General features: G+C 38.1%; 2 protein-coding genes across 4 annotated transcripts; both read left to right on the forward strand.

The window, feature by feature from the left end:
• Nucleotides 1-25,351: 25,351 nt before the first annotated feature.
• LOC103992002 (actin-depolymerizing factor 11) lies at nucleotides 25,352-30,111 on the forward strand. Its single transcript, XM_065117399.1, has 3 exons — nucleotides 25,352-25,536; nucleotides 28,047-28,312; nucleotides 29,743-30,111. Exons 1-3 carry the CDS (start codon nucleotides 25,516-25,518, stop codon nucleotides 29,891-29,893), a joined length of 438 nt encoding a protein of 145 aa, XP_064973471.1. The 5' UTR covers nucleotides 25,352-25,515; the 3' UTR covers nucleotides 29,894-30,111.
• A 2,780-nt stretch (nucleotides 30,112-32,891) lies between these two features.
• Nucleotides 32,892-46,288, forward strand: LOC135617318 (probable LRR receptor-like serine/threonine-protein kinase At1g56140). Of its 3 annotated transcripts, none has more exons than XM_065117398.1 (24): nucleotides 32,892-33,133; nucleotides 34,502-34,697; nucleotides 35,228-35,299; nucleotides 35,592-35,663; nucleotides 35,736-35,807; nucleotides 36,994-37,065; nucleotides 37,166-37,237; nucleotides 37,323-37,388; nucleotides 38,671-38,742; nucleotides 38,986-39,057; nucleotides 39,148-39,219; nucleotides 39,364-39,435; nucleotides 39,575-39,640; nucleotides 39,935-40,000; nucleotides 40,501-40,545; nucleotides 40,627-40,691; nucleotides 40,769-41,148; nucleotides 42,214-42,415; nucleotides 42,573-42,668; nucleotides 42,766-42,884; nucleotides 44,134-44,344; nucleotides 44,491-44,722; nucleotides 44,877-45,027; nucleotides 45,579-46,288. In XM_065117398.1, the coding sequence occupies exons 1-24, from the start codon at nucleotides 33,013-33,015 to the stop codon at nucleotides 45,969-45,971; spliced, it is 3,057 nt and encodes a 1,018-aa protein (XP_064973470.1). In that variant the 5' UTR covers nucleotides 32,892-33,012; the 3' UTR covers nucleotides 45,972-46,288. The 3 variants fall into 3 exon arrangements, with proteins under 3 accessions (XP_064973470.1, XP_064973469.1, XP_064973468.1); XM_065117397.1 differs by having other exon boundaries at nucleotides 32,893-33,133; nucleotides 40,784-41,148; nucleotides 42,498-42,668; XM_065117396.1 differs by having other exon boundaries at nucleotides 32,894-33,133; nucleotides 42,498-42,668.
• Nucleotides 46,289-72,089: the final 25,801 nt, after the last annotated feature.

The following is a 72,089-nucleotide window of genomic DNA, read 5'->3' on the forward strand; positions in this document are numbered from 1 at the left end:
GATGCAAAAAATAAACTTGAACCCAAAAAGGACCAAGTGATCTGCTATGAATGCAAAAAGCCGGGACACTACAAAAGTGATTGTCCCCAAGTCAAGAAAAGAACAACAAAGAAGAAGGCGCTCCAAGCAACATGGGATGATTCGAGCGCATCTTAGGAAGAGGAGTCCAACACCGAGCAAGTTGCTCATTACGCCTTAATGGCCATCGAAGACGAGGTAACAAATTCAATAGATGCTGATTTATCTTTCGATGAATTATTAAATGCTTTCAATGACTTATTTGACGAATGCAAGAGTATAAGTAGAAAATATAAATTGCTGAAAAAGATGCATGATAGTCTTACTTGTGAGTTTGATAAGTTAAAAGTCGAACATCATGATAGTTTAAATTCATGTATCAAATGTCATGATTTAGAAACTATGCAAAAAGAAAACCTGCTACTCAAGGACACCTTGAAGAAATTCGAGGTTGGTAGCAAGTCATTAAACATGATCCTTGCAAACAAGGGTCACATTCCAAAAAGGAGCGGGATTGGATTTGTGAGAAATCCTCACCAAAATCCAACCACCTTCATAAAAGGCTCCATCTTACATGTTCAACACCAAACCAAGTGCAACTTTTGTTGCAAATCTGGACACAAGACACATTGTTGTCCATTCAAGAAAATAAGTCCAAACAAATTAATTTGGGTTCCTAAAGGAACCATGATAAACTCTATGCAATATGATAGAAAATGTAGATCTATTTATGAGGCACCCAAAAGCAAATGGGTTCCTAAAGATCATCCCTTCCTATAAAAACATTAAAAGTCTAGGCCGGAGCAAGAAATGATATTCTGCTCCTTGACTCTCAATGGTCATAAACCAAGAATCAAAAAGGAACTCGCAACGCTTAAGTAACAAGTGGAAGTTGTGAAATCACAAATTCGATACAACCTTATTAGAAACGTATGATATCCAAATTCACATACCCCCCTGATCTTCAAAACCCGTTCATCTACGAATTAATTCTTGTAGAAACTAAATATGTCATGATCTTAAAAGGGATACCAAACAAACATACGTATGCACGTTAAAAGATCTATCTTGATCGTACAAGAGCTTCTTCCTTAAATAAAAAACTCATACGAAATCATGTAACAAACATTAATTGCTCTGAAACTCTCCTCAAGGCAAAAGCTCCCTAATCAAATCATATTAGGTGCTCACTGGCTGCAGGCGGTGGCACCTCTCCAGCTGGCGGTGGCACCTCCAGCTATCACGGGTTGCCAGAGGTTGCACCGCTCCAGCCAGAGGTGCAACCGCCAGCAGCTCTGCCCTTTAAACCCACACTAGGGCCGGCTGTGAAACCGACCCCAGCTCACTTCCCTTCCCTTCTCTACTCCCCCAAACCTCCTCCATCTCCACTTCACCCCGTTGAGCTTCCCAAATACCTCCCATTTCGGAGCAAAACATCAAGAATCCTTCTCTCTTTTGAAGAATCAACCAAGGTATTCTCTAAGAACCTCTTAAATTCTGTTTTGCTCTCCATTCACTCTTGCTCATCTTTATCCCTCTAAACTGTTGTAGTTATGGGATCTAGAAGATCCTCAAGGGACAAGGGAAAGAGGAGATCAGTAGAAGAGTTTGATTTCACCCTCTTTGATTCGAAAAACCATGCTGAAAAATTTCCCTCTTTCGAACTTAGAAGCATCCATAAGGGAAAATACGTAGACATACATGAACTTAGAAACTTAGAAACTATCCAATGGTTTGCAAACCTAGATCTACTTCCAATCTTGCAGATTAATGAACCCATCTATCCTAGACTAGTTCGATTGTTTTACAATAACATAAAAATAGATGAGGAAGAAAGGATGTCCACCTATCTTTTAGGACAACACATCTCAATCACTAATAGATTCATTTGTGATATGATAGGCATTCCCATGAAAAGCATAGGACTTTACTTTAGAGGATCATGGGTTGATGAAACTATTGGAACATCCTATGCTGAAGCCTTAGGAACAATCTTGGACAATCCCGACATAACATTAGTTCCTAAAAGTTGTGAACATCTACTACCTATGAACACTAAATTACTTCATCATATCATGACTAGTATAATCCTTCCTAAACAATACCATCATGATGAAGTGAGTCAATTAGAATTAGGAACTATGTACTTAATCATGAAGGGACATGACATCTGTCTTGGCTATCTTATCCAACAAAGCATGTTAGAATTATCTAAGAAAGATATGATGCTCCCATATGGTGGTATAATCACTAGAATAATAAAAGCTTACGACATTCTAATATCACCAGAAGAAGAAGTAATGAAAGTAGATCGATACAGCATAATAAACAAAAATCTACTTCACCGACTAAGATGTTACTATAGAAACGGTAACTGGGTTAGACTCCCTAGAAGGACAGATCACCCTCAATCTGAACCAGAACCGGAAACACCAGTATTTAGGGGTACTCAATCTCCTCCAATCCTTCCCCTTGAGGAAACACATCCAGTTGAGCAAACTCATACATCCGTCGAAGAAATTGGGATTCGAATGGACCGATTCGAACAGAGACAAGAACGGATTGAACAACAACAAGATCAAATTCTATCAGAGCTACAGCAGATTCATAGTCAATTCGACTCCTTGTTTAGGCACTTTAATTTTCCACCTCATGAATGAACTTGTATGAACATTTGTTGTTGTAAACTTCTTATGTTACTTCTGACATGCTGGTTGTAAACATCTATTGTGGTAAACATTTGACATGTGCTTTGTGGTAAAGGTTATCTCGAACTTTAATCATATCGTTTTTTTTGATATGTGATAAGAATATTGTGTTCTGAAACTAAAAGTTTTGAAAACCTTGTGCATTGATTAGGAATGTTGATGTGTCCGAATAAATAAACTTGTTAAAATTATTTTTCGGACTATATTGAATGATCAGATCACATGAATGCCATTTTCTATGATTATATGTGAAAATCTGTAACAAAATCTTGTCCAAATGCATCTTAGTTGTTCGAATGCTATAAAACAGATTTATTCGTACACTTTCATGAAAAATAAGTTTTTGAATTAAATCTGATAAAGTGATTCCTGAATATGTATTTCATTCTGTAATATCTTTACGGGTAAAATGAATTATAACAAAAGGGGGAAGAAGTTTTCAAAGCAATCTATGTAAAATCCCTCTATAAGCTTTCGTCTAAATTGGTCTTCCTTGTATAACAATGCTTTTTGTTGATGACAAAGGGGGAGAAATATATGAATTGATAAATACTGTGATTAGAAATACCTTGAGTGATACTATAAATAATGTTTGCACAATGCCATCCTTGCATCACCAAGAGATATATGAAACATGTGCTATAGTTTGCATTATGTCTTGAGTTGATATCCTATTTTGTGAAGTAAATGCAAACTTGCTAGAATGATAATATGTGTGCATCATGTAATAGTCCTTCGAGCTTTAAATGATAATGTTCAATTACATGATGAATAGTCACAAACACTATCATACAAACTTGATGATGAATGTCAAGCTTTGACATCATCCTTGAAGAGATACATCATGATAGGTATCATGATGGGAGTATTGATAAGTTTAACTGATCTAACTTATCAATACGTCACTTGAATTCTTAGGTCTTGAATTCAAGGTTGACTTATCTCAACTATGGCATATAGACAGGGGGAGTTAAGGATAACTCCATTATCAATTGATTGTCATCATCAAAAAGGGGGAGATTGTTGAATCTCGGATTTTGATGATGAAGTCAATTGTCATTTGTTGTCTAATCTATGTGTTGAGATAAGTGTGCAGGATTAACTACGATGAAAGATAGACAAGCAGCAGGAGTTGCGCCGGAGTCAAGTTCATGATCACGTTGGGAGTTCGAGAGTTCGACGGAAGTACGGACGATCGTCGGAGGTTCTGCGGGAACAGATCCGAGAAGTCCAGAAGCTTGCCAAGCGAAGCTCGTCGGAACTCGCCAAGTGGATCGTCGCAAAGTCCAGGAGTTTGCCGGAAGTCCGCAGAAGCATCACCGAGGGTTCATCGGATGATCGACGGAAGTTCGCCGGAAACTCGCCGGAAAAAGCAATTGACGTACCGAAGCAAAGCTGCAGAAATTGTCTTAGATTTAATCGTAGTTAGCATGGTGATTAAGTTAGAAATGGGAGGTGATCCCATTAGCTTAATCCTGGGGCAATTGGGCCCTTGAAGAACTCAAGTTGGGTCGAATGGTTCAACCCATTCGAACCCAAGAAGCTGTGGGAGGTGCAACCGCCCAGGCAGGGAGGTGCCACCGCCCAGGCTAAGTCTCCCAGCGAGACTGGGAGGTGCAACCGCTCCAGCCAGGCGGTGCAACCGCCCAGGGCTCAGTCTCCAAGCGAGACTGGGCAGTGCAACCTCCTCTGTCAAGCGGTAGCACCGCCTGAGCTCAAGTTTCGAGCTCTGCCTGGTGATGCAATCACCGAGCTCAGTCTTCGAGCTCTGGAAGAGAAGTACGACCTCTCTGGCCAGGAGATGCACAGCCTAAGCTCAGTCTTCGAGCTCTGGCAGAGAGGTGCAACCACCTCTGGCAGAAAGGGGCGATCACCTCTGGCAGAGAAGAGAAACTTCTCTGGTCAGGAGATGCACCGCCTGAGCTCGGTCTTCGAGCTCTGGCAGGAAGGTGCAACCACCCCTGACAGAGAAGGTGCAACTGTCTGAGCTCAGTCTTCGAGCTCTGCCAGGCGGTGCCACCTCTCCAGTCGAGAGGTGCAACCGCCTGAGCTCAGACTTCGAGCTCTGCCAGGCGGTGCCACCTCTCCAGTCAAGAGGTGCAACCGCCTGATCCCGGAATTTCGGGATTTGATCGTTTTGAGCTCGAAATTTGAATTGGGTTGGGGCCTATAAATACCCCACCCATTCAGCACTGAAAAGAAACAGACCTACACCGAAATCTTGATCTTTTCTGTGATTCTAAGAGCTCAAAAGTGTTGTAAAGCCTTTAAGTCTCCTCCTTCTGTTCTTCAAGTTTTCAATTGTAAAGTGAGGAGAGAAAGGTCTGTAAAGGTTGTCTCCTGAGCCTGTTAAAAGGAGAGAAACTGTAAAAGGGCAGTTTGGCCTTCGCCCATTGAAGGAAGGCCCCTAGTTGACGTCGGCAACCTCGTCGGTGGAGGAAGCCAAAAGTGGAGTAGGTCAAGGCTGACCGAACCACTCTAAATCTCTGGTTTGCGTTTATTTTTGAGCACTTTATCATTACTGCAAACCTCCTCCATTACTACTGCTCTCTGCGCTTTCACGAACAAGTTCTAAGTGCTGTTCTTCCGAATCTGCATTCAGACGTAAATTCGTATTTTCGTACATTACAGTTTACGTTTACGTTTGATTCTGCAGAACTGTCTTCGGTGCTTTTACGAAAGAGTTTCTTTGCAGTTTACACTTACATTTTGATCCTATTGATAACTGCAAACTGTCCTCTACAATTTTACGAACGAGTTTCAACATTTAGACGTAAAACTGCATTTAGACGTAAATCGGCTTTCCTCTCACAATCATCAGTTCTCAGTTCACGTTTACGTCTTGATTTCAACTGCATACTGCTTTCTGCGAGTATACAAACGAGTTTCAAAGTTTAGACGTAAATCTGCGTCTAGACGTAAAACAGCGTTTAGACGTAAATCTGAGTTTAGACGTAAAACTGCGTTTAGACGTAAATCTGAGTTTAGACGTAAACTGCGCTTAGACGTAAAACTGCGCTTAGACGCAAACTGTGTTTAGACGCAAACTGCGCTTAGACGCAAACTGTGTTTAGACGCAAACTGCGCTTAGACGCAATCTGCGCTTAGACGCAAACTGCACTTAGATACAAACTGAGAATTAGCTTTTGCATCATAATAGTTTTTTTTTTATTGAACGAACGCAGCTTTTGGTTTTTAATCGCTGTAAGATTTCCGCTGCACTAATTCACCCCCCCCCTCTTAGTGCTCTCGATCCTAACAGCCTCCAGCAAGACCACCCTACCGCATGCCCCCGCCAGAGTTGGTAGAACTCAGGAAGCAGTTAGGTGAACTGCTAAGCGGTGGTCTCATCCGTAGCTCTAAAGCACCTTTCGGAGCTCCAGTTCTCTTCCAGAAGAAGCAAGATGGGAGCCTCCGATTATGCGTCGACTACCGAGCCCTCAACAAAGTGACAGTGAAGAACAAGTATCCCATCCTGCTCATTGCGGACTTGTTCGACCAATTGGGCAAAGCTAAGTATTTCTCAAAACTCGACCTTCGGTCGGGGTATTGGCAGGTGCGCATTGCTGAAGGTGACGAAGCGAAGACTACTTATGTGACCAGGTATGGAGCGTTTGAGTTCTTGGTGATGCCTTTCGGCTTAACCAATGCTCCGGCCACATTCTGTACTCTCATGAACCAGCTATTCAATGAGTATTTGGATAAGTTCATGGTCGTCTACCTGGACGATATCGTCGTCTACAGTTAAACGCTCGAGGAGCACGTCAAGCACCTTCGGACGATTTTCAAGGTTCTCAGGGAGAACACTTTATTCGTGAAAAGGTAGAAATGCTACTTTACTCAAACTGAGATATTATTCTTGGGACATCGAATTGGGGACGGCTCCATTCGGATGGATACGTCGAAGGTGCAAGTGGTTGCGGAATGGCGAACTCCAAAGAAGGTGCCAGAGTTGAGATCCTTCCTTGGTTTCGTCAATTATTATCGACGCTTCATAGCGGGATATTCAAAATGTGCAACCCCACTGACGGAGTTGCTGAAGAAGGAGCAGCCTTGGAAGTGGTCTAACAAATGTGAAATAGCATTCCAAGATCTGAAGGCTACTGCTCTGGAAGAACCGATGCTCAAATTGCCGGACTATGGAGAGCCCTTTGAAGTCCATACAAACGCTTCGAACTTCGCTATCGTGGGAGTACTCATGCAGGAGGGTCATCCGGTGGCCTACGAGAGCCGCAAACTCAACGAGACCGATTGACGGTATCCAGTGCATGAGAAGGAGATGACAGTAGTGATCTGCTATCTACGAGTTTGGCGACACTACCTCCTCGGGTCGCGATTTGTGCTGAGGACGGACAACATCGCCCTGAGCTATTTCCAAACTCAGAAGAAGCTCCCCCAAAGCAGGCACGATGGTAGGACTTCCTAGCTGAATTTGATATAGCAATGGAGTACAAGCCTGGGAAGGCGAATGTCGTGGCCGATGCGCTGAGTCAGAAAGTGGAGTGCGTGAATGCCGTATAACTGGAGGGCAGAGGCCAAGCAAGTCAGTTGCACTCCAACTTCCTTTTCCGAATCAGGGATGGACTGTATAGTGATCCCCAGGCAGTTATCCTGATGCAGCTCATCAAAGAAGGCAAGGCACGACGATTTTAGGTCTAGGATGGACTTGTTTACACAAAAGAGAATAGGGTTTATGTTCCCCGAGTGGATAATTTAAGGCATGAGCTCTTAAAAGAGTGTCACGATTCCCTTTGGGCTGGACACCCAAGCATTCATAGAACGTTGGTTCTCGTGGAGAGGGCCTTCTACTGGCCGAAGATGGGGACTAATGTGGAGGAATATGTTCGAACATGCCTTACTTGCCAACAAGACAAGGTGGAGCAGCGGAAGCCGGTGGGACTTTTGGAGTCGTTGCCCGTACCAGAAAGGCCGTGGGAGAGCATTTCCTTGGATTTCATATCAAGCTTGCCACTTGTAGGGGGACTCGGATCGATACTCATGGTGGTCGATCGGTTTTTAAAGCATGCAACTTTCACTGCTACTCCCCTACACTGTTCAGTAGAGGAGGTGGCCAAGCTGATGATGAAGGATGTGGTGAAGTATTGGGGAGTCCCGCACAATATCATTAGTGATCGAGACGCTCGGTTCCTGGGACGATTCTGGATCGAGCTATTCAAATTATTGGGGTCAAAGTTATACTTCTCTACAAGCCTCCACCCCCAGACGAATGGCCAGACTGAAAGGATAAACTCGCTCCTGGAGCAATATCTCTGGCACTACGTGAGTGCTAATCAATGAGATTGGGTGAAGCTGTTGGACATTGCCCAATTCTCTTACAACTTGCAGCGGAGCTCTACATCCAACAAGAGCCCCTTCGAGATCATTACAGGACAACAACCATCGACTCCACACACTATGGCAATTGGGTATACTGGGAGTAGTCCATCAGCCTATCATTTTGCAAAGGAATGGCATCGAAATGCAGATATTGCGCGGGCTTACTTGGAGAAGGCGGCAAAAAGGATGAAGAAGTGGGCAGACTTGGGATGGCGACCGTAAGAGTTCAAAGTTGACGATTTGGTGTTGGTAAAGCTCTAACCAACATCACTCCAATTCTTTAGGAACAAAGTCCACAAAGGATTGGTGCGCAAGTATGAAGGGCCCTTCCTAATTATCAGCAGGGTAGGCAACGTCTCTTACAAGTTGCAGCTGCCGGCGTGGTTCAAAATTCACAACGTTCTTCACGCCAGCAACCTAAAAGCCTACCACTCGGATCAGCAAGATGCTTCCCGAAGTGTTCCAACTCCACTACCTCCCATCACAACCTCCTACGAGAAGTGAGTTGAAACCATTCTAGCGGACCGCAAGATAAAGCTACCCAACGGAGCTGAGCAGACAGAGTACTTGGTGAAGTGGCGAAAGCTTCTCCGAACTGAAGCCAGTTGGGAGCCTGAAGACACCCTGCGACATGAAGAAGAAGTCATCAACAACTACCAACAAGCCTCGACGAGGGCGTCGGCAGTTTAAGTGGGGGAGAATGTCACGAACGGTCGTCACGCTCCCACAACAACTCCATTCAACGAAACATTCGTCGCTCACACCTACTTGTATAGCTGCTTGGCAGTCTATTTTGTCTTAGTTTTGGGCCATTTTGCTTGTAAAAATGTAAGTTCGAACAAGCTGCAGTGTTACAAAGCGATCACTCACCGAACCGAGCAAAACAGCCTAAAACAGATCCATTTTCGCGTGCCGCGGGCTAATTTCTGCAATCTGCCTTCGCTCACCAAAACGTCAGCCATCTCAGCCCCTTTGAACCCCCCGGGTGGCACAGGGCTGGATGGGGCTTCGGTTATATACCGGGCGTTGAACTCTCTTTCGCAAGTTCGTACGTGGCCTTTACAGGAACTTATTGTCGTGCCCGGGACTAGGTGAGCAATTGTTTGTGGGCTTGCAGCTGTTCGTTCAACCTTATAAAGCCTTGTTTTCCCCCTCTCCCTCTTTTCTCTTGTGCACGCAAGGTGCTCGCTGAATTGCTTGTAAAGCTTCTTCTTTTTGCGAGACTTCAAGACTTGTCCGTTGCTCGTTCTTTCGAACTAATCAACTTTCTCTTTTATAGGTCCTTCGGGACCTACGAGAGGTTACAAGTGGGTTAATCCTTGAGGAGCAATATCGCAAGGGCGAAGCGTGACTTAGGCAACGCAAGCTAAGTTCACGTCTTTGCCGCAAGGGTGACTCGCAACTTAGGCAACGCAAGCTAAGTTCGCGTCTTCGGCCGCAAGGGTACCTCACGCCTTAGGCAATTCCAGCTAAGGCCGTGACATAGTGTCAAGTGTTAAGTGATGGTACCACTCAGTAATGGCAGTGGTACCGTCAGTACCCCGAATATCCAAGATGAGACACTTTTTAGCTATAATTTTGAAGCTATTGGGGCCTATAAAAACCCCACCCTTTTCTGCATGAAAAGGCACAAAAAGTATTAAGATAATCTTGAGTTATTGGGGTGTAAAATTGTTGTAAACAAGTGCTAGAGTTCTTCTCCTCCCTTTCTAAGTTTTGAGTTCATCCAAGAGAGGTGTGAGACTTGTAAGGGTTCTCTCCTAAACACGTGAAAAGGAGAAATCGCTGTAAAAGGTGGTTGGTCTTCACCTATTGAAGAAAGGCCTTTAGTGGATGCCGGTGACCTCGTCGGAGGAGGAATCCGAAAGTGGATGTAGGTCACATTGAACAAACTACTCTAAAACTCGATTTGCATTTACTTTGAGCAATTTACTTTTATAGCAAACTGCCTCTCCTCCTTATTGTGCTTTTACTACACCTACGTCTCATATACGCTTTCAAATAATCACCTTCCGAGATCGATTTTAATCGTACGAAGATTTTATGAAACTGATGTTTTTCATTTGTGTAATTTATATTACTACAAATCTCCATAATCCTCTCTTGTACTTTTACGAAAGCTTTCAAGTTCAACATCTCTCCAAAACAAATTGAATCGAAACCATTTTTGTCGGAATCGATTTTAAACAAAACGAATAATTTTTTGAAATTACGAAAGTTTTCCGCTGTACTAATTCACCCCCTGTCGTAGTACCGCTCTTGATCCTAACAATTGGTATCAGAGCAAGGTTCACTCTCAATTGGTTTTAAACCCAAGAGAGATGGCATTTGCCGGTAACCTAGAGGGCCATTCAATTACATGTCCATCCATGTTTAATGGGATGGATTACACATATTAGAAGCCTAGAATAAGGATCTTCCTAATTTTAATGGATTTCAAATTATGGAATATTGTAGAAAATGACTTTCAAAAGTCTTCTCTTCCAATGAACGATTGGAATGAGTTGGAGAAGAAGACTTTCACTTTAAACGCAGAGGCTATGAATGCCTTATTTTGTGCATTAGATAAAAACGAGTTTAATCGAGTATCAATTTGTAAAACGGCTTTTGATATTTAGTACACACTCGAAGTGACTCATGAAGGCACTAGTAGAGTGAAGGAGTCGAAAATTAATCTTCTAGTGCACACTTATGAATTATTTCGAATGAAACCGAGTGAGACCATTGGAGACATATACACCCGATTTACGAATGTCGTCAATGGTCTAAAAGGACTTGGTAAAGGTTTCTCGGATTTTGAACTCGTTAATAAAGTTTTAAGATCCCTTCCAAAGAGTTGGGATCCTAAAGTCACGGTCATTCAAGAGACCAAAGATTTAAATAATTTTCCTCTTGAAGAATTAATTAAGTCACTAATGACCTATGAAATGACATGTAAAGCTTATGAAGAGCTTAAGGACACCCTTCGAAAGAACATGAAGGATATGGCACTGAGAACACAAGAAGACCACTTGAAAGAAAACTCAAGTTATGAGGACATTGATGATGGCATGGCACTTTTAACAAAGAAGTTCAAAAGATTCATAAAAAGAAATAAATTTAAAAATGATACTAAAAATAAATTTGAACCTAAGAAAGAACAAGTGATATGTTATGAATACAAGAAGCCAGGACACTTCAAGAGTGAATGTCCGCAAGCAAAGAGGATGCAACCAAAGAAGAAGGCTCTTAAAGAAACATGGGATAACTCAAGTGTATCCAAAGAAAATGAGCCAACCAACACCGAGCAAGATGCTCACTATACACTATGGGCATTGGAGATGAGGTAACAAGTTCAATTGATGCAAATTTATCATTTGATGAACTATTAAATACTTTTTATGATTTATTTGATGAATGTAAATTAATTAGTAAAAAATATAAATTGTTGAAAAAAGAGCATGCTTCTCTTATTAGTGATTTCGATAGATTAAAAGTTAAGCACAATGATAGTTTGGCTCTATGTACAAAATGTCATGAAGTAGAAACACTTAGAAAGGAAAACTTGCTACTCAAAGAAACCTTATAAAAATTTGAGGTTGGTAGCAAGTCGTTGAACATGATCCTTGCCAATAAGGGTCACGTTCATAAAAGAAGTAGAATCGGATTTGTGAGTAGCTCTCACCAAAATCCAACCACCTTTGTTAAAAGCCCTATCTTGTATATTTCACCCCAAAAGAAATGCAACATTAGATGCAAACTTGGACATGTAGCTTATCATTGTCCATTTAAGAAGTGTAGTTCACACAAATTGATTTGGGTTCCTAAAGGAACCATAAAGAACTCTATGCAAAATGAAAAGATAAGCGATCGATTTTTGAGGCACCCAAGGTCAAATGAGTACCTAAAGATCATCCTTTTTTGTAGAAACATATACCATCACAAGCTAGGAGCAAGAAATGGTACCTTGATAGTGGATGCTCAAGGTATATGATTGGAGATCCATCTCAATTCTCTAAACTCACTAGCCTAGACGAAGGATATGTCACCTTTGGAGATAACAACAAGGGTAAAATCAATGGCAAAGGAACTATAGGTAACACATCTAACACTTTTTATTGAAGATATGTTGTTAGTTGATGGCTTAAAGCATAATATCTTAAGTATTAGTCAATTGTGTGATAAAGGATACATTATTAGATTTGAATCCAATGCTTGCATTATTGAAAAATCACACAAAAACACATCTATGATTGTCTTAAAATAAAATAATGTATACATTATCAACATTAATGATCTATACAATGAAATATGTTTTTCGATTTTGAATGACGATGCTTGGCTTTGGCATAGGAGATTAGGTCATGCTAGCATGAAACTAATCTCTCAAATTTCTTCTAAAGAACTTATAAGAGGAATTCTTTATATCAAGTTCGTCAAAGATAATGTGTGTGATGCATGTCAACTAGGAAAACAAATAAAAGGTAGCTTCAAACCTAAGAACCAAATAAGCACCTCTAGACCTTTACAATTGATCCATATGGACTTGTTCGGACTAATTTCTATATCAAGCCTAGGAGGTAGCAAATATGCATTTGTCATCATGGATGATTATAGTAGATACACATGGACTTATTTTTTGGCACACAAAAGTGAATGCTTTAGGTATTTCTCTAAGTTTTGTAAACTTGTTTAAAATGAAAATGATTTTATGATTTCGTCAATTCGAAGTGATCACGGTGGTGAATTTCAAAATCATGATTTCTAAGAATTTTATGAATCTAATGGATACAACCACAACTTCTCTACTCCAAGAAATCCTCAACAAAATGGAGTAGTAGAAAGAAAGAATAGAAACTTATAAGAAATGACTAGAACCATGTTAACGAACATAGCCTATCCAAATATTTTTGGGCCAAAGCTGTAAATACGGCATACTATGTCATGAATAGAATTCTAGTAAGACCATTACTCGCCAAAATCCCTTATAAGTTGTGGAACAACAAAAAACCCAATGTTTTATATTTTAAAGTTTTTGGGTATAAGTGTTTTATCTTGAATGAAAAAGATGCATTAGGAAAATTTAATGTAAAATCCGATGAAGGGATTTTTCTTGGCTATTCTTTAGCTTCTAAAGCATTTCGTATCTTTAACAAAAGAACTTTGATTATAGAAGAATCTATTCATATTATTTTTAATGAAGTTTTCAAAGTTAAAAAAAATGATTTTGATGATGATGTTAATTTTGATGCTTTGAATTTAAATGAAACCCTTTCTCCATCTAGCAATTTGGATGTATCTTCTTCCGAAATATCCTTACCTAAGGATTGGAAGTATGTAGATGCTCATCCTAAGGAGCTAATCATAGGAGACAAATCAAAAGGGGTTCAAACTCGTTCTTCTCTTAAGAATTTTTGTGTCAATGTCACTTTTCTCTCCCAAATTGAACCAAAATGCATTGATGAAACCTTGAAAGATGATTCATGGGCTATCGCAATGTAAGAAGATTTGAATCAATTTGAGAGAAATTGGGTGTAGAAGCTTGTTCCTAGACCAAATGACCATTTAGCCACAAATCTAGGATTATAGTACTCCAAATCCAAAAACTTTGAACTAATTACTTAAGCTAATGTAGATTTTACTAGATGTAGATTGGATAGAAAAAGTATATCCGGAATATGTCAATTTTTAGGACACGCACTTGTTTCTTGGTCTTCCAAAAAATAAAACTCGGTTGCACTATCTACAATCGAAGCTAAGTACATTGCAGCTAGTACATATTATGCACAAGTTGTGTGGATGAAAAACACTTTAGAGGATTATAAGATTCATCTTAAAAACATTCCCATAAAATGTGATAACACAAGTACAATATGTTTAACAAAAAATTTCATTCAACATTCTAGAACTAAACATATTGATATTAGACATCACTTTATATGAGATCATATCAATAATCATGATGTAATCTTAGAGTTTATTGATACGAAAAATTAATTAGTTGACATCTATATAAAATCTTTAAGTGAAGAACAATTTGATTTCATTAGAAGAGAAATAGGCATGTTAAAATGTCTGAATGTATGAGTTGTTATATATTTTTTTTTCGGACTATCTTTATGTACTTCATGTATGGAGCTTTCATGAATTTATTATGTTTATTTGATACCCTTGCTCCATCATGTAATGATGTTTGATACACTTAGTCCATTCACCCATTGAACATATTGACAAATGCATCTCTCATGGGTTTATCTCTTGTGAATTTTTAATGAGAAATAGATTTGACTAATGAATTTCTTTTTCATATGACACTCTTCTTTGATCATCACTTGCAAAAATGGGGATTTGATTGTGTATGATCCTTTTCATGAATATCTTTTCTATAATTAAAGCATGTTTTAACGAAAAATTTTTCAAGTCATTTCATAAATATGGTTCTTGATGGATTCCCTCTTTACTTTCCTTCTTCATACAAAGTTTTGATAACAAAAGGGAAAAGTAGATGGAATCTCGCTTTAATGTTGATAACATTTAACGGTGAGAACTTTTGATTGTGAAACTTGTTTGAATTATTTTACCATACTTGCATTGTTGAATTGTTCTCCTTTTTGTTGATGACAAAGGGGGAGAAATAATACCAAAATATGGTAAATTGATGGCAAATGAATGCAATATATTTCATCATATATACTTGAAATATTTGCTTGATAAATTTTTTTCATTATGATAAGATATCCAAAACTTAACTTGCTATTTTGAAATTGATATCTTGCTATAGAATGGTAAATAGCTATCTTTGTCATCCTTCATATTTGAAATATCAAAACTTCAAAATGGATGTCATGCCTTACATCATTTTGAGAATATTAGATCATGATAGGAATCATGATGTGCATGTTGATAAGTTTAGTGAACTTAACTTATCGGGTTGATACTTGAATTTAAAAATATCTTTTCTCAAGTATGACATATAGATAGGGGCAGTTAATGTTAACTCTGTCATCAATTGATTGTCGTCATCAAAAAGGGGGAGATTGTTAAATCTCAAATTTTGATGATGAAGTCAATTGTGTATCATTTGATCTAATCTATATATTGAGAAAAGTGTGCAGGATTAACTACGATAGCAGTAAAACATAAAGCAAGTATTGTGCCGGAGTCACGATCAAGATCTTGTTGGGAGTTCAAGAGTTCATTAGAAGTTTGGACGTTCGTCGAAAGTTCTGCCAGAACCAACCGAGAAGTCTAGAAGCTTGCCAAAGAAGCTTGTCAGAACTCACCAAGAAGATCATCGTAAAGTCCATGAGGTTGCCAGGAGTCCACCGGAACAGTACAAAGAGTTCGTCGGATGTTCGCCGGAAGTTCGTCGGAAGCTTGTCGGAAGAGCAATTGAAACACCAGAATAAGAAGTGCTATGATTATGTTTTAGTTATTGTAGTTAGCACATAGTTTAAGTTAGAATTGGGAGGTAATCCCACTAACTTAATTAGGGGCCAATTAGACCCTTAACAGGGTTGAAATGGGTCGGATTGAGTAGCCCGTTCAACACTTGAAAGCCTAGCCGGCGGTGGCATCGCCTGGGAGACTCGGTCTCCCAGGTGGTATGGGTGGTGGTACCACCCAGTGCTAGGTGGTTTGGGCGGTGGTACCACCAGTACCCCAAAATCTGGGGATGGGACACTTTTAGGCTCCAATTTTAAATCCATTGGAGCCTATAAAAACCCCACCATTTTCTACATAAAAGGGCATGAAAGTATTAAGATAATCTTGAGTAATTGGGGTGTAAAAGTGTTGTAAACAAAGTGCTAGAGTTCTCCTCCTCCCTTCCTAAGTTTTGAAATCATTCAAGAGAGGTATAAAACTTGTAAAGGTTCTCTCCTAAACCCGAGAAAAGGAGAAGCGCTGTAAAGAGGTGGTTGGATTTCGCCTATTAAAGGAAGGTCTTTAGTAGATGCCGGTGATCTCGTCGGAGGAGGAATCCGAAAGTGGATATAGGTCATATTAATCGAACTACTCTAAAACTCAGTTTGCATTTACTTTGAGTGATTTACTTTTATAGCAAACTGCCTCTCCTCCTTACTGTGCTTTTACTATGCCTATGTCTCACATACACTTTCAAGGAAACACCTTTCAAGATTGGTTTTAATCGTACAAAGATTTTATGAAACTAACACTTTTCATTTGTGTAATTTACATTTCTATAAATCTCCTTAATCTTCTCTTACACTTTTACAAAAAGCTTTCAAGTCCAAATTCTCTTCGAAATTGATAGAATCAAAACCATTTTCATCGGAATTGGTTTTAATCGAAACAAAGACTTTCGAAATCAGAAAGTTTTCCACTGCACTAATTCAGCCCCCCTCTTAGTGCCGCTTTTGATCCTAACATATTATATTGAATCTCGAATTTTAATGATGAAACCAATTGATAAGCATTTATTATTTGATCTATGTTTTGAGTGACGTAGGATGCTTCAATCAGGATGAGACAATTAAAGCAGGAAGAATCATGTTGGGCCGGTGGAACATGTCAGAAGATTGGACGTCGAGCTGGATGATCGGTCGGCGTATCGATAGAAGGCTTCGGGCTATGAATCCGGGCATCGGTCCAAGAAGAGCGGATATTGCGCCAAGGATATCGGAGTTATAGGGTCAACTGGCCGATTGGGCAATAGGCCGCAAGAGAGGACGATGCACCGAAGAATCGGACGAAGCGTCGATGGACCAATGACATGTTGGATAATATGATTCAAGCTTAGCAATAATTGTCTAGATCAAAGTGTGTTTTTACATATGCAGGATTAACTATAATAGTAAAGCATAAAGCAAAATGAAGTCCTGGAGTCAAGAACGCGATTTCATTGGGAGTTCGAGAGTTCGTCGGAAGTTCTACCAGAACCAATCGAGAAGTCCAGGAGCTTGCCAAAGAAGCTTGTCGGAACTCGCCAAGAAGATCGTCGTGAAGTCCAAGAGCATGCCGGGAGTCCACTGGAACATTGCCGAGAGATCATCGGAAGTTTGTCGGAAGATCGCCGGAAGCTCACCGGAAGAAACTAGACTTACAGGCTTGTTTAGCTTAGGAAATGTCTTAGAATTCGTAGTTAGCACATAATTGGGATTGAAATTGGGCCAACCCAATTATGGGCCAATTGGGCCCATGTAAGAATTGTGTTGGGCCCAATAAAAAGACCCAAATAGTGACCCAAGAAGTGGCACCATCATGGCACAGTCTTCGAGACTATGTCAAGCGATGGTACCGCCTAGTGCAGTGTTAGTGTCAAACTGACACAGGTGGTGGTACCGCCCGAATCTAAGAAACCTGAAATAAAATATTTTTAGGCTCCAAGTTTGAATCAACTTGAGGCCTATAAATACCCCTCTCATCCCTAGTTAATATACACAAGACTTGAGAGTAAAAATAGAAAGAAACACTATTGCAATCTTGTATGAACTCCTCTCAAAAGTTCTAAGTATTAGAATAGTTTGAGAGAGGAGTAAGTGGGGGATGTAAGAGTTATCTCCTAAACCCGGTAAAAGGAGAATCGAGTTGTAAAAGGTGGTTAGTCTTCACCTATTGAAGGAAGACCAATAGTGGATGCTGGTGGCCTCGTTGGAAGAGGAATCGGCAGAGTGGATGTAGGTCACGACGACCGAACCACTAGAAAATTGGCGTGTCCTCTGGTTTGCATTTCTATTGTTGTCATTTACTTTACTACAAACCATTTACTTGCTTACTACCTTCAATACATTTACGAACATGTGTTTCAATTTAAGTTTCCGAAATCGGTTTTTATTGTATGAAAGAATTTTCCAAAACTGATGTATTTTACCGCTGCACTAATTCACCCCCCCTCTTAGTGCTGGCTCTTTTCCTAACAATTGGTATCAGAGCCTCATTTTCTTATTTGGTTTAACACCCAACGAAAAATGGCTCTTTTTGGCTTTCAAGAGGATCACTCTCTCATTCGTCCTCCTTTATTCAATGGGACGGACTACACTTATTGGAAAACTCGAATGAGAGTTTTCTTGCTTTCATTGGATTTAAATTTATGGAATATTATCGAAAACGGTTTTGAAAGGTCTTCTCTTCCAATGAACCATTAGAATGATTTAGAGAAGAAGACTTTTTCCTTAAATGCTAGAGCTATGAATGCTCTATTTTGCGCTTTAGATAAAAATGAGTTTAATCTAATTTCTATGTGCGGAATGGCTTTTGACATATGGCACACTCTCAAAATCACACACGAAGGCACTAATAGAGTAAAAGATTCAAAGATTAATTTTTTAATGCATGATTTCAAGCTATTTCAAATAAAGTCGAGCGAAACTATTGTTGATATGTACACCCATTTTATGGATGTCGTCAATAGTTTAAAAGCTCTTGGCAAATGTTTTTCGAATCTTGAACTTATGAATAAAGTTTTACATTCACTTTCTAAAACTTGGGATTCGAAAATAACAACTATTCAAGAATCAAAAAATATGAATACCTTTTTGATCAAAGAACTTATCAGGTCTCTAATGACCTATGAAATGACGTGCAATACACGTGAAGAACTTGAGAACCACCTTCCAAAGAACAGGAAGAATTTCGGACTTAGAATACATGAAGACCACTCAAGCATAAGCTCAAGTGATGGTGAACTTGAACTACTAATGAAATTTAAAAAGTTAATGAAATAAAAATTAAAGAACAAAAAGAACATAACTGCATAACTATGAACGTAAGAAGAAGGAAGCAATCTTAGACGAATCAAGCTCATCCGAAGATGAGAAAATCAACAAAGGCAAGGTGGCAAACTATGCCTTAATGACTTTCGACGATGAGGTAATTAAAATATCTTTAATTTATTTCAAAATTACATGATGCTTTTCATGAGTTACTTTTAATTTAGTTTAGAATAATCATTTTTCTTGAAAATTACATGTTTAAAAATAAAAATAAAAAATTATGATCATGCCAATAATTTTGAAAATGATAATGAAAATTACATGTTTTATGATAAAGCAATAAAATATTAAATTTAAATCTAATGATAATCCTATGTATATTTTTAAGAAGCAATAATGTGTATCATGTTGATTTCCGTATTGTTTCTCGATTTTGATTAAAGATGCTCAATGATTAATAATATCATGCTTAAAGTAATGATGCATAATGATCATGCTTAATAAGTTTATATTTCAAAATTATGCTTAATGATTTTTATGATTTATGGCTTACCGGTTTGTACCGTAATGAAAGTTACTTTTTATGTTTTAAAAATGATGCATGTTTTGATTTGGCATAAATGAAAAAGTGATGCTCATATGAAATAGTGTAAGTGTTGACAATTTTATATTTAATGATTCATAATGATGTAATAAAATATTAAATGTTTTGATACCATGATGATTTTATGCATGAGATTTTAAAAGTTATACATGATGATTTTTGTGATTTATTGATCTTGATGATTTTTATGATAAATCTTGTACATTCATTTTAAAAGATGATATATATTTTGATTTGGCATAAAAAAGACAAAGGCATGCTTGTATGAAACAAACTTAAAAGAGGAAAGCTTTCTCCTTGAAAAATTTCTTTACTTTATCAACTTTTCAAAAAGAAGAGACTAATGAACCTATTTTTATGAATCTCATAGACCATGAAAATGATTTTGATGAGTTAAATTTGAATGACTTTTTATCCAAATCTTTCACATATTCTTGAGATTTATGAATCAAAATCTTATATCTTCTATGCTTCTTTTTGTCATTTACAAAAGAGAAAAATTATCCAAATGAATCATGAATGTTCTTTCAGTATTCATGAATTGATTATAACTTGATTCATTTATTATGAATCAAGATTTTTTATTAATTGTTCTCCTATGATTCTACTTGTTATCTTTTTAAGAGGAGATTTTCTAAATGAATCTTGATTTTTCTTGCGAGTTCTTGGATTTATTACTTGAGATTTTTTTTTTTTCAAGATCTCTTCTTTGTACACCTATGATTTTTATTTTTGGTTTTTTATTTAAAGATGAGATTTACTATATGAATCATGTATTTTAGTATTCAAGTGGTATTATCTTTCATGACATGATTTCTTTGTATTTATGGCTTGTATGCCTTGAAATGATTTGGGATGATGCATGCAACACTATGACTTTTCCCTTAGATAAAAATGCATGCAGCACTATGATTTTTCCCATAGATAAAAATGCATGCAACACTATGATTTTTTTTTAATGATGTCAAAATCAATCTTTATCATTTTCTGAAATGATACTCTAGAATGATGATTTGGAATCATGCATGTAATGATGATTTTATATTTTATATACATGATGATTTGGTATTATGCATGTAATACTTCAACTTATGATAATGATGTATGCAACGATGAAATATTCATGATAAAAAATTGTTTTGATATTCATGAATTGATTTTTCATCTTTGCTATTTATCTTTGTCATGATTTGAAAATTATTGTAAAGAGAAAAAGAGATACAAAATTGTATTCTTTCCTTCTTTTTTATAATGACAAAAGGGGAGATAGCTAACTTGCTAACTAGCTTACACAAGTCAAGAAGAAGCAAGAAGATTGCTCATCTCAAAATATGCATAAATCTTGCCAACTTTCATGTGTGTAAAATTTGCTAGCTCACAAATTATAAGGAGAAAAAAAACTTGCTAGTTTGCTTGCACATCTAAAGAGAAGCAAAAATTACAAACATATATATCACAAAGAGAGGCAAAACTTATTAGTTTTCTCATCTCAAAATCAAGAAATGCTATCTTGCAACATCAAGCAAAAGTGCTAAAGCAAAACTTGCAACTTGCACATTGCAAAAGGAAGCAAAAATAGCTAGCTTGCATATTCTAAAATTTTGTAAAATTTTTGCTAGCTTACATGATGATAAAACTGGAGATTTATGATGCAATGTATTGAACTTGTATCTCAAACAAATGAAAGTTACACTTCTCCTTTTTGTTGATGACAAAGGGGGAGAAGTATGATCATGTTATGCATGATGACGTGTTGCAAATATTCATGATGAAATTTGCAATGACTTGAATTCAGCTTGAATTCAAGGTTCTATCAATATGGCATATTGATAGGGGGAGTTAAGGTTAACTCCGTCATCAATTGGTTATCATCATCAAAAAGGGGGAGATTGTTGAATCTCAGATTTTGATGATGAAACCAATTGATAAGTGTTTATTATTTGATCTATGTTTTGAGTGACGTAGGATGCTTCAATCAAGATGAGACAATCAAAGTAGGAAGAATCATGTTGGGCTGGTGGAACATGTCAGAAGATTGGATGTCGAGCCGGAGGATTGGTCAACGTATCGACAGAAGCCTTCGGGCCATGGATTCGAGCATCGGGCTAAGAAAAGCAGATATTGCGCCAAAGATATGAGAGTTACGGAGTCAACTAGCTGATTGGGCAATAGGACGCAAGAGAGGACGATGTGCCGAAGAATCGGACGAAGCATCGATGGACTAATGACATGCTGGACAACATGATTCAAGCTTAGTAATAATTATCTAGATCAAAGTGTGTTTTTACATGTGCAGGATTAACTATGATAGCAAGGCATAAAGCAAAATGAAGTCCCGGAGTCAAGAACATGATTTCGTTGAGAGTTCGAGAGTTCGTCGGAAGTCCAGATGTTTGTCGGAAGTTCTGCCGGAACCAACCGAGAAGTCTAGGAGCTTGCCAAAGAAGCTTGTCGGAACTCACCAAGAAGATCGCCGTGAAGTCCAAGAGCTTGTCGGAAGTCCGCCAGAACATTGCCGAGAGATCGTCAGAAGTTCGCCGGAAGATCGTTAGAAGCTTGCCGGAAGAAACTAGACTTACGGACTTGTTTAGCTTAGGAAATATCTTGGAATTCGTAGTTAGCACATAATTGGGATTGGAATTGGGCCAACCCAATTAGGGGCCCATGTAAGAACTATGTTGGGCCCAATAAAAAGGACCAAACAGTGACATAATAAGTGGCACCATCATGGCACAATCTTCGAGATTATGTCAAGCGGTGGTACCACCAGTCTGGGCAGTGGTATTGCCCCTGGCATGGTGTCAGGCGGTAGTACCGCCCAATGGCCCAGTGTCGGGCGGTGGTACCGCCCGGTGCAGTGTTAGTGTCAAACTGATACTAGCGGTGGTACCGTCCGAACTCAGGAAACCCGAGATGAGATGTTTTTAGGCTCTAAGTTTGAATCAACTTGTGACCTATAAATACCTCTCTTATCCCTGGTTAATATACATAATACTTCAGAGTAAAAATAAAAAGAAACGCTGCTGCAATCTTATGTTGACTCCTCTCAAAAGTTCTAAGTGTTAGAATAGTTTGAGAGAGGAGTGAGTGGGGGATGTAAGGGTTATCTACTAAACCCGGTAAAAGGAGAATCGAGTTATAAAAGGTGGTTGGTCTTCGCCTATTGAAGAAAGATCGATAGTGGATACCGGTGGCCTATAAATACCCCTCTCATCTCTGGTTAACACACACAAGCACAGAGAATTTAAAAAGGGAAAAATGTTGTAGAAATCTCTTGTGAGAATCCTTCTCTAGTCTAAGTGTTAGAATTCTGTTTAGAGAGGAGTGTGTGTGCTTGTAAGGGTTGTCTCCTAAACCCGGTAAAAGGAGAAGAGGAGTGTAAGAAGGAGGTTGATCTTCGCTTATTAAAGGAAGATCGATAGTGGATGCCGATGGCCTCGACGGAAGAGGAATCGACGGAGTGGATGTAGGTCACAACGATCGAACCACTATAAAATTGGCGTGTTCTCTGGTTTGCATTTCTATTGTTGTCATTTACTTTACTGCAAACTATTTTACTTGCTTACTACCTTCAATACATTTACGAACACGTGTTTTAAGTTAAGTTTTCGAAATCGATTTTTATCGTACGAAAGAATTTTTCGAAACCAACGTATTTTATCACTGCGCTAGTTCACCCCCCCTCTTAGTACTGACTCTTTTCCTAAAAGAAATAACTCATATGATAATCATGATAATATATAAATCATGGTTTCATGTGAAAGATAAACATTATTTCATAATTTCAAATATATACATGTGAATAACTAAATGAATATCCAAGAACAATAATTGGATTTTATTTACCACATGTTAAAATATAATTAATAAGTCATATGATAAAACTAAAAAAGTAAACCATAATTTATAGTTTTTTAATTAAAATTAAATCTAATCAAATAATCAAAATATAATCATGATTAAATTCAATCATAATTATAATAAATTATATTTATTAATTTTATAATTGATAATATAAATTAAAAATTCTCAATTTCATAAGGGTAAAACTATAAATATTTGATAGGATATAAACTGGAATTATAAGATTTGTAAAGGGTATAACTATAAAAAAAAATAAAAGATATTAATAAAATATAAAAGGGCAAAGTTATAATTTGACTAAAGGGCAACCTTGGGGCAAAACTATAATTTTTGCCAAAACCTTACTACTTGCGTCACCGCTGCTTGTGCGTGTGGCGTTGCCACAGCCAGCTACCTCTGCCCACGTGCGGCCACTATGGCGGTTCCTGCCCGCGCATGACCGCTACCATCGCGGGGCTGCCTTTGCCCATGCGCGGCCACTATGGCGGTTCTTACCCATGCATGTGGCTGTTGCTGCGTGGCTGCCATCGCCTATGCACGGCTAGTCACGGTTATTGCCAGCGCGCGACCACCGCTTGGGCACGACCTACCCACGCACGATCACCATCGGTGTTGTATGCCTTCGTGCAGTCGTTGCATGGACGCGAGCTATGCCCGCATGCGGTCGTCGCATGTGCGCGGTGATGCCCACATGCGTGTGCCGCCTATTGCGCTGCGACGCGCATGCTGCCCAGTGCAGCCTCTACCGCTAGCAGATTCGCTAGCTATATGTAGCAAGGTCGTCGACGACCATTGCTGTTCTGCGATCATTAGAAAATATGGATCATTCATGCATCGTAAACAAAAATAACATATTTAATATATTTGATCTCAAGAAAATAGGCTCTCTTACCAATTGTTAGCATAAAATATATAATCATGCTATCTGTAATACGAAAAAACTCTTATGCCAGGATTGAAATCAAATAAAATTAGATCTAACAATATTACGATGCCTACCTTTGTTGTTGTTCAGAAGAATAAACATTATTTGATCTACAAGCGCACCATCGTTGGATTTGAGATATCAATCTGCAAAGAGAACTAGACATTCCATTTCCTCTCTTCCTATCTTTTCATAGGACCACTTAGATTGATGGATTAGGGAGATTGAGTGAAAAACTTTAATCTCTCAATTGAGATGAGATGTGTCTTATTTAGCCACTAGATATTCTGTTTATTTATAGGCGAGAGCAGAGGGTCTAGGATAAATTACTAGGAGAATTCCTCCCATCAAAGGACATCCCCTAAGTAATTCTATTATAACATAAACTTATTTTCTAGTGATCAATAATCATAATTAGAATCTAATCATATCAATAATATATCTTATCTAATTAAATACAATGATGATCACTCCCACATCGAAGAACTACATCACCGACTACAGCAGCCCTGAAGAGTTGTGCGAATACCCACCTCTGCCCATTCATCAATCTGCTACGAACAAACAGCTATAGAAACCCTAAAATCTGGTCTTTATGTTTGTGATATATGTAGACCTCAAACCACATTTCAGCAACAACAGCATTTCCAAGTTCATGAATGCAGAAAGATCTTTATCAGCTAGACAGACTAATTGGCACCCATTCGAATTTTTCTTATTTTCTTTCTCAGTCAACCTATTTGAATTTTGAATTTTTTTTATCTTTTAGTCATCAAAATTCATGCATAACAAAACAACATTTCATAATTATATCTTTCATATTTTTTAGATATATGTTTTATAAAAATATTTTTTTATCTCTTTTTATATCGACCAGCGCGACCGAGAAACCAGTCAACCGAGATTTGACCGGATCAATAGTAATTCCTAGATATTACTAAACCACAAATATATGTAGTTTTGTAGGTATATAAATCTTATTACAACGGAACCTCAAATGATCGATGACCCCCACCCATACTCTCAACATTAATCGTCAGTCACAGTGGAGCCCAAGGAGTCATACCGGGGGCCGTGCCCAAAACGTAAGCTGCAAGAGCAGTCCGCGGGCCACAGCATCGGTTTACCGTCGGCCCACCATCCGACGGTCGAGAATAATCAGTACCTTAACATGTTCGCTTTCGGTGTTGCATCAGGTGGGGTCTCGATCTGTATACGAAGAAAAAGAAGCGATCTTTCGCACCCGTCACTGTCGGTAAAAACACGAATCTTCCTTGCTCCCCCCTTTCGGTGTACCGTCTGCTTCCTCTCCGTTCTTTTTCTGTCCACCTCCTCAGTTTCTCTTCTGTAATCCCTACAAAGGGAAGAGAAAGGAGTCGCATGTGAGCCGATCCCTCGTCTGTCCAAATGGCCTTTCTCCGATCCTACGTGAGTTCTTCTTCTCTTCATTTTCTGTTCTCGATCAAGATTTTCTCTTTGCTTTTGTATTTTATTGGCAGATTGAGGAGATCGGATTTGTTTATCTCTTGTAATTTCATTTTGAGGCCCGATCGATGTGCAGTCTTCGAATTTTTTCGGAATTTTCTATTTTTCTTGTTCAATTTTGGGGTTTTCAGGGAATTTGGATTTGATCGGTTCAGTTTGTGGCGCTTTTTGATGTTGATGTCTTTCTATTTAGATTTCAGTTGACTGCTCCGTCGATCGAGTGAGTTGTTGGTCGATCGGGTTTACTATTTGTGGTGTGTTGAAGGCAACGAAATTATGTTTCCGTCTACACTGTTTTAGGCGTTTTGGTTGTTCATGGAATTTCTTTTTTTTATATGCGTTAGGGGTTTATGTTCATATCAACTCTGAATTGAGATTCAGATGTGTAGTCATTTATGTGAAAATATCGATTTTGATGCCCAAGTCTGTGGCCTGCGTTTTGTTGTTTTCGTTTTCTTGCTGTTCCAAGCTTTGGAATCGTTGAAAAGTAGTGTGAAGACCATCACTGGACGGTATAGCTGCATCATCAGGGATTCATTCTCCTACAACTAAGACTTCAGAATGCTTGTGTTAATTGTTCATAATTTTTCCTGAGCATATTTACCTGGCATTGACGTTGGAGCGATGTATATATCGTACAGCAGCTGTGTAGTTTCCACCTTGTAATCTTGGATATTATGATCTTGTACATATCACTTGATGTAGAAGGAGATGTGGTCACTGGTTCTTCTCTTATTGTGTCGTTGAATGTTGTAAGTTCTAGTCGAGGCCCAAGCACTAGAGGACTTTAGAACCTAGGCTCGAAGCTGAAGGCTAATGCCTTAACAAAGCTATTCATGCTTCATGATACTTGTATGAATGATAATCTTCTAGATGAAAGAGATTAACAATCAAGATGCACTCTTGCCCAAAAATATCCAAATTGTGTCAATCCTTTGTTCTTTGAGGACCATAAATATTCTTCCTTTTCTTTCATATTACCTCTTCCTCCATTTTAGTGATGCTCTCTTTATCTTCCTATGCTTTTCTCCTTCAATATCAAATTATTTCTTGAGCCACAAGGCTTTTAACTTTTTCTTTAAATTGACCATCTTTCTTTTCAATTTGATAATCCTTTCGTTCTGTAGGAGTTCATTTATCAATGCTTTTATTTCTCTCTGAGTTCAGTAGAGCCTTAGTTCATTTAACCAATTCCTTGACCAACAAACTCTTGCAACCTTCTACTGAGGAATTTTCTTGTTTTACAGCTTACTTTTGATGTTTCAGCCTCATGAATCTTCTTTTCTTGTTATGTAGGTTGGCACCCTTAGGTACAATTTTCTTCTATGAGGTGCATTTTTTTATTTTAAAACTAAAGCTTGAAAATACGCATTATTTGCACCACATTATTCAGATGCACAATTAGTTTCTTTATGCTTTTTTGCCTCCTAAACAATGTGGTTTATCACCTCTGGTTACCCATCTGTTTTAGCATTAAATTAATGCCATCTTGTTGAAGCGATGATTCATCACTTAAATGGAACTGATCTGATCTGGCTTATCCTATATCATCACGACAAAGCTTTAAAATCGATCAACTGCATAGTAATTCATTGTAGCACCATAAATATTGGGCAATTCAACTATATATATGTCAACCTTAACACATTTTGCATTTTCCTTTATTTTTTAGCTGACTCTGATTTTAAAGTTATTTTTTATTATTTTGAAGCTGTTGAATTAGATGGTTTTTTTATTAGTCTAAGGTCCCTAATAATCGTTTTCCACTTTATCTTGACTGCAGATGTGTATGAAACTTATAGAGTATAGGCTTCTTCTTAAGCCTTGTCTCAGATTTTTTATTTTTTTAATCAAATAAAGTTATTATTTCATGTCTTTCTTCTTTATGTGTATTACTGTTACATCTACATTTTAAATCAAAAGTGCATTTGTAAAACTACCAATACAGTATGGGCAGTGTTGGCTTTGGTCCATGATGGTCATAAAACTGTTAAGCTCTTCAGCAGGCAATTATGCACATTAAAAAATTCATAAAATTAAAAACACTTCTAAGACAAGATATGGTCTTAGCTTTGATAGATCTGTTTTGTAACTGTTTGTTGTGGTTGCTTCATGGATTACTAGTGTCATAAGAAGTCACTTCTGTGTTCATATGTTTATAAAACATGTACCCTGCTGGACCAGCTTGATAACCCACTCTCTCATCTGGCTGCCATGAGCCAGGGCCTTGTAATGCTTCTTCTAAAAACAGTGTATTCAGATATATTGATTTTCTTGCCTGTCAATGTAAAGGACCATCATCTCTTGTTTGGGTGATTCACTATTTTCTTTATTGCTGAATGAATTGTGTTTTTAAAATTTATATTTTCTTTAATAATTCATTGAATTTTAAATGTCGCAATCCTAAGAACAATCATTAATGACGTCTGAATTTTATCTTCAAATGTTTTCAGTCGAATGCATCCTCTGGAATGGGTGTTGCTGAGGATTGCAGAGACACCTTCGTAGAGCTTCAAAGGAAGAAGACCCATCGATATGTGATATTCAAAATTGATGAGAAACGAAAGCAGGTTATTGTGGAGAAGACTGGAGATGCAACTGAAAGCTATGATGATTTCATGGCATCTCTGCCTGAGAATGATTGTCGTTATGCTGTCTATGATTTTGACTTTGTCACTGAAGAGAATTGTCAAAAAAGCAAGATCTTTTTCATTGCCTGGTGAGACTTTTGATGCTAGAATTTTCTCCTCTTAGTGGCTATTCTGGTGTTAATATTAGTGAGATTTGGTTAGGTAATATACTGATACAAGTGGTATATATCAGTATATCAGTATGCCTACCGTACCATGTGTTGGTATGTTGGCATAGCTTGGTATGTACCATACCGATGGCCGGTCAGTACACCGGTATGAATTGGAAAGGCGAATCATGCAAAATAGATTCATACTACTAGGATTCTTTTGCTAACAGCTGCAGAATGCATGCTCTCATACTTCTTTAACCTCTATTTAAAATTTATGAACTTATTGTCAGAAGAAATTAGCTTAACTAACAAAAAATCTTTACCCTTGACACCGTGAACGTTACAAAACCCAACAATGGAATATAAGGATATCACTAAGAGGTGAGGACTTGGTAGACTTAAAAATTGTGAAGCCAAGCAATTTCAATTGAATATGTATAAAATGTATATATTGTTATTATAATTGTCACTGCCCTCTGATAAATTAGCTTAAACCTTGCAATTTATTTTGCTTTGGGTATAGTACAATCAAAAGTTGATTGAGGTCCTTGAAGGAGATATATGCATCTTTTATCTGTCCTAGAGTGGGGATGTGGCAAATGGTTGTCTCTGGACTTTTTGACTTTGTTGCTTTAGGTTGACACACTTTATAATTCGAGTATCTTTCATTGACCAGTAATCGAAGACCATGATACAAGAAAACATCTCTCTCGAGTTTAATTAAGATACATCATTTGGTAAAATTTTAATAAAGCTAACCTTGTATCACTGCACATAGTTGTTTTTACAGATCTTAATAGTAAAAGCAGAAATCACTAGTTATATAGCTGATTACTTAATTTACAATAGATAATTATCCCATCATATAAGTTTCGGTTATAATGATGTCTTTCTAAGATATATTTAGTCTTGAGATTCCCTATTGATTAATCACCCATGCAATGAGAGGATTGAACTGAAATATCTTCATCATTTGGATTAAATTCAAATGATAACCATGAAGCTATTGTTGCCATTAATCTATTGTGATATTTATTTTTGCATTTCCCAGAATTGGACTTTTCTTGTTAACATGATTACCAGTTGCCAGAACAACTGATTGTGAGTCTGTACCACTGTTAGAAGTATAATTATTGTTCTTGCTTTATGCATCTTTGCAGGCATATGAAGTATCATTATTGTGCCTAGGAAATTGCACTATGCTAACTTGATTCTTTTAATGTTATGATGTTGCTTCCTTATCATATCTTCTTCTGCTGCTGAAGCAGTTGCTTCATTTATCTGAAATTTTAGTACTTCTATCTTGTGTTACATTTGCTATTGTTATTTTCCATTCCTGTACATCTTCTTGCACTTCAATTAAAGGGTATAATTGTTGTCTTTTCTCTTGTTATTCCTGCCATCAGGTCCCCTTCTGTGTCCCGAATCCGAGCTAAAATGTTGTATGCAACTTCTAAAGATCGGTTCAGGAGGGAGATGGATGGAGTTCACTATGAGATTCAGGCTACTGATCCTTCGGAGCTGGACCTTGAAATTCTCAGAGATCGAGCACATTAATACCAGAGACTTTCTATGTCATGAAACTTCTGCAGACATATGAATTAGCTATTTATGCCTTCTGGATAATCGGGTTGGAGATCTTCAGACTCTAATGCTCGACGTGATTGGGTTATGCTGCTTGAATATATTTATCAAGTGTTGTTCGAAAATGTTGTTAAATGGTTGAATCACTGTTGTTGGTTGGTGTTGCTGTTTATATTCTTGATTCTGTGTCACAGGCTTGTCAAATTTACTACTTCAGATTGTGAGATTAATTGGTCCTCACGAAGTGCATGTTTTCTAGTTTCTAAAACAAAGCTTACCTCTTCCTACATGCACAATGGAGAGTGCCATTGATCAGGAAAACCCTAAAAGATGCTTTATGTAGGATTGTACTGGAAATCAGAGTGCAAGAGAGCCAGATCATTATCATATTCCTCCCCACCAAATCTTCATCAGCTCCCTGCCAGGTCTTTGATCATCTTGAGGGTTAATCCAAAACCTCATGCTTCCTTTATTTAAATTCTTGATCTTTGTTTCAATCTCATTGACCTTAATATTAATAGAAGCAACCAAGGTATCTGCTTTCCTAAAAAATACATCTTCGAGATCAAACACCACATCTGTGATTGATTGGCCTAAGGCTCATCTTGATCTTTAATCATTGCAGTCTTCTTCTGGCTTTCAAGATCAGTTGGTGGATAGAGCCATCAATGAAAGGTCCACTGCTCTGGAAGGAAATGCTCAAAAGATTCAAGCCGACACTTGCCAAATTGTTAAATGGCTATAATCATATTGTAATATTCACCACTATAATTTTTGTGACCTCCAAAGATTCAACCCAAATCAAGCATCCTGATCGGACTTCCAAATCCACACACATCATATTTTAATCACAAACATCCGTCAAAATTCGAAAAAATGAATTAAACTGAACAACAAAAAATTACACACACAGATAACCTTTGTTTTCTCACATATTGTGAAATGGAGTCAAGTCAATCCATTATATATATATATATATATATATATATATATATATATATATATATATATATATATATATATATATATATATATATATATATATATATATATATATATATATATATATAATGGATTGACTTGACTCCATTTCACAATAAATGAGAAAATAAAGGCTATCAAATCGTCAGACACTTTGACCATTCAACTACACGTACGGATTACACAGATCCGAATTGTTCTTTCCTTTCTCAACCATGTTGGAGATTAGACACTTGATGAATGTAGACAGTGTTCTTATTTTTATTTTTCTCTTAAGAAACTTGGTCAACAAGTTATTTGGAATGTAGACAGTGTTCCTCACTCATGCAGCACAGAGTTTATTTCATCATCTTCAGCATTATAATTCCGTAATCCCTCGAAAGGAAACTAAAAGATATGTTCTTTCAGCATGCTAATCCAAAATAAAATTCTTTTAGCCTAATGGAGTGCCAAATAATTAAATGTTGCATATTACTTAAACAAATAAATACTTTTGCCACAATAAAAGAAAGTCAAAGTTTGAGGATTCACTCAGATTGGCTTCAAATCGATAATGGAGGCAAAATATTTAGAAATTATATTAATTGATATATTATTAGATAAATGAATGTGCAAATTTCCAATTTATGTATACAATTTTTTATCTGCAATTGGTGTTCTTCATCATGGCATCTTGAAAAAAAAAAAAGGTTTCATCACTGTTACTCACCATCACCTTTGAGAACTCATGCCCACCAGATTTCCACTTCATACTCTGCTAAAAATCATCCAAAAGTATTTATTTAGGAAAGTGCTACGCATTTGGTCTGAGCAATACAGGAAGATGAACTGCATCTTCAACAGGCAAAAGATTGCTTCTTTCATGCAAATCTCGGATAATATTTTAGCACATCCACAAGCAATTAACAATTCCAAGCATGTTGCTGGGTAGTCAAGCAGATTGCTCTCCAAGGAATTGATGCAGCTTCCATGAATGATGGTGCAAGCTCCATTGCTGTTAAAGCATGCTTGGTGATGCTTTAGATCTCCGAATGTCAAAGTATGTTTAGAATTAAAGATGGGCAGGTATCTGCCACCTACATCATCAGACCTTCTACCTGGTTTTTGATAGACCCTTGTAATTCTCAATATCTTCCTATTTGTAGAGATAAGGCTGTGAATATTGATTATTGTGAATTGGATTATCTTTTTGTGTGTGTGTATGTGTTTCTAGGTTAATTTATAAATGTTTTAATACTGTGAATCATATATGTCACTTCATAATCTCGACTCTTGTATAAGATAAAAGTAGTAGGTACTTAGAAAATACATAGACACTAACGTTAATTTGTTTCTTTGAGTCCAGTTGCTGTCATTGCATGCATCAGAGATAGCTGTTGAAGCATAGATCTACGCCAAATTCCACAGTCCAAGAACAAATGAATCACCATTTAATTTATTATTATTATTTTTTGTGTTTCAGTGATGAGGTCTGGAAGTCATTGGTTGAATTCACCAGGACTGGCAGACACAAATGTCTATAAAACAATACAACCCTCTTGAAGTAGGTCTTGAGAGAAAAGTCAAGCAAGCTTCTCCCACAGAGAAATTTTTCTAAGCTTGTCACTTTTATTTTCACATCATATAGTCCTGGTAGGAAATGTCCATGTTTATTTGATTTGATGTGTTACCTGCAATGACAAAATTATTCAAAGTGGACAATATGGAGAAGTAAAATAAATAGTATAAAAAAAAGAGGCCCATGGATGGAGTTGGATTGAAAATGAAAAAGGATCAACCTTGGAGATTAAGCATCAGACTTGATTTGAATGATTCTGACTGGTAAAATTTTCTCAGCAAACACTTAATTTGCAGTAAAAGGATTTTTATGAGAGGAAGAAGTGCGCGCATGAAGTTTAGGAGCATAAACAATCTCCACACTAGGTGGAGTAGCCAATTGTGAACAGAGCATGCGAAAAGTCTACAAAGAACAGCCACGTTTTAGTTTTTCCTGTCAAACATGTCCCATGCGATCCCACCTCCACACCTTTAAATTGTGGGGAAAGCCACCGCCATTGTTACAGACCACTCTGGAGCTTCAGAAATCTTGAAACCCTTGCGCCATATCAGAGATGTTGCAGCCAAAGAATCCATCCAAGTTTGATTCGGTAGCTCTTGTGATCTGCTTCCTACCATGCCTGTTCCTCGCTTTCGGAAGATCCGGAGCTCAAGCTACTACTCCTCTATCTGAAGGCATGCCGTTGTCTCACTATAATCTTTTTTTCTTCTGCTTGCTCCATATCTTCTCCTCTTTTTCTTTGATAAGGCACTCAAACCTTATCTTTTATCTTCTGCAAGTTTCCATGGTTTTTGTTCTTCTTCTCCTCCTCCTCTCCTCGTAGTATTCATATCTTTCTTCGACAAACACACACAATTCAGTATAACCTTTTTTTGTCTCATGATTGTTTCCATGCTTTGTTCTTCTTTCTTCGATATAGTACTCAAATTTGTTTCTTTCCATATTTGTTTCTTCTCCCGAGTTTTTGCAAGTTCTTTTATTTATTTGATAAAAAAGCACTCAAACAGTTCACTGAAGCCATCAAAGTCCATAAAATCCACTTAAAACCATAAGAAAAAACACCAACACAACCTATAAAATAGTTAGAAAGAGCTCATATAGATATGATGGTGATTTGAGGTCCTCATATCATATATCCTGGTTACACTGTTTGGATGTAGGTACCCAAAAAAAAAAAAAGAAGAAGATTTTCTGCTACTTGAGACTCATTTTTATTTAATTATTGTAGAAATATTTCTTATTACTTGACTTTTCATAGTTATCAAAGAGGTTTTGAATTCATACAAGTTTAGATGATATAGGACTTTTAGAACATCATTAGATGATATAGGTTTTGAATTCACACCGGATTGCATCTTAGGCCACAATTTTCCTAAGTTGTTTGTGGCAATCCGTGAATCTATTGTTCATCATTTTTACTCATCAAATCAGCTATGGATTATTTCAATCTTTTATTTTCTTATTTATGTCATTTTCCCAATACATCCGTTCTATGTTTGCCTTACTTTTTAATTTCGAACAACATGTCCATCTTAAACAATTTTCGAGATCCTTTTTTCTCAATTGATGGGAAATTTTAATTTTTTTCACATTAAAAATCAAATAGAAATATCTTTTGGTAAAAATAAAAAGAGACTTTTATTTTAATATCTAAATTATACCTTATCAATTATTTGAATTACTAATTTAAAAGAGAATATATAATATTTTTTTTAAGGATATTAATGCTACTCGAATTTTCACTATTGCTATACTTGGCGACGATCGATGGTATAGAGATTAACGACGATGATATATGTGTGTTATTGAATTTTGTAAGGGATACGACTAATCTTATAGGACATTCAATTTTGTCAAGTCAAAGACTAAATCATTCAAAGATGCTGACTTGCCGGTTTCTCACGGTCAAACCACACGAACTCATTCATACATGCATGCATTAGGCTGGTAGCGTGTGATATGATGATGGTGATAACATGGTAGCATTTGATCGAGGAGTTCGTTGTTGACGTGAACACCATGTGCTGTTTCCGGCGTTGCAGTGGCGGCACTGAACGTGATCCTGGGGCGGTGGGGGAGGACGGCTTCGGCGACGTCGTCGCCGGCGTGGAACATCAGCGGCGAGCCCTGCAGCGGCGCCGCCATCGACTCCACCAGTTTCGATAGCACCGCCTTCAATCCTGCCGTCAAATGCGATTGCTCCTACGACAACGCCACAACCTGCCACATCACTCAGTTGTGCGCTCTCTCTCTCTCTCTCTCTCTCTAAATACACACTCACTCTCATACTATGCAGTTGGGTTCTTCTCCTACATCATCATCTTTTTCTTACTTTTCTTGGAGTTCATAAATAATTTAGAACACACAGACTCTCTCTCTCTCTCTCTCTCTCTCTCTCTCACTTTCTCTAAATACGCACTCTCAAACTATGCAGTTGAGTTCTCCTCATCATCATTTTCTTGCTTTCTTGGAGTTCATAATCATTTAGGGCACAGACTCTCTCTCAAATGCACACACTCACTCTCATGCTATGCAGTTGGGTTCTTCTCCTTCATCATCATCTTTTTCTTGCTTTTCTTGGAGTTCATGTCTATTCAAACACACAGACTTTCTCTCTCTTTCTCTCTCTCTCTCTCTCTCTATATATATATATATATGTATATATGTATATATATATGTATATATGTATATATATATGTATATATGTATATATACATGTATATATGTATATCTTGGTATGAAGTTTTGGCTTGCTCATATATATGCAGGAAAGTGTACGCCCTCGATGTGGTGGGCAGAATCCCGGCCGAGCTGCAAAATTTGACGTACCTCACCAACTTGTATGCCCTCTTCCATCTCCGTCTCATCTCTACCTACATCTATTTCCTACTACTTCTAAAGCATGCATGCAAGACAAGCATGAGATAAGAACTCACCATATCAAAAAGCACCTCCAAATGCAGATAACGAACATATAGACAACCAAATAAGTAAGAGCACTAATTATCGATCCTATGGTCCCTAATATGCACAATACTTACATCATTTTACAATATATTAGTGACTTAATTTCCTATCAACATCATTGTGAGCAATTGAAGTTACTATGTCAAGCAAGCTTTACATCAACAGGCATTTGGCTCAAAACTATTTGACGGGTCCCTTTCCTGCATTCATTGGGAACTTGACCGGCCTACAATACTTGTAAGTCCACTTACATTCTAACCTAACCTATGATGTCAACAAGTTTGTTCTTGATTGGATGCAACTTTGCAGGTCAGTGGGTACTAATGCACTATCAGGAGGCATACCAAAGGAACTCGGCAAGCTCACCAACCTTCTCTCCCTGTAAGAAATCATTCTTTTTGATGCCCCATTTCTCAGCCAAAAATCCTCCACATGATTTCATGAACTGCAAGAAGTAATTATAAAAGTATCATGAATTTTCTTGATAGCTATCCGATCAAGGTTGTGGAAGATACAGATCAGCCTCAAGCCAATGTGGATTTGGATTTGACTCAATGCCACCAAATTGAAACACATATATCTAATATTTTTGTATTTGTCCTTCTAATTGTAAATTTAGAGAATATATATATATATATATATATATATATATCAATAATTTTTAAAAATAATTATGTTGCTAAAAGGTTTTGGGATGATATATAAATATGATATGAAGTGGTAATTATGTTATTTCTGAACTTTTTAAGGCTATATATGTAAAATGATCTAACAAAACGAATCGGGCGTCATATCGGATTCGGATCTTTCTTGATGAACCGACTCCTTTCCTTTCACTTCCCCCGGCCCCTCAGGCATTTGCTTCGTCACGGCGCCAACGACGGCCATCTACAGACAGTCTGGCTGTCGCGTGCCGTCATGTGTTCTCCTTACTCACGGCCACGCATCCGCCGGAAGACAACCCCCGAGGAGGGAGAGAGAGGTGGAGGCGAATGATCGCCTGATAAGATCTTTACAGGCTCTGCTTTTTCGCATGGCCAATGGTTGGTCGGCCGGGGTAGTCGACCAATTTGGTGCATTGCTGTGTCCATAGTTTCCTAATGGCATCAACCAAAAGATGCCAAAGCGATGGGTATGCATTTCGTGCATCCTTTCGAGTCAAAAGGCTGCTGTGAAGGTACATTACATCCCGACCTCCTTCAAATTGGCGCCCTCCCTTTGAAGGTCGTCGATTCAATCAAAATCAAAAGTATTACATAATATGCAAAATTCTTTGGCTTATCAGTCTTACATTTAATTTGAGGTAGAAAATTCTTGCTTCTTAACGATGAACTTGATTTCTTGAAGTGGATTTTTTGTTGTTATTAAGCTGTCTTTGGAAAAGGAAAGAACAAGGGGAAAAAAGTTTGTGAGCGATCTTTGTTTTATGTATAATGAACACTTACATTTTGTTGATTCACATGTACTTCAATTCCTCCCTTATTGACATGTATTGCAATCCCATGGCATAATTTTCTTCAGATGATGTGAAAGAAACATGAATAATTCGATTGGTTTTATTTTGCAGGAGTATTGCTACAAATAACTTCAGTGGCCCGCTCCCTCTTGAGCTTGGCAACCTGACTAAATTGCAGCAATTGTTAGATAACTTTGACAGCCTTATTTGTGTTTTAGTGCTTCTAAACACTAGAAGTTTTTTAGTTGGTATTTTGTGCTTACATACAATAATTATTTGGTAGGTATGTGAGTAGCTGTGGGGCAAGTGGTGAGTTCCCATCAACTATATCAGGACTAAAAAATTTGAAGACCTTGTAAGTCATCTTTTTCATTTATTTATTTTTGCATATCAATTGCGCAGACATAGATGTTGCTCACCACTTTTTTTTTCTGTATCAGGTGGCTAATTAACAATAATTTCACTGGCAAAATACCAGACTTCAGCAGGACTAATATAACCTCATTGTAAGTATTGAGAGGAATAACTTTTATGTAATATCTGATATCTAGAATTTTATTTTAGTTATGTATCATATTTTCCTGCAATCTGTGTATCTATCACAGCAAAATGTTCGAGCAGCAGTTAAATTTGTTTATGTGTTAAAGCAAAAGGATACCTAGCAGATTTCTGGTCAACTTTCCATCAAATCTGGGCCAAGAGTTTCTTTATTTTGTAACGTAGCCTTTATGAAACATAAGCACATGCTTTATTTTGTTAATTTACAAGGTTATATTATCCACAATTTCATATGTTCATGAGCAACTGGAGTTTTTTGAATCTCTTTATTGCCATCCATATGATTTTAGTTTCCAGTAGCCAATTCTTACACAATTTTTTTTAAATTATAAATACTATTAGAAAATTAAGTGCAGCAGCAAATACAAAGAGATCTAGGCCATCCTTATGGTTTTGATGCTCATAGATTTCTTTTGTGTAATTTTTTGGAAGGATATTTTTAATAGAGTGTGGTATGACTCACATTAAAACAATAGTCTTTGTTAGAAACACTAACAACAATATCCTTAATCTGCTTTTAGTAATGGACATCACACAATACATTCTGAACTAGAATTTGTATCTTAGTATTATGCCACTATGGTTATAGAACTCTATGGTTAAATGCAGTTGATGGCATGTCATGTGCTTCTTTAAAGTATTTAAAAACAAGGTATCGTCTTACGGATAAGGCAGTTCTGTTCACTTTAATTCTCAGTTTAATAGTTTGTGCAATCAGCACTTTGTAGGTGCCTCTAGCTTCTGTTATCTATTTGAAAATTATCTTAATTGCCTCCTGAAGCAGTTGCTCAGCTATCTGATTGCTGAATGCTAGTAGTTTTATGTCTTATCATGACTATCAACTTGCCCAATGACCACCATGGTGCAGATGTACGGATGTCACCAAAAGGCTCAATAGTTGTGCATGACAAAAGAATCTATAGGTGGGAATATTTGTGCAAGGTTGCTTCCTTAAAAACTCAATCTCACATTGTCAGTCCTGTGGTCAAAATAATTATTACTGCTACTAGCTTGTCATGCACAATTGAACTTATTTTGTTGAGTCAAGATTGTTGAAATGACTTGAAATCAATGAAAAGTTTTCTGCAGAGGTATTCTTTTTCTATTCATACTTTTTCATTGTTCCAAGCTCCAGCCTCATGAAGTTGTATCAACTTTTGCTTTTAAACATGCCCATATAAGAATATTGATCTTCTTTTAGTTATACTAATTTTTAGATTGCTTCGCCAGGAGAATGCAAGGAAACTCTTTCGAGGGGCCAATCCCATCAGGTCTTTCCAGGATGACCAATATGGTAGACTTGTAAGGCTCATCTGTTCCTAGTTATCTTAATTGTATGTGTGTTACACACTATTTAATTGTCTCACGGTGTATCTGCTGGTCTACTGTCTTTGTAATACATTACTGTAGTCTTTGTTTTGATTTATACTTACCAACGCATCACCATATACCATTTCTTAATATCATTATATGCATAATGAATGCCTTTAATCATTACAGTTCAATTCATTTAAGTCTCTTTTTGCTTTTTTTTTTGTCATGCAGAAGGATAAGTGACATACAAAAGGGGAGCTCATCGTTAGCTTTTATTAGTAATCTGACATCATTAAGCACCTTGTGAGAAAAAGACTCAACAATCTATTTTGTCTCATGCCTCTTATCCTGCAGTAACAGTTAAATAAGTCATGTATCATCTATTCCTTACAGGATCTTAAGGAATTGCAAGATATCAGATATTATTCCCTCAAACTTTTCACAATACACCAGTTTGCAGAAACTGTAAGCCTGATTCAGATGAATGTTATTGATGATGTTGCTTGTCATGAATGACAATTTTCTGGCACCACTATTTTGATTTTTACTACCCTTTAGTCTGTAAGAAATTGGTATTCTAATTTAGTGAGAGATGCTATTGTCTCACAGGGATTTGAGCTTCAACAATCTTACGGGACAACTTCCTCAGTCTCTCTTCAATTTGAACTTGCTTAGTCACTTGTAAGAAAAATCCCTATAAAAGAGTTATTTGTAAGATAAGTTTGTGGTGTGAATTCATTTTGTAAGCATCCTAATAGGATGTTAGTTAAATTTGGTTACTATCATACTTATTTTGAATTTTATTTTCCTCCTATTGCAGATTCCTTGGAAATAATAATCTATCTGGTAGCTTGCCCGCTAACAAGAGCGTGACACTTCTTAACATGTATGTTCTTCAGATTCAGTTTCTTGGAAGCTAATTTGTGGTGTAGTCTTTCAATTTTTTGTTAACTGCTTTTTATTTGGAATTAGGAGAACTTTATCTGTCTATCTCATTCAGGGTTTTAACACTTACACTGTTGCCTGTGTTTTGGTCAACAGACATTAGTAAAATCTTCTCAGCAAGTGATAATTATTGTCATTTTTTTTTAATAGCTATTCTCTAATACTGCTCTGATGGACCTGCTTCTTGTTTATACAATATTTGAGTGTTTGATTCTGGTTTATGTCTTTCCTGCAGAGATCTATCTTATAATCAACTGGCAGGAAGTTTTCCTTCTTGGGCTAGCCAACAAAATCTGAAACTGTATGTTTATTTAAAGAGAGATTCTTCATTGTACTATATTAGCCATGTCAAATACTTGGTAGTTCAAATGTTTCTCATCACTCTTTAACTACATCATTAAAGCAGATATTTAGAAGATACGGGAACACTGTAGTATAACTTATTACTATATCTAATGAATTCCTTCAAAAACGTATGGTTGCATTTTGGAACCATCTTGCATAAAAATTGGTCGACTTCCCCATTAAGTCAATTTTACTTCATTTAAAGAAAACAGGAACCTTATTTTGCTCCATGAACAAGAGATGGCCTATGGTGATTAAACAAGACATACCAAGCTGATTCATAACTTTGTGATGACACATGTAATTTTTTTGGCATTACAACTAAAGTTTTGTTCCCTTGTATTGTTTATACACTATGTAATACTTAGGCCCCCTTGCCTTCCATTCTCCAGTGATTCATATTTGGTAGACCATAAGAACTACCAATTGTGACACTCATTGCTGTAATTATTACAGGAACTTGGTGGCCAACAACTTTGTAATTGGAAGTTCTAACAGCAGGTGCTTCTGATCTATAACAATGATTTTACATCTTTAATATTTTTTTCATCTGGAGTGACATAACTAAAGTGTTATGTACAGTGTTTTGCCTTCAGGATTGAATTGTCTCCAACGAGATATACCGTGCAATCGTGGGGCACCAATTTGTATGTCGTAATTTCGGTTATTTATCATTGTCTTTCCAATGTTAATATATGAATGATTTAGTTTTTGATGCTTGCAGATTCTTCATTTGCAGTAAAGTGTGGTGGTAATAAAACTATAACAGCTTCCGATGGAACTTTGTATGAAATTGACAACCAGATTCTAACTACTGCTTCTTATTATGTGACTGAGACAAACAAGTGGGCAGTTAGTACTGTTGGAAGCTTTTCAGATGCCTCAAATGCTGACTATATTCTATACAGTTCATCCCAATTCACAAATACTCTAGAATCAGAGTTATATCAGACTGCAAGGATATCTCCCTCATCACTGAGATACTATGGGCTCGGGCTTCAGAATGGAAATTATACTGTTAAGTTGCATTTTGCTGAGACGCAGATACTTGATCCACCTACTTGGAAAAGTAATGGAAGAAGAATTTTTGATATTTATATTCAGGTAAGCAAATGAAGATGTGTGTTTTGGTTTTATCAGAAAAAAAAAGTGGGATGTGTTTTGGAGTGTTTGCTAAGAGTATTGTAGAAGAGAAAAATCATACAAGTAGTGTAACACCCAAATTAGTTCCACATCGAAAGTGAGCAAGATTAAGATTGACTTATAAGGGTCTGATGAGTATATTATTTTAAACTTCAACCTAAGTATTGCTAGTGATCTGGGTCAAATGAAGTTGATAAGATAGTTAGCCCATCAAACTCGAGTTCTGACAAGTAGGCTTTAATATATATAAGAAACGTAAAAAATGATATATGCTTTTAGTTAACATGGTAAAAATGTAAAATGAATCATTGACTTCGAAAATTCATAGGAATAACAATCATTTTCTAAAAGAGAATCATGAATATATCTCTTTCGATTTTTTTAACTTATATCTTTAACGAACTATTGTGGAAAAATGACCATAACTTTTTATCTCTTGGTTCTTTTCTTTGAAGCGTGATTGATAGTACAAGAGAATTTTTAGTCTAGCTGAAACATTGTTGGAAAGAGCAAAATTATTACTTTGAATAATAAGTTAGATATTTGTAATAGAAATAGCTTGACTATCAATGGTCTATTCTAAAATAAGAATAAATCTAGAAGTGTTTAAGCTGAGAAATGGTACAAATCAATATATGGTATCTTCACCTCTGATTCTTTCTGAATTAATGAACCATTGTGGTAAACTCTTGTGGAAAAATGACCGTAACTTTTATCTCTTGTTTCTTTTCTTTGAAGCTTGACTGATTGTACAAGAGAATTTTTAGTCAAGCTGAAACATTGTTGGAAAGAGCAAAATTATTACTTTGAATAATAAGTTAGATATTTGCAACAGAAATAGCTTTACTATCAACAGTAAACACCAATATTTTAATATTTATAAATATCTATTCTAAAATAAGAATAAATCTAGAAGTGTTTAAGCTGAGCAATGGTACAAATCAATATTTGGTATCTTCACCTCTGATTCTTTCTGAATTATTTTTACTTCGTTGAAATTTGCCAAGCTTATCTATTTTTTTTCAGGGAAATCTTAGAGAGAAGGATTTTGATATAAGAAAGGAAGCCGGAGAGAAATCCCTTACAGCTGTCATCAAGGAGTATGTAGCTCCAGTAACAGAGAACTTCCTTGAAATTCATTTCTTTTGGGCTGGAAAGGGTACTTGCTGTGTGCCTACTCAAGGTTATTATGGAGGATCCATTTCAGCCATTAGTGTAGATCCTTATGGTAAAGCAACACTAAGTGAATATCTTGCTTTTTGTTTAGCATGTTATTGTACCAGCATCTTATTTTCTTTTCTATTCTTCAGATTTCACTCCAACTGTTAGTAATAAGCCACCATCTACTACGTCAACAAGTAAGAAGAAGACAAGTATTATTGCAGGCACAACAGCTGGTGTTGTAGCTTTAGGTCTACTCTTAATATTTGGGATTTTGATATATTGGCACAAGAAAAGACTCAACAAGGAGGATGATGATGGTACACCTTTCCACTAAACATCTTTAAAAATCTACAGTCCATCAGAAGTTAACAAGTGTTTCTGTTCTTTTTTACATGTTCAAATCATTTAATGCAGAATTGATAGAAATGAGTGCTAGGCCAGACACTTTCATGTACTCTGAACTGAAAACTGCCACTGAAGACTTTAACTCTGCCAATAAGCTAGGAGAGGGAGGATTTGGTCCTGTATATAAGGTGAGAATCTGTGCAAGTTCCTAGATGTATGTAAACAGAATTATCATGTGACTTACCAAATAAGTTTGTCTACAATGCTTGCAGACTACTTAAATATGTTTTACCTGGTGCCAATTTGCATATTAGCCACCTTAAAGACAGACTTTATGTTAAATAATCTGCTGTTCATCTTTCATTATCTGGTTTGTTAGGATCAAAATCCATCAGTTTGAAATGTTTGTTTTGTAGCCATTAATTATTGGTGTTCTATGGATTATCCGGATAAAAATATTTTCCTCAATAGATGTGTCTTTTATTTGTTCTTTAATTATCTTCTAGTGGGTTCTTTGTAATGATAGTAAATTCAATCCCCAATCTATTAATCCATGTGGCATAGACAGTTCATTGAATATAGAATATTGACGCATGCTCCTCATGCATTTTTTACCTTTTTGTGCAAAGAAAGCAACATTTTATTCAAATAAAATAAAGTGTTGTACATAAAAATGGTTTAAAAAACTCGCTCTCCTGCCAATGCGGAATCTGGAAAGAATCTTTTACGTACTCTTACCCTACAAATAGAGAAATTATTTCCATATCTTGAACCTTAGTGACCCAAATCATAAATGAGCAACTGTACCGATGTATCAGGCCTCATCCTCTTCTATTTTAATTAATTAAATCTATTTATTTTTTAAATACAATTCTTCGTTGGACTAAGCTAATAAGAATTTTCTGTTCTTTTCTTAATTTTACAACTTGCTTGCCATCAGTTTGTTTTGCCTTTGCTGGAAGAATTGATGCATCTTGTTTCACTTATTGTCTTTCATTTTTTGGAAAAAGAAAAATAGGCAATTCACCTATTCCATCATGTAAACTTAAAACAAGAAGAAACCATTAAGAAACTGGTTATAAGTTTGCAAACAAAACCAACTGAATACTGACCTAGAAAATAATAAATATCCAGAGAGAAACATACTGACATTGCAAACCAACCTACCAAGTATCCCAGAATGACCAATGCTTACCACCCATCCTCACCTGGAACACATGTCAAACTCAAACAAAGCATATGGATGCTGAAGCTAGCCACAGTGCCACACTGAGAACTAATCAAAATCCGCTGATCTTATTTGTCACATTAACTTGCAAAGGATGCAATAATGCAATGAAGCTTTTTCTAGGTTTCCAGTGGGCATATTTTACTTTGTTATGTAAGGTGTATATTAATATTAACATCAATTTTGTGTTTTGTTATTTTTATACATAGGGTAAACTTTTTGATGGAAGGACTGTGGCCGTGAAGCAACTTTCAGTAGCATCCAATCAGGGAAAGCGTCAGTTCATGACAGAAATTGCAATTATATCTGCTGTTCAGCATAAAAATCTGGTGAAACTATATGGTTGTTGTGTTGAGGGAGGGAAGCGACTTGTGGTCTACGAGTACCTGGAAAACAAGAGCCTCGATCAGGCAATCTTTGGTATCATTTAATACCATCTCAAAAAAGAAAGAAAACATCAATAGGAGCTTTCATTTTTTTAATTATGTATCCTACATGTTTTGCAAATTTTATGAACAGCATCTTTAAACTTAATTGTGCATATGACTATGTATAATTCATTGCAGGCAAGAACAATTTGCACCTTGATTGGCCCATTCGCTTTGAGATATGTTTGGGGATTGCAAGAGCTCTAGCGTATCTTCATGAGGAATCAAGAGTGCGAATCGTACACAGAGATGTCAAAGCTAGCAACATTCTCCTTGATGCCAATTTAAACCCTAAAATATCAGATTTCGGGCTGGCGAAGCTTTATGATGATAATAAAACACACATCAGCACTAGAGTTGCTGGTACAATGTAAGAAGGGCCAACACCATTTTTCCTTGCATTCTTTATTCTATCAGGCTTTACCCATGATATCAGTTTGTTGCTTTCTTCAATTGCACCAATAGGGTTTGTTGGTTTGTGTACTTTATTGGGATATAACAATAATTTTACTGTACTTTCCCAGAGGATATCTTGCACCGGAATATGCCATGAGAGGGCATCTCACAGAAAAAGCTGATGTTTTTGCATTTGGAGTTGTAGCTCTGGAGGTTCTTTCTGGAAGGTCCAATGCAGATCAGACCCTTAAAAATGAGAAAGTTTATCTTCTTGAATGGGTAGGTTCTCCAGTTTATCAGATATTGGCTTAGAAAACATGTCAGTTTTGTAGGGTTTAATAACATCCATTTGAAGGCAATTTCTTGCTTGGCTCTTTCACAATGTAAATACCATGATACGCTGATGAATATATCAGATAATGGTAAGTTGATGATATGTCGATTAACTCTGTATGCATCCATGAAATAATTTACAAGACCATGAGAAATTGCCTCTCACACTCACTTTGTCAAACACCTAGTCAAATGCCTATCATTTGTGTGATTGAATAATCTCTCTATTTCAATTCATTCCCTTTGATGTAATTATATTGTATTCCCATCACAATCCCATCAATTATGTCTGAAAAAATATATCACTCTATGACCACATTTTTTGTTGAATGTACTGGAACTTGACAAAGTGGATGTGGATCCACTGTTCAATGGAAAGATTAGGACAATCATTGAATCCATCTTTCTTTGTCAAATAAAAAGGTAAAACATTCCCATTATCAATTGGCACTATAATGTTACATATTCTGATTCGTTTTGGTGTTCATTTTCTGTAGGCCTGGAATCTACGCGAGAAACAGTGTGAACTGGAATTGGTGGACCCAAAATTATTAACATTTGATGAAGCACAAGCAATCCGCGTTATCAATGTAGCTTTGTTGTGCACTCAAGCCTCACCAATGTTACGCCCATCGATGTCGAGAATTGTGGCCATGTTAACGGGGGATATTGAGGTAAGTGAAGTGAAGTCAAGACCTGGTTACCTGACGGATTGGCAATACAACGACTTGAGCAGCAACTTCGCCAGTTGTGGACCTTCTGAACCCATCATCTCAGGATCTGAGAATGAGAGGTTCAGCACAGTATCAAGCACAAGCATGGTGCATAACATAGGAAGCTCAGCTTCACCCACACTACCGATGCTAGAAGTTATTGGTGATGGAAGGTAGCCATTGCTTCACATCACTTTTCACTTTGCTGCCTAATTGCTATGGGCAATTTAGACCTTTTCAACAGTTAAAGCACGAGTTATTATGCAAGCAACAAGAGTTTGCCATTTTGAATTGATTCAACACCATGCTGAAATATCTCTGGTATGAAAAATGGTTTTGTGATTAAGGGAATTTTGAAGGTGTGAATATTTGGTCCTACAGATGATCAGTGAAATTGAAAATGTTCTAAATTTGAAACTTAGCACTCTTCTAGTTTGCAAGAATAAATAAAATGTGTTTCTGGTTGTTTGTATAATACAGAATTATCTTATCAAGATGGAACTTGTGGAAAATTGTTGTTGACTGTCAAAAGATTATGTAAGCATATACTGATGTTATGGAAACAAATGTAAATATTTATCATACTTCTAGCAAGAAGAAAAGAGAAATTGGAAAATTATGAAAAGACCTGACTCCTACCATAATGTTAAACTTTTGGTTGTCAAAGATTAGAATTAGCTGAACCTAAATTTGGATGGAAACTCTTAAGTCTAGGCACCCTTTTTTTCCTCTAATTTTCAGCTGTATAACTGATATGCAAGGAGCAAACATTTTGTAGGATACCTAACATCATTGATATGGAATGCATTGATAAATTGAACAAGGAATAATGCTTACTATCTTTGGCCCAAAATTCCTTACTCTCGACAAGGGAGATAATTAATATACATTTAGAAGCTGAAGTGTGTGAAACAAAATTGTCATGTTCTGGCTACATGTTTTATTGTTTAAGCCGATCATTATTTAAGTCTACTTCATTTCTGAATCAAAACAACTTAAGAACACTCTGAGCTTAGTCTTTTACTTAAGTTTTAATAGCCCAACTAAAAAACAGATCTGCAGCAACGAATTAACTACCACCCGGTGGTAATGCGTTATAAGATTGTGATTAGATGAATATTAATTCAAATGGAAATGGAAATATGCGAGGACTCTTGAATCGCTTAAAATGCAAAGATTTCAAGAGGCTGCTCCCTTGATTCATATCAGTGAAGCATGGACTGATCCATCCAAACCAATGCATGAACAGAAAAAGGAAAAATTGAATTATTCTACTAGATGGTTGATTATTAGGAAAAAAATAAAAATCGTCTAAAAGTAAAGATTTCAAAAGGCTGCTCCGTTGATTATCAGGATTTTAAAAAATTGAAAATCCTAAATCTTTTAAGATTATTAAGAAAAAAACACCACCAAAAGTCCCAAATGTAAAGATTTCAAGATGCTGGTTGTTAGAGGAAAGTATTATTATCGTTTTGGTTAGCCCAATGTGACCCAGACTTGTATATAGAAGAATGTTTGAGGTATTTCTGAGGTAAAAATATTGTGCTCTTGAGGTAGAAGTATTGTGCTCCTAAGGTGGAATGATGTGCTCTTGAGGTGGAACATCGTGCTCCTAAGGTGCCACCTGTATGAAGACTAAAATTGGAAGAGGTTTTCCAACCTGATCCCTTTGATACTCAAGTTACTAATATGAGATCTACAAATGTGGATTTGGGTAGTTCAAAAAAAATCTCTTGTATTAGATTTAAGAAGTCTTTTTATATCCTAGAGGATGAGAAGAAAGTTTATTATTATCTTCCTCATCATAATGGATAAGAAGAAAGCATATGGTTGTCCTTTTTGACGTAATTACTTTCCTTTTTTGAGAAAGAAGCTTGTGTTTCCCTACTTTGAATCTTCATCTATGTAGGCAAATGAGTAAAGGGTGACTTGGATCTCACATGGCAACAACGTGTCAGCTGATAATAGATTCCCTATCATTTGCCCCCCCCCCCCCCCCCCCCGAAGGCATGCTTTAGGTCTCTTGTGAGAGGGGTTCGAAGGTCATTATTTAGTTTGTCCGACTTAGGGACGTTCAAAATCTCATCTTACGAGTCGCGTTCTCTTGGCACGAGTTGGGTTTTTGTAGCTAATACATCTTGGGTACATTTGGCCTTGCACCTCTACTGTAGTGGATCTCTTCACATGGGTTAGGTTTTCTAGACTCATGCATCTCGAGCACATTTGACCTTGTGCCTCCACCATAGCGGATTTATCTTAGTGTCAATCGGATTTTTCTAACTCATGTGTCTCGGGCATATTTGGCTTTGCGCCATCATCATTGCAGATTTTTCTTCATGCGGGCAAGGTTTTGCTGACTTACGCATCATGAGCGCATTTTGCCTTGCGCTTCCACCATAGCGGACTCATCTTGGCATGAGTCAAGTTTTTCGGATTCACACATCTCGGGTGCATTTGCCTTGTGCCTCTACCGTAGTGGATTTTGCTAGTTAGAGGTGCCCTGCAAACCAATTACATGAGTGATGACACATGTGATATGCTGCGTAATCATTTTGCTTATTATTATTTATTGATATTTTCTCACTTTATGTTGTATGTTGTATATATTGTGATGTCCATGGATCTGTGCAATAAGAATCGAATCATGATAAAATCACGATAATGAGATAGATTCACCTTTAAACACATACCCTAAATAATCCTGGTCATAAGTTGCTTGAGAGAGACATCGAGATAACCGGGCATACTAGTGCGTTGTATACCCATTCATATGATGGAAGCGACTGGTTTTATAACTGCTCATACGGGGACACAAGGGATACAGTGCAGGTGCTCATTGGAGAATGAGTTTATTGATTAATATGCTCATTAAATGTTGAATGGTTAATGATATCTCATTGTAAGATAATGATTCTATGGTCTCAGTTGTGTATCTAGTCCTTAGACTTGAGATACCAAGGATGTAATGTATGAGTACTCCGCTCTTTGATGCCAGACTTATAGGTTTGGAGGTTCCAGATCTAGCACAATCGATTATCGGGAGTAGTAGTCAATCTTACCAGAGCAATTGAGTGTCGATAGAGAATCATCTGCTCTTGATGTCATGAGAAAAATATCCTATGTATTCTTGTTTAGGCAAATCCTTGGCCAAAGTCATTCGGATTGAGAGAAAGAGTTCTTTGGGAGAATTCGATTAGAGCGAGACTCGAGTAGATTCTGTATGGGTTTGATAGCACCATGTTCGATATATGGTCTCTGAGATATTAGATGGATAAGAGACTATATATACACAATAATTAAGGACAAACATGTCCAATGGATTGGATTCCCCTATATTATTTAGGGACTACAGCGCGGTGGCCTAGTACATTCGTAATCAATGAGTTGAGTGAATTATTATAAGAGATGATAATTCACTGAGTCAGAAAGAGTTCTGATAGGTATGACTCATGGCCAGCTCGATATTGGGCCTAGAGAGGCACACATATATGGTAAGTGTTGCGACGAGTAGAGGTTCAAATATAAAAGATCTACTATAGCTCTTAACTTATTGGATATCAAATAAGTTCTTGAATTATTGGATCTTATGGATAAAATCTAATAAGAGCTAATGAGATATTATTGGGTAGAGATCCATTAATCCAAGAGACTTAAGTAGTTGGATTAAGATCTAGTACCTAATAGGGTAGGATCCATTAGGGTTAAGTTGATAGAGACCTATATAAATAGGAGGGAACCGAAGGAGTATAAGCTAGACCCTTTTTGACTACTACATCATATTCTCCTTCCTCCCTCTCCTTCTTAACTAATAGCCCTAGTTTGAGGCATGTGGATTGCAAGAAGGGTCGGCCCCTTCTTGATCACGTGGTGCGCATGGAGAGGAAGATTGTGTAGCGATTTGAGGAGCGTCTTCGTCGTATCTACCGTGTAGATCACCGCTAGAGAGGATGAAACTCTTTCCACTACTACATCACCATGGGCCACGATATCTCTAATAAAATGGAACCTTCTTAATGCTAATCAAAGGTGCCCTGCAAGCCATAGGTGCCCTACAAGCCAATCACTTGAGTGATGGCATATGTGACACAATACTGTTAGAACCCTTGCAGATTCTAAACTTAGGGTTGATCTCTTTAGGGGATCGGCCTCCTTGGAACTCTATAGGGGTTCCTCCCTCTAAGTTGCTACTCAAAGGCTGCGGAAAAGATTCATCTATTGTTTGTCAAAAGAGGAGGAATACATGGCTATTTATAGGGTTTCTAAACCCTAACTCCTAATAGGACTCCTACTCAAGACTCCTACTTCTAACCAACTCCTAATAGGACTTCTACTCAAGACTCCTATTCCTTTACAACTCCTAATTCTTCTCTAAGAAACAACCTCTTAACCCTAGCCGGCCTCTTCACCTCTTTAATAGGGGTCGGCTTAGGTAGATTTTACATGAATGTCCTTCTCAGTTAGGACTCTCCTAGCTAGAGTCCTAACAGACCCGCCCTCTTCAAATTAGCCTTGTCCTCGAGGCTGACAATTCATGAATTTTAAGAATTTGATCTTCAAGTCATCATAGTTCTCCCAAGTGGCATCTTCTGTTGGTAGGTTCACCCACTGTATTAGCACTTTAGTAGTGGGTCGTCATAATTGAGTCACGATTAATCGATCAATAATGGCACTTGGTTGGGTCTGGAGTTCTCTTTGGATAGTCATATTTGGTGGGTGGCTTTAGGTTGTCTCCAAGCAACTATTTACAACTTTTGTTTGGTCATTGATTTGTGGGTGATATGCCATACTTCTTTTCAATTTAGTACCTTGCATATGGAATAACTTTATCCAAAATATGCTCGTGAAGATGCAAGTAGAATTTATCATAAGCACAATGCGTCCCTTATAGTATAATTCTTTTGAGTCCTAATTGTAATGAGCCACGGAGCTTGGTGCTTCCTCCAATTTTTTTTTAATCTTACTAGTCTCTGAATCTTCCTGTCATTCCATCTTAATATCCTCAAGGAAGTCGCTGGTCGGAAGTGAAACGGTAGAAACTTCAGCTTGCTCGGGTAGCATCTGCAAGAACATTCTCTTTCCCCTTTTTGTAAGTTATTTCATAATTAAATCTAAGAAGCTTTGTTACCCATTTTTTCTGCTCAGGGGATGTTATCTTTCGCTCCAAAAAGTACTTGAGGCTTTTATGGTCGGTTTTAATTTGAAATCGTCGACCAATCAAGTAGGGTCTCCATCTCGTTGCTGCACGCATAATGGCGAGCATCTCCTTATCATATGTTGACTTATTTTGATGGGAGGGAGATAATGCCTTGCTAGTGTATGCGAGTGGTCGACCATCTTGCATGAGAATGGCTCTAATTCCGACTCTAGATGCGTCAGCCTCAATAATGAAGGGTCTGTTGAAATCTAGTAGTGTTAGCATCGGCGTCGTCGTCATGGTTGCCTTAAGTTTGTCGAAGGCAACGGAGGCTCTGTCCAACCATTGGGAGACATATTTTTCTAGTAAAGAAGTAAGTGGTGCACTGATCTTTCCATAGTTTTTCACGAACTTAAGGTAGTAGCCTGTTAAACCTAGAAAGCCATGTAGCAATTTTATGTTCCTCGGGGTAGGCCAGTTTTACATTGCTCCAATTTTAAAGGGGTCCACCGTCACACCTTCCTCTGATATGATATGCCCAAGATATTCCACCTTTTGTTGAAGAAAGCAAAAATTCGTAGTGGTCGTTGTGTATTTGAAAGGCGATTTTCGGTATGACTTCCTCGTACACTCGTATTTGATGATACCCGGATCAAAGGTCCAACTTTGTGAAGATTTATGCTCCCTTTCATCTAGCAATTCATCTACTAATGGAGTAGGGTATTTATCCTTGATGGTTATGCCTTTGAGAGCTCGGTAATCAACGCATATTCGCTATGTTCTGTCCTTCTTGCGTACAAGTAGCACTGGTGAAGAGTAGAGGTTGCAACTTGGTCGAATAACTCCTATTTCGAGCATCTCTTTTACAATCCTTTCTATTTCATCCTTCTGGAGATGTAGATACTGATATGGCCAAGTATTTGCTGGAGGTTTGCCTGAAAGAATTGTTCTATAATAATCATGTCGACGGGTAAGATGTAGGTTGTGCGGTTCGCCAAATATATCTGAAAATTCAGCAAGCAAAGGAAGTAGGTTTGGATCTTCAAATTCTATTGTCTCTCTCTTAGTTTGCTGCTCAAGTTGTACCAAAAATCTGCTGCATGCTTTATGCAAAACCTTCTCCATTTGTTGTGTGCAAATCGTCGTTACGTTGCCCCCACGTTTCCCGTTCAGTATCACCTGTTTCTCCTTACTGTAAAATTTCATAATTAGTTGCATAAAATTTCAAGAAATATCACCTAATGTCTTCAACCATTTAATTATGAGCATGGCCTTATGATTATCAAGAGGGAGAAGGAAGAAATATGCAATTATCTCTTGGTAAGGCCTTATGATCAGCAACAATTTCACTTGCGGGCGCCTACGATCATACTTCAAAATCCATCCATTAGCGACCTTAACGTCAAACCTGTTGCAATTCTCGATAGGTAAGGCCATCTGGATAGTAACCTTACTGTTTAGAAAGTTATTAGTACTGCCTGTGTCGATGAGAACAGTGATCGGTTGTTGTTTGAGAAGGCCTCCAACTTTCATCGTTTGCGGGTTTGAGTAGCCGGCTAGTGTATGTACCGTAACTTCGGTTGGTTGTGGCTCTTCTTCTGCATCTTCTTCTTCATATTCAAGGCTCTCTTCTGGATGTTCAATGACCTCTTCTTCTATTGGTTCAATCATAAGAAGTATCCCTTTACTACAACGATGCTCACGGCTCCACGGCTCGTCACAATGCCAACATAACCCCTTCGCATATCGCTCCCGAAGCTCTTCTCTTATTAACCTTTTTGGTGTAGGGACTTGGTCGATAGTAGGGGGGGCTGAGGGCTTCAATATTACTGGTTGAGGAGTGACCCTAGTCCTCTGAGCTTTATGGTTCAATTGCTCCTCTTGATGTCGTGCGAAAGAGATGGCTGCCATAAGTGTATATGGTTGTCGCACTTTAACTTCTCCTCGGATCTCCGGCTTCAAGCCCTCAATGAAGGTCCTCAATAACTATTTTTGAGACCAATCATGAGTTTGATTAGATAACCTTTCAAACCTGGTTTGGTACTCCTGAATGGTAGAGGTTTGTCGGATCTTTGCTAGTTGTCCGTCAATATTCTCGTAATCGGTTGGTTTGAAGCGGATCAGCAGTCCTTCTTTGAATTGTCACCATGAAAGGACTCCATAAGTATGTTTAAACTAGTCAAACCACTGTATAGCATCCCCTTCAAGATGTATAGCTGCAATTTTTACCATAGATGCATCCGCGGTTTTATGGTACCGAAAATATCGCTCCGCGTGCGAGATCCATCCAATCGGGTCTCCTTCTTCCCATCTAGGGAAATCCACTCTCATGCAAGGATAGTTGGGGTTGGTCATAGAGCTTCCCCTCTTCTGGAAGTCATATCTTTGGGCTTGGTGCGATTGGGCAAAGCTCTCTCCTTTATGTGATTTCTTTGGGCTTAGTGGTCAGCCCAATCTGAGTTCGGTAAAGAGCGTCCGAATCTTATCCTCCATTCGTGCCTCAAAGGCTTCGAATTTAGCATTGATTATCTCCTCAGATACTATAGTATATGTCATCAAATCTGTGATGTTAAGATCTCTCTTTTGTTGTCGGATTAAAGGCATGTATTGGTTGAGAGAGGTGATGGTCGAAAGGGTTGGTAGATCGATGGATGTAGGCTACGGTTTAGGCTTGTTTTGTGGCTATTTTGGGTGCAGTTTGAGGGTGTGGTTTAGTGGAGTTTTAGGGCTGTAGATGAAAGTTTTGGATCTGTGGTAGATGGTAGCAAAGGTTTGATAAAAATAAGTGAAAGTTGCAGCAAGTATGTCCTGTCTTGTAAGAGTAGAATTGTCGTCGAAGAAATAACAGTTTCTCGACGTAATTTTCACCAAAAACTTGAGAGAATTAAGAAGGGAATTGATAGCAAAATCATAGTTTATATGACAGCAAGGATATCTAATTTAATCAAGAAAATTTTGGCAGTATAACAGCAAGGAAATTGGTGCAAGTTGCGATTGCAGAATTCTCGTCGAGAAATTTCAGTGGGTTACGACGAAAATTTGCAGCAACACAAAATCGTTTTTAGAGATGAATTTCTTAATAGATCAATCATAAATGGAAGCCAAGATGATCTAAGAAGTATATAAGAAATTTCATTCAAAAAAGATTGCAAATAGATGGGTTATGGCAACAATATGCGGCTGAAATTTTCTGCAGCATAGATTTTTAAGTATAGCAGATTGGACGTAAAAGATCAGTAGTTTATATTGAGAATTTTTTGATGAAACCAAAGGGAATTCTACTGTTAGGAAGTCTTAAAGCTATCATAAAAAATTCGTAGAGATTTGGATAGAAACAACGTAGTATCAAGATCAAACAAACAATGCTATGCAGCTGAAATTTTACAGTGCAGATTTTCAAGTATAGCAGATTAGACGTAAAATATCAATGGTTTATATTGAGAATTTTTTGACAAAACCAAAGGAAATCTGCTATTAGGAAATGTCAAAGATGTCATAAAAATTTTGTAGTGATTTGGATAGAAAAAACACAGTAGCAAGATCAAACAGACGGTGCTATACGGTTGGAATTCTGCAATGTATCTTTCGTCGTAGAGATGAAAACTTTATGACGAAAAGTTTATGAAGCAATATAGGAATAATTTTTTTAGGATTTTCAAATATGGATAACTAAATTGCAGCAGCAGTAAGGTAGAAAACCAGAACCTGTTGCAATTCACGGGGAGATCAAAGGATGATCCTTGGTGGTGGAGATGACGGCGGAATTTGGCAACGATCTCTTAAGCAATTGTGGGAATTGCTTTGGGCGGTTGTGGAGGGTTGATGGATGGCTATGGAAGGATAGCGAGACGCCAAGAATATTGCTCTGATACCAGGTGTTAGAATCCTTGCAGATTCTAAACTTGGGGTTGATCTCTTTAGGGGATCGGCCTCCTTGGAACTCTATAGGGGTTCCTCCCTCCAAGTTGCTGCTCAAAGGCTGCAGAAAAGATTCATCTATTGCTTGTCAAAAGAGGAGGAATACATGGCTATTTATAGGGTCTCTAAACCCTAACTCCTAATAGGACTCCTACTCAAGACTCCTACTTCTAACCAACTCCTAATAGGATTTCTACTCAAGACTCCTATTCTTTTACAACTCCTAATTATTCTCTAAGAAACAACCTTCTAACCCTAGTCGACCTCTTCACCTCTTTAATAGGAGTCGGCTTAGGTAGGTTTTACATGAATGTCCCTCTTAGTTAGGACTCTCCTAGCTAGAGTCCTAACACATACATACTCTTTTTTCTTATTATTATTAGTATTTTTCTCACTTTATGTTGCTTGTTGCATATATTGTGATGTCCATAGATCTGTGTAATGAGAATCGGACCGTGATGAGATCATAATAATGAGACTGATTCATCTTTAAATGCAGACCCTAAATAATCCTGATCGTAGGTTACTCGAGATAACCAGATATACTGGTGTGTTTATGCCCATCCATATGATAGAAGCGGTTGGTCTTATAGCTGCTCGTGTGGGGATACTAGGGATACAATGCATGTGCTCATTAGAGAATGAGTTCACTGATTGATCCGCTTATGCAATACTGGATGGTTGATGATACCTCATTATTAGATAATGATTCTATCGTCCCAATTTTATATCTAGTCTTTAGACTTAAGATACTAAATATGTCATATATAAGTACTCCACTCTTTGATACTAGACTTATATGTTAGGAAGTTCTAAATCTAGCGCAATCAGTCATTGGGAGTGACAACCAAACTTACGAGGGCAATTGAGTGTCAATAAAGAATTATTCACTCTCGGTGTCATGAGAGGAATATTCTATGTGTTCTTGCTTAAGCAAATCCCTAACTAGGGTCATTCAGATTGAAAGAGAAAGAGTTCTACAAAAGAATCTTATTAGAGTGAGACTCGAGGAAAAACTGTATGCGTTTGATAATACCATACTCAGTATATGGTCTCTTGGATATTAGATGGATGAGGGACTATAGATACATGGTAACTGAGGACAGACATATCTAATGGATTGGATTGCCCTATATTATCTAGAGACTATGATGTAGTAGCCTAGCACGTCTATAGTCGATGAGTCGAGTGAATTATTATGGAGATAATAATTTACTAAATCAGAAGGAGTTTTACAAGTATGACTCACGGCTAGCTTGATATTGGGCTCAGAGGGTCACACACATATAGTAGGTGTTGCGACGAGTAGAGGTTCGGATATGAGATATCCGCTAGAGTCTCTATTTTATTGGATATCCAATAAGTCGTTGAATTATTGGATCTCGTGGAAAAGAGTCAATGAGAGATTATTGGATAGAAATTCACTAATATAAGAGGCTTGGGTAGTTGGATAGAGATCCAGTACTCAATAGGGCAAGATCCATTACGGTTAAGTTGACAAGGATCTCTATAAATAGGAGGGAACTAAAGGGGCCATAGGCTAGACCATTTTTGGCTGCCACCTATTATACTCCTCTCTCCCTCTCCTCCTCAACCGATAGCCTTAGTTTGGGGCATATAGACAGTAACAAGGGTCGGCCCCTTCTTGATCACGTGGTGTGCATGGAAAGAAGGATTGTGTAGCGATTTGAGGAGCGTCTTCATCACATCTATAGTGTGGATCACCGTTAGAGAGGACAGTTGACCTCCTTTATCCTCTCCTACAGATCTGTTGGTTTACAAGGATGTACAATCTCCCTAAGTAACACATCTTTTATATACGTATAGTTTTTTGGTTTTACGGGATTTTGCATACTAATCTTCGCACAACGATAAGAAACTTTTTTTTATAGGAAATATGAAATTTTTATTTTCTGTTCTTCCACTATGCATGTGATCCTTAGGTTTCCCTATACTATCATATATGTTGTGCTATGTACCAGGCCTGACATAGCATATGCTTTAAGTGTTACAAGCAGATATCAAGCGGATCCATGTTTAAAACACAAGAAGGCAGTAAAGTGTATCCTTAAGTATTTAAGGACTAAGGATTTTTTACTAGTATATGGAGGAAGTAGCCTCATGATAGAGGGCTACACAGACTTTAGTTTCCAGTCTAATGTTGATGATAGCAAGTATAACTCAAGGTATGCGTTCATCCTGAATGGAGGAGCAGTATGCTGGAAGAGTTCCAAGTAAGATACTACTATTGACTCGACCACAAAGACGGAATATATTGCTACGGTAGAACTAGCAAAGGAGAGAATTTGGAGGAAGAAGTTCATCACAGATCTAGGAGTCGTGTCAAGCAACGAGGAGCTGATTTCTTTATATTATGACAATAATAAGGTGATTGCTTAAGTGAAGGAACCTAATTCTTATCAAAAGTCAAAGCACGTTCTAAGGAGATTCCACTTGATTAGAGATGTCATGGCCCGTGGTAATGTAGTAGTGGAAAAGGTTTCATATAAAGATAACATCACAGATCCACTAACAAAGCCATTGTCTCAGATTATTTTGAACGTCACAGGGGTCTGATAGGGATCAGACACATAGGTAATTGGCTTTTAGTCAAGTGGGCAATTATTAGTCATAGGTGCCCTATAAGCCAATCACGTGAGTGATGACATATGTGACATACTACGTAGTCTTTTTTCTTATTATTATTTATTGGTATTTTCTCACTTTATATTGCATGTTGTATATATTATGATATCCATGGATTTGTGTAACAGGAATCGGATCATGATGAAATCACAATAATAAGACTGATTTGCCTTTAAACATAAATCCTAAATAATCTCGGTCATAGGTTACTCGAGAGGGATATCGAGATAACCGAACAGACTAGTGTGCTGTATACCTGTCTATATGATGAAGGCGGTTGGTCTCATATCTGCTCATGTGGGGACACTAGAGATATAGTATAGGTGCTCATTAGAGAATGAGTTTATTGCTGGATGTTTAATGATATCTCTATTAGGATTGAGTCGGCACTAAGAGAGGGGTAGGGGGGGTGAATTAGTGCAGCGATAAAATTCACGTCGACTAGAAAATCTTCGTATGAGAAATTTGTTTCGACAATGTTTAACTTGAAAGCATACAGAAGCGTAGTGAAAGTAATAAGCAAGTAAATCAGTTGATAATATAAAGATGAAAAGCTTAAAGTAAATGTAAACCAGATTTATAGTGGCTCGGTCGTCGTGACCTACATCCACTCCTGATTCCTCTTCATTCGAGGTTACTGGTTTCCACTACTAATCTTCTTTCAATGGGCGAAGATCAACTGCCCTTACAACTCGATTCTCCTTTTGATAGGTTCAAGAGAGAACCTCTACACCCCTACTACCTCCTCTCTTAAACTTTACCAACACTTAGAGCTTGAGAGGAGTTATCACAAGATTACAAAAGAGTTTTTCTTTTTTTTTTGCTCTTAGTTGTTGTATATTCTAAACAGGGATGAAAGGGGTATTAATAAGTCCCAAATGGATTCAAACTTAGACCCTAAAAGTGTCTCATCCCTGATTTTTGGGGTATTGGTGGAACCATTGCTAGTGCTGGGTGGTACCACCGCCTACAGCAATGACACTGTTAGGATCGAGAGCACTAAGAGGGGGGGGGGGGTGAATTAGTGCAGCGGATATCTTACAGCGATTAAAAACCAAAAGCTGCGTTCGTTCAATAAAAGCTATTATGATGCAAAAGCTAATTCTCAGTTTGTATCTAAGTGCAGTTTGCGTCTAAGCGCAGATTGCGTCTAAGCGCAGTTTGCGTCTAAACACAGTTTGCGTCTAAGCGCAGTTTGCGTCTAAGCGCAGTTTGCGTCTAAACACAGTTTGCGTCTAAGCGCAGTTTTGCGTCTAAGCGCAGTTTACGTCTAAACTCAGATTTACGTCTAAACGCAGTTTTACGTCTAAACGCAGATTTACGTCTAAACGCAGATTTACGTCTAAACTTTGAAACTCGTTTGTATACTCGCAGAAGGCAGTATGCAGTTGAAATCAAGACGTAAACGTGAACTGAGAACTGATGATTGTGAGAGGAAAGCCGATTTACGTCTAAATGCAGTTTTACGTCTAAATGTTGAAACTCGTTCGTAAAATTGTAGAGGACAGTTTGCAGTTATCAATAGGATCAAAATGTAAGTGTAAACTGCAAGGAAACTCTTTCGTAAAAGCACGGAAGACAGTTCTGCAGAATCAAACGTAAACGTAAACTGTAATGTACGAAAATACGAATTTACGTCTGAATGCAGATTCGGAAGAACAGCACTTAGAACTTGTTCGTGAAAGCGCAGAGTGCAGTAGTAATGGAGGAGGTTTGCAGTAATGATAAAGTGCTCAAAAATAAACGCAAACCAGAGATTTAGAGTGGTTCGGTCAGCCTTAACCTACTCCACTTTTGGCTTCCTCCACCGACGAGGTTGCCGACGTCAACTAGGGGCCTTCCTTCAATGGGCGAAGGCCAAACTGCCCTTTTACAGTTTCTCTCCTTTTAACAGGCTCAGGAGACAACCTTTACAGACCTTTCTCTCCTCACTTTACAACTGAAAAACTTGAAGAACAGAAGGAGGAGACTTAAGGGCTTTACAACACTTTTGAGCTCTTAGAATCACAGAAAAGATCAAGATTTCGGTGTAGGTCTGTATCTTTTCAGTGTTGAATGGGTGGGGTATTTATAGGCCCCAACCCAATTCAAATTTCGAGCTCAAAACGATCAAATCCCATAATTTCGGGATCAGGCGGTTGCACCTCTTGACTGGAGAGGTGGCACCGCCTGGCAGAGCTCGAAGTCTGAGCTCAGGCGGTTGCACCTCTCGACTGGAGAGGTGGCACCGCCTGGCAGAGCTCGAAGACTGAGCTCGGACGGTTCCACCTTCTCTGTCAGGGGTGGTTGCACCTTCCTGCCAGAGCTCGAAGACCGAGCTCAGGCGGTGCATCTCCTGACCAGAGAAGTTTCTCTTCTCTGCCAGAGGTGGTTGCACCTTTCTGCCAGAGGTGGTTGCACCTCTCTGCCAGAGCTCGAAGACTGAGCTTAGGCTGTGCATCTCCTGGCCAGAGAGGTCGTACATCTCTTCCAGAGCTCGAAGACTGAGCTCGGTGATTGCATCACCAGGCAGAGCTCGAAACTTGAGCTCAGGCGGTGCTACCGCTTGACAGAGGAGGTTGCACCGCCCAGTCTCGCTTGGAGACTGAGCCCTGGGCGGTTGCACCGCCTGGCTGGAGCGGTTGCACCTCCCAGTCTCGCTGGGAGACTTAGCCTGGGCGGTTGCACCTCCCTGCCTGGGCGGTTGCACCTCCCACAGCTTCTTGGGTTCGAATGGGTTGAACCATTCGACCCAACTTGAGTTCTTCAGGGGCCCAATTGCCCCAGGATTAAGCTAATGGGATCACCTCCCATTTCTAACTTAATCACCGTGCTAACTACGATTAAATCTAAGACAATTTCTGCAGCTTTGCTTCGGTGCGTCAATCGCTTCTTCCGACGAGTTTCCGGCGAACTTCCGTCGATCATCCGATGAACCCTCGGTGATGCTTCTGCGGACTTCCGGCAAACTCCTGGACTTTGCGACGATCCACTTGGCGAGTTCCGACGAGCTTCGCTTGGCAAGCTTCTGGACTTCTCGGATCTGTTCCCGCAGAACCTCCGACGACCGTCCGTACTTCCGTCGAACTCTCGAACTCCCAACGTGATCATGAACTTGACTCCGGCGCAACTCCTGCTGCTTGTCTATCTTTCATCGTAGTTAATCCTGCACACTTATCTCAACACATAGATTAGACAACAAATGACAATTGACTTCATTATCAAAATCCGAGATTCAACAGACACTAGGCGATACCACCGCCTGACAGTATTTATGGCAGGTGATATCACCGCCTAGATCACTTGGGAGGCCGAGCCTCAAGTGGTTCCACTGCCCACCTTGGGCAGTGCCACCGCTTGGCATGGCTCCAAGTGGCTGAGTAGGCCTTCCATTCAGCCCAATTCAACCCTAACTTAGGTCCAATTGGTCCCTAATTGAGTTGGCCTAATTACATTCTAAACCAACCCAATTACGACCTAAAACCTACTTCGATCTAGATAATTATTACAAAGCTAAATCAAATATTGTCTGACATGTCATTGGTTCATCGATGCCTCATCTAATTCTTCGGCACATCATCCTCTTTTGTGGCCTATTGCCCAATTGGCCAATTGACCTCCATAACTCCGATTTCCTTAGTGCAATTTTTGTTCTTCTTAGCCCGATGCCCGAACCCATGGCCCGAAGACTTTTGCCGATACGTTGAGCGATCCTTTGGCTCAACGTCCAATCTTCTGACTTGTTCCACTCTGGCCCAACATTATTCTTCCCACTTTAATTGTCTCTCCTTGATCAAAGCTTCCTATGTCACTCAAAACGCAGATCAGATCACAAACACATTAGTTGATTTCATCATCAAAATCCGAGATTCAACAATCTCCCCCTTTTTTATGATGACAACCAATCGATGATGGAGTTTAAACTAAACTCCCCCTATCAATATGCCATATTGATAGAACTCTTGAATTCAAAAATTTAAGTAATATGTTATCATAAAATCATGCATAAGATTTTATTATCGTCATTATACTTCTCCCCCTTTGTCATCAACAACAAGGAGAAGTGCAACTATCAATTTTTGGAACATTATTTCATATAGTTAGCAAAATTTTTGCATGTTTTTGAAATATGCAAGCTAGCAAACTTAGTAAGTTTTATAACATTTTCGAACATGCAAGCTAGCAAATTTAGCAAGTTTTACATTATTTTCAAATATGCAAGCTAGCAAATTTAGCAAGTTTTACTATTGTTTTAGAGAATGCAAGCTAGCAAATTTTTGAGATGTTCATGCATCATGAGTATTGACTCTCTTGAGATGTGTATGATAGTACTTCTTGCTTCTCTTTTGAGGTGAGCAAGCTAGCAAGTTTTGCCTCTCTTTGCAATGTGCAAGTTAGCAATTTTTCTCCCCCTTTGTCATTGTCAAAAAGAAGGGAAGAATACAATGTTGTAATTTTTTTCCCTTTACATCAATTTTTAAATCATTACAAAGATAAAGTATCATTCTTATTTCAGTATAACATATTGAAATAAGGTATCATTTCAGAAAATGATAATTGTTGACTTTCACATCATTTTATCAAAAAAATTATAAGTATTGCATGCATCATTTCAAATCATAAATATTTCTAATCATGATGGTATCAAAATGTTAAATTATATTACATTCTATCATTCATGATCATAACTTCTCATTTGTATACATTAACATAATATCATGAGTATTCAGTTGACAAGTAGTAGTAACTAAGGTATTAATTCTCCAAGGATAAGAGCTAGTAAGGGTGTCAAAGGATATCAATTCTCCGATGCTCTAGTAGTAGCTTGTCCACTTGCCTACTTGTCTAGTAGTGGCTTGGCTCTGTTCCTATTCTAAAGTCTGGTTAAGGCGTGGGAAAGGAAAGGTTCGGAAATGGTAAGTCCAGGGAGTTCTATAGTACTGAGCCTCATTGTGTTCTTCTTGCCTTCATCTAATCTAACGTTGTTTGTCCATTAGTAGTAGCTTGTTTCTATCTGTGATTATTATAATATTACATTTACAATAGCTCTTATAGTAAGTTGTAACGCAAAGCAAGTAATAGACTCATAGAAATACGTTCTATAATGAGTTCAGACAAGTTCTTGTGTGAGCCTAGCCTGGCCTCTATAACTCTATTAATTAGTATAAAGTAACTTCTTGTCTTCCCTGACCTAGACTTTGCAAAACTAAATTGACCTCTCTAGACCCTAATTTAGATACTATCAAATTAGTTATTTCAAATCCTTAGATGCTTTTAATGTAATTTCCAATAAAGCATAAGAACCAAGCTACGTATAAACAAGAAACTCCCTTAAGTATACAAAAGCAAACAATCGGAAAGGGTAAGTCTATTACTAGGGAGTTAAGGAGAAAGAGGGAGTTAAAGAGAAAGAAAAGTAACCTTTAAACGGGACTCGGTTCTAGTACTATAGCAAGAAAGAAAATTTTCATTTGAAGACATAGGAGACGAACAGAGGTATAGGAGAGGAGCCAGACTCATTCAGTTAAGTAAAAAGTTTACAGTTCCGGTTCAAGTTCTCAAGTTTGGAAAGGGAGTTTACTGTGTTGTCAATTCTGAATCCCTTGTTTCATCCCTTTATTTACTATCCAAAATCCCGTGTTTCTTATAAAATGAATGACTTTTTGGGTGCTCCAGGTGGGAAAACAGGGTCGCAGCCTTTTTTCCTGGGTTTCTAAAAAAAGAAGTTATTTTTGGTTCTCTATTAGGGGAAATTGCTTCGCTATCAAAAAAAACACGGGTTTCTTAAAAAAGATCATTAACTATATTGTTGAGAAGAAAGCGGAATAATTTTTTTTCCTCTTTGTGTATCAAAATAGGTTCCTCATCAAAATACCAACTTGATATCAAAATGTTAAATCAATCAGCATAGCATAAACAACAGAGCAATAAATCATTCACATAGTGAGACCAAATCTTTTTAACGTGGAAAACCCAATGTGGGAAAAATCACGGGACCGTAGTCCACCTCAAACTTCCACTATCAATAATAATGATAACAGGTTTACAGTAGGTCTTCTCTAGAATAACTAGAGGATCAGAATAACATCAAGATTATAGATCTTGGCTCAAGAATAGCATATCTTCATCACATAGGATGGATCTCCTCAAAAGAGGATTCTAGGTCTCACCGAGTGGATATCGCAGGAAAGTACCTTAGAGAGGGTAAACTGCAGATCAACATCGTTAGGATTGTAGAGTTTGCTGCAAGGATTCTCCACATAAAATTTGGACCGAAACTGATAACGTTTGGCCACCGATCGTCAAGCAGAAAAACTCAGAAACCTTACTTTCTCTCTCTATTTCTCTCTCCTCTCTTTTCTCAGCACGTCGCCGAACGCTGCAATCTCACTGTGCGCGCACACACACACACTGCACGCTGCCCAATTTTACCCTTTCTCTCTTAATTACTGATTTGGGCTCAATAGGCCCAATTGTCCAAGCCCACATGGGCTGGACCCAACAATTCTCCCCCTCCAGCTTATATGGTGGGCTGTACCAAGCCCGCTCTTCGCCTACATGCTTCAAGCTTCTCCTTAGGCAAAGACTTTGTCAACATATCTGAACCATTCTCATTGGTATGCACCTTTTCCAACTGTAATTCTTTCATCTCAAGCACATCACGAATCCAATGATATCTCACATCAATATGCTTGGATCTAGAATGGTATGTTGAATTCTTAGAGAGGTGAATAACGCTTTGACTGTCACAGTAAACAGTATATCCTTCCTGTTTCAAGCCCAATTCCTGTAGAAACTTTTTCATCCATAAAGTTTCCTTGCAGGCTTCAGTAACTGCCATGTATTCTGCTTCTATGGTTGATAGAGCAACACACTTCTGTAACTTAGACTGCCAAGAGACTGCTCCTCCTGCAAATGTCATCAAGAATCTCGAAGTGGACTTCCTGGAATCAGTATCACCTGCCATGTCTGCATCTGTGTACCCTTCTAACACAGGTTCATCATCACCAAAACATAAACACAACCTAGAAGTACCTCTTAGATATCTTAATATCCATTTCACCGCTGCCCAATGTTCCTTTCCAGGATTTGAGAGAAATCGGCTAACAACTCCAACTGCATGAGCTATATCTGGCCTAGTACAAACCATAGCATACATCAAACTGCCTACTGCAGATGAGTAAGGCACTCTGGATATTTCTTCTTTTTCTTTCTCACTTGTAGGACATTGTTTTGAACTCAGCTTGAAATGACCTGCAAGTGGGGAACAAACTGCTTTGGCTTTACTCATGTTGAATCTTTCAAGAACCTTTTCAATGTAAGTCTCCTGAGATAGCCAAATCTTCCTTTTCTTCCTATCACGAAGAATCTTCATGCCAAGTATTTGTCTCACCGATCCTAAGTCTTTCATGGCAAAAGACTTACTTAGCTCTCTTTTAAGCTTTTCAATTTTTCTAACATCATGGCCAACAATCAACATATCATCAACATATAGCAGTAAAATAATAAAATCATCATCTGAAAATTTCTTCATAAACACACAATGATCAGATGTGGTTCTATCATACCCTTGGCTCATCATAAAGGAATCAAACTTCTTGTACCACTGTCTAGGTGCCTGTTTGAGTCCATATAAGCTTTTCCTAAGCTTACATACCAGATTTTCTTTTCCCTTGACTTTGAAACCTTCTGGTTGCTCCATGTAAATTTCTTCTTCTAAGTCACCATGAAGAAATGCTGTTTTTACATCAAGTTGCTCAACTTCTAAATTCAAGCGAGCAGCCAAACCAAGAACAACTCGGATAGAGGACATTTTCACAACCGGAGAAAATATTTCTTCAAAGTCAATACCTTTTTTCTGACTGAATCATTTCACAACTAGTCGTGCCTTGTATCTCTGTTGTGAGCTATTGTTTTCAGTCTTCAATTTATAAACCCACTTATTCTTGAGAGCTTTCTTCTCTTTGGGCAACTTTACCAAGTCATAGGTATGGTTCTCAAGCAAGGATCTCATCTCTTCTTGCATGGCATTAACCCACTCATTCTTATTCTCATGTAGAATAGCTTCTTGGTAAGTTTCTGGCTCTCCCCCGTCAGTAAGCATAACATACTCATGTGGAGGATATCTGGTAGAGGGTTGTCGCTCTCTAGTGGATCTTCTCAATGGAATCTCAACTGGTGGTGAAGGTGCCTGTTCAGTTGGTTCAGCATCATCAACTGTAGGTGTATCATCACTAGTATTCTCACCACAATCTTCTTGTTCATCTCCCCCATGATCATCATGAACTACAGGTGAAGGAACTGGACCCAAACTCCAAGCAATATAAACAGAGGTTTCTGGTTTCTCAACATTATCACCATCATCAAACAATTGGTCTTCAAGAAACACAACATCTCTGCTTCTAATAATCTTCTTGTTCACTGGATCCCATAATCTGTACCCAAACTCTTCATGACCATATCCCAAGAAGATACATGCTTTTGCCTTATTATCAAGCTTGGACCTCTCATCTTTGGGAATATGAACAAATGCTTTACACCCAAAGACTCTCAAATGATTATAAGATATATCTTTTCCTCTCCATACTCTCTCTAGAACATCACCTTGCAGAGGAACTGATGGAGAAAGATTTATCAGGTCAATTGTAGTTCTCATAGCCTCCCCCCAAAATGACTTTGATAACTTGGCGTGGGAAAGCATACACCTAATCCTTTCTTCAATGGTTCTGTTCATCCTTTCTGCCACACCGTTCTGCTGAGGAGTTTTAGGAACTATTTTCTCAAGCCTGATACCATGGAACCTGCAATAATTCTCAAAAGGACCCCTGTACTCGCCACCATTATCTGATCGAACACACTTTAGCTTTCTGCCAGTTTCTCTTTCAACATTGACATGAAACTCCTTGAAAGCATCGAGTACCTGGTCTTTAGATTTCAAAGCAAAAGCCCACACTTTTCTAGAATGGTCATCAATAAAAGTAACAAAATAAAGAGCACCTCCAAGAGTTCTAGTTTGCATAGTACAAACATCAGTATGAACTAAATCAATAACATCAGATCTTCTAGATGATGGATATGTCTGAAATGCAACTCTATGTGTTTTTCCAGCTAAGCAATGATCACAAGATTTAAGAGATGTACCTTGCAACTCTGGTAAGAACTGCTTTCTAGCAAGAGTTTGAAGTCCCTTCTCGCTGATATGTCCAAGCCTCTTATGCCAAAGATCTATACTTTCACCTTTTCGAATTGCATTAATCTCTCCTTTGTGTAGCTTAGCTTCCATGACATAAAAAGAGTTAATCTTCTTTCCTTTTGCCACAATTAGAGAACCTTTAGTAAGTTTCCATTTACTTTCACCAAAATAATGTGCAAAGCCCTCATCATCAAGTCTACCTGTAGATATCAAGTTAAGTCGAATATCTGGAACATGCCTTACATCTTTGAGTATCAATTTGCTTCCAATACTGGTCTCCAAGCAAATATCTCCAATACCCACAATCTTAGATGTACCATTGTTTCCCATTCTGACATTACCAAAATCACCAGCACTGTAAGATCTAAAGAAATCACCATAAGAAGTAACATGAAATGAAGCACCAGAGTCAATTATCCAGTTACTGTCCTGAGCTACAAGACTGACACAACCTTCATCACAAACAATAGTGATATTACCTTCAGCAGCAACTGTATTGGTCTCTTTTTCATTTTTCTTCATTTCATTCTGTTCTCGCTTCCAAAACCTACACTCTTTCTTCATGTGACCTGGCCTATTACAGTGAAAACATTTGATATCTCTTTTAGACTTGGATCTTCCTCTATAACCATATGGATTTCTGCTATGACTTCTTCCACGTCTTTCTTGTTTTTCAGTAACAAATGCACCAGAAGAAGATTCACCTTGTTCTTTCCTTCTTGCATCTTCATTTAGCAAACTGTCTTTAACCATATCTATGGTTAGAGTTCCCTCTGGCGTGGAGTTACAAATAGTCACCACATATGTTTCCCAACTTTCTGGTAAAGAGCTGAGAAGTAATAATCCCTGCATCTCATCATCTATATTCATTTTCATAGCAACCAACTTGTTTGCAAGACTCTGAAATAGGCTTATGTGCTCAACAATGTTGCCACCATCTTTATACTTCAAATTTACAAGCCTTCTGAGGAGAGAAATTCTATTTCCCACTGTCTTTTTCGCAAAGAGATTTTCTAACCTTTGCCAAACAACATCAGCTCTGATTTCATTTGAAATATGCTCATGCAAGTTTATATCCATCCATCTTCTAATATAGGCAATAGCTTTTCTATGTTGAACTTCCCATTCTTCATCGTCCATAATAGAAGGTTTATCTTTAACCTTGATAGGCTTATACAAATCTTTGCAATAGAGCAAATCTTCCATCAGACGCCTCCAAGTGGAATAATTTGATGAGTTCAATTTAATCATACCATCTGACTCCATTTCAATCACACAAGAAAACTAGCACCAAACAACCTGATGCTCTGATACCACTTGTTGGGAAGAAACCTGTTAATGCGGAGTAATTCTTTTCCCTCTTTGTGTATCAAAATAGGTTCCTCATCAAAATACCAACTTGATATCAAAATGCTAAATCAATCAGCACAGCATAAACAACAGAGCAATAAATCAATCACACAGTGAGACCAAATCTTTTTAACGTGGAAAACCCAATGTGGGAAAAACCACGGGACCGTAGTCCACCTCAAACTTCCACTATCAATAATAATGATAACAGGTTTACAGTAGGTCTTCTCTAGAATAACTAGAGGATCAGAATAACATCAAGATCATAGATCTTGGCTCAAGAATAGCATATCTTCGTCGGGCAGCCGCCCCTGCGGGGTTTTTGCCCGCGAGAGCAGCAGCCACAGGCGCCGCTGCCCTATGGCGCGTCACCACGCGAGAGCAGCGGTCACAGGCACTGCTGCCCTTGCGCGCGGGCTCAGTGCCTGCGCAGGTGGCCGTCGTGCCTGCGGCCCTACTTGCGGGCGCCGCCGCTGAGGGCTGCCTGCACGCGCGCGGCCTTGTAGTTGCTGCTGCAAGCTGCCTGCCTGCACGTAGATGGTAGTGCTGCCATCTGCGACGGCAGCGAGGGCAACAATAGTTGCTGCCCTTTTTCGCTTTTGCATCAACGATTTTGACGTCAAAAAGCTTCTCCAAAACATAACACACACGGTTCAAAACCAATCTATCGCACGAACAACCTGGCTCTGATACCATTGTTGGGAAATCTTGGTGGCGACATCACATACGCAGCGGAAGAACAAGAAAACAAAATCCCCGATTCCCAAAGAGATGTTCGTCGTCATGCGAAGATTGGTGCGCAAAATCCGCGAAACTGAAAAAACTGCGTATAGAGTAGATTGTGTTACCTAGGGAGATCGTATATCCCTGTTTCCTTGCAGATCTTTAGGAGAGGGTGAAGGAGGTCAAGCATCCTCCTCTCTAGCGGTGATCCACACAGTAGGGCTATGACGACGCTCCTCAAAACTCCAAGCCTGCTTTGAGGTGGAGAGGGGAAGGAAAATAGGAGAGGCAAGCAAAGGCTCTCACCTATGAGGCTCTGAATCCCTCCTATTTATAGAGGTCCCCTGTCAAACCTTAATGGATCCTCCCCTAGTGGATATTAGATCTGTATCCAATAACCCAAGCCTTTTAGATTAGTAGATCTCTATCCAATAATCTCTCATGGGCTCTTATTGGATCTCGTCCATGGGATCCAATAATTCAAGGGCTTATTGGATATCCAATAAGACAAGGGCTCCGTCGGATATCTCATATCCGAACCTCTACTCATCGCAATGCCTACCATATGTGTGTGACCCTCTAGACCCAATATCGAGCTGGCCATGAGTCATACCTGTCAGAATTCCTTCTAACTTAATGAATTATTATCTCTGTAATAATTCACTCGACTCATCGACTACGGACGTATTATGCCACTATGCCGTAGTCCCCATACGATATAGGGGAATCCAATCCTTTAGACATGTATGTCCTTAGTTACCGTATACCTATAGGCCCTCGTCCATCTAATATCCCAGAGACCGTATATCGAGCATGGTGCTGTCAAACCCATATGGTTTCTACTCGAGTCTCGCTCTAATCGGATTCTCCCCGAGAACTCTTTCTCTCTCAACTTGAATGACCCTGGCTAGGGATTTGTCTGAGCAAGAACACATGGGATATTCCTCTCATGACGCCGAGAGTGGATAATCCTCTATCGACACTCAATAGCCCTCGTAAGGTCGACTACCACTCCCAATGACTAGCTGTACTAGATCTGGGATAACCAAACCTATAAGTCTAGTATCAAAGAGTGGAGCACTCATACAGGACATCCTTGGTATATCAAGTCTAAGGACCAAATATACCACTAGGACTACGGAATCACTGTCCGATAATAAGGCATCATCAACCATCCAGCATTCCGTAAGCGGATCAATCAGTGAACTCATTCTCCAATGAGCACCTGTACTGTATCCCTAGTGTCCCTACACGAGCAGCTATGAGACCAACTGCATCCATCATATGGACGGGTATACAGCACACCAGTCTGTCTGGTTATCACGATGTCCCTCTCGAGTAACCTATGACCGGGATTATTTAGGATATGTGTTTAAAGGTGAATCGATCTCATTTTCGTGATCTTATCACAATCCGATTCCCATTGTACAAATCCAAGGACATCACAATATATATGTGCATATATGCAATAATTATAAAGTGATATATGCCAAAATATAATAAGTAAAAAGATTCTATATCAAGTCACACGTGCCATCACTCATATGATTGGCTTGCTGGGTACCTATGACTAGCAAGGGGTTCACTCAAAAGGGGAGAATTGACACTTACAACTGGTTATATAGAATTAAAGAATGAAACTAAGTAGTCAAAGAATAAGAATATAACTAAGTAGTAAAAGAATGAAACCAGGCTAAGAATTCGACAAGCAGCTGTCAACTAGTCAGGCTAAGAATTCAACAAGCAGCTGTCAACTAGTAAGTAAGGAGGGAGTAATCATACTGTTGGGACCAATCGCCCCATGGGGAATTGGTGCTTTTTGGCCATACTCAACTCTATCTGTTATTATTAAGGAAAACAGATAAAACTATGGATATGAAACAAGGAAGTAACAGACTCGTAAGTACTAGGATCAGAATGAAACAAATAAGTAACAGAGCCTAGCCACTCAAAGGTCAGAATGGAACTAAGTGGGTAAGTAGGAAAGTTAGAATGAAACTAGTACTCAAAAGAATGAAACAAGAGCCGAGCCAGTAGTTGTAGAGTTCACTCCCCAGTTCGAGTTCTCAAGTAAGAATGAAACCAGTAAAGACGACTAAGAATGAAACAAGTACTATAGCTACTGAGATCAGAATTGAACTCTTTCTTTTCTTGCCCAACCCAGTAGTGCTCTTCACAAACTACCAGTGGAATAAAAGGAAGAAAATCAAATAAATTAGAAAATAAGTGAAAAAAAAGTATAATTTCACGTATACGAACTAAGTAAATGTTAAGTAGAAGAAAATAATTATAACTTTATATAGGATGACAGATAAAGTTAATACAAAGAAACTCCTCCGGTCTTCTACTTTAATACAAAGAAAGGGATCCCCGCAGTCAGCCTGTATTCGTTGCTTGTCCGCTCATCTCTTCAATTCTTTATTGGCTCGGTGTTGCCTTTGAAGCTCCTGCTGCTAGTGTGCGCTCTTCTCCTATACCTATTGCTTTGTCCTATTCACTAGTATATAAGGGGGCAATCTCTTCATCTAACTCAGGCTAATCTACAATTGCATATCTCTCTTATTGAGCACTAGGTAAAGAATGTTGTTACCTAACTGCTTCCCTTGCCGACCTGACCTCGTATTGAAGGGCACTTTCGCCAACAAACACAGATGAAACTAGGGATGACACTAGTCAGAATGAAGCCAGATAAGGTAGAGACCAACTCAGAAGGTAGAGGAATTTAACTCAGTAGTCAAAGCACCAATTACTTAAGACACGACTTGAAGTTAAGAAATAAGAATTAGTTTACTCAGGTAGATGAGCAATAGGGTCAAGATGTTAGGAAGAAATGAACTATCACATCACTTATGTAGTTTAATGGGAAATACTTCTAAAAACATCTCAAGATTCGAAATAATGCTTTTTTGTCTATAAAACATGGGCTACTCTACAACTATAGGGGTGGTTTCTCATCTCTGGTAAGATGGAATCCAATCTGGTAACACTTCGTACAGTACTAGTAGGAACAGGTAGATCAGCAACTCCAAGGTCAGAAACAGACTTCGGGGCTTGAGCTAGGCATGCTAGCTCTACTAGGGGACAACTTTCGGTTCCTAACTTATAGTTTTGGGTGCCAGTACAGTTATTGTAAGTAGTGAGGCCAAGCTACCACTGGAGCAAGAGCAAGAGGTAAGAGGTAGTTGCCCTCAGCTTGTTTCATTCTTAGTCTTATACATACTGGTTTAATTCTTTGTTTCATTTGTCTTTGTTGGGTCAAAAAGGGAAGTTTAGGGTACCAGTAGTATACGCTTGGTGGTATAGTTGCAAGACAAGAGAAGAGAAGAGATGAGCCAAAGTTATAGGATAAGAA

This window comes from Musa acuminata, chromosome BXJ2-7, assembly GCF_036884655.1.
Source record: "Musa acuminata AAA Group cultivar baxijiao chromosome BXJ2-7, Cavendish_Baxijiao_AAA, whole genome shotgun sequence".
NCBI lineage: Eukaryota > Viridiplantae > Streptophyta > Magnoliopsida > Zingiberales > Musaceae > Musa > Musa acuminata.

Coding starts and splice junctions, on each gene's coding strand:
- LOC135617318 (XM_065117396.1), top strand. CDS start 33,013: ATGTTGCAGCCAAAGAATCCATCCAAGTTTGATTCGGTAGCTCTTGTG. Junction 39,641..39,934: donor AGCGTGACACTTCTTAACAT/GTATGTTCTTCA, acceptor TCTTTCCTGCAG/AGATCTATCTTATAATCAAC. Junction 40,546..40,626: donor ATTGGAAGTTCTAACAGCAG/GTGCTTCTGATC, acceptor TGTTATGTACAG/TGTTTTGCCTTCAGGATTGA.
- LOC103992002 (XM_065117399.1), top strand. CDS start 25,516: ATGGCCTTTCTCCGATCCTAC. Junction 25,537..28,046: donor TGGCCTTTCTCCGATCCTAC/GTGAGTTCTTCT, acceptor AAATGTTTTCAG/TCGAATGCATCCTCTGGAAT. Junction 28,313..29,742: donor AAGATCTTTTTCATTGCCTG/GTGAGACTTTTG, acceptor TCCTGCCATCAG/GTCCCCTTCTGTGTCCCGAA.